General features: G+C 38.6%; 1 long non-coding RNA gene across 1 annotated transcript; it reads left to right on the top strand.

The window, feature by feature from the left end:
• The first annotated feature begins 15584 nt into the window (after positions 1-15584).
• LOC309622589 lies at positions 15585-40289 on the top strand. The gene is made up of 2 exons (XR_014241006.1): positions 15585-15655; positions 34687-40289. It is a non-coding gene; the product is annotated as an uncharacterized lncRNA (long non-coding RNA).
• The last annotated feature ends 31800 nt before the right edge of the window (positions 40290-72089 follow it).

Genomic DNA, 72089 nt, shown 5'->3' with positions numbered 1-72089 from the left:
AGTAAACAGGCATGGATCAGAGTGACAGAAGACAGGCACAGAAGTTATTGTTTTCCTTATTCTGCTACCAATGCTGAGCACCTATGGGTTGTTCACCTTTTGCCAAAGTCACTCCAGGGTCCACATACCCATAAATAATGGGCTATCTCCTCGAAAGAAGGGAATCCTGTGTGCAGAATACAAGGTGTACTACATTTTATGTTGTTAATCCATAAAAGAAATTTTTGGACATTCAGAAACTAGATTTGCACAATTCCTATCATGTATTATTTCCATTAGCTTTGACTGAAAGGAAAATCCTTCATGACACTATCAAACGAAGCTTCAGAATGACTGAAGCCATATGCTGATGGCTAGAGGCTTCTTACAAACATACTTTTGATCACCTTCTAAAACTACAGAGGCCAATAATCTGAATGGAAATTGGGGAGGACAGGGGTGGGAAGAAACAATAATAAAATAATGAGCGGGGCCTCCCTGGTGGCGCAGTGGTTGAAAATCTGCCTGCCAATGCAGGGGACACGGGTTCGAGCCCTGGTCTGGGAGGATCCCACATGCCGCGGAGTAACTAGGCCCGTGAGCCACAACTGCTGAGCCTGCACGTCTGGAGCCTGTGCTCCGCAACAAGAGAGGCCGCGATAGTGAGAGGCCCGTGCACCGCGATGAAGAGTGGCCCCCACTTGCCACAACTAGAGAGAAAGCCCTTGCACAGAAACGAAGACCCAACACAGCCGTAAATAAATAAATAAAACAAAACTATAAAAAAAATAAAAATAAAAATAAATAAAATAAAATAATGAGCTATCAAAAAGATATAGTAATTAAAAACCCAAAACTGGCACATTTGTCTAAAAAGTGAAGCCCCTTGGAGACACCACCACATTCACTCTGTACTTAATAAGCTAAGTGGAGAGACAAGCTGGCACTACCCCTCCCCTCCACTTCCTTGTTGGCACAGAGATGAGATAGGGAGGAGGCCAGCAGAAGTGTCTCGTTTGTGTCCACCTCTGAAGGCTAGGTTATCTCTTACCAGACATAGGGAGAAAAGATGTCTTAGGTGAAACCATATAAACTACTATCTTTGAAAATAAAAGCTGGTCAAATACTGGCAATGTCATATGATTCAACCTAGTATACAGAATACCTCCAAAGCAGGATATTCTAGCCAATTTGGCGTTAACAAGGTGGTCCTGACTCATCCTTCACTGGCAGAAATGATTAAGACTCTGGAGAAAAAGACAAGAGGTGGTTAATTCACTGTGAAATCAAGTTGGTCCATTCTTAATGATCATAACAATGTTTTAAAAAGAAAGAAATGTTCAAATTCCAAGACATCTCTTAAGCCAACCCAGAAACAGAGTTAACATGTCTTACAGTATTCAATTTAACAAATCTCCTTGCAGAGCCTATTGTGTACAAAGCACAGGTTGTTGGATTATAAACACTTGAAGGATTTCTTGGGATTAATCTTAAAGGAAGGGAGAAATTCTTCCATGAGTGGGGAATAGCTAACACCTCAGGAGTTATTTGCTAACAAAGAAAGCCTTCTCAATTATCACTATCATCTCTGAAATTGTTCTATTTTTAAAAAAATAATCTTTTGCGCATATAATCACGGTATTCAACAGTCTGGATATACCATAATTTAACCAATTCCCAACTGCTATATATTTAGGTTATTTCTAATCTTTTTATATTATTAATTTTTCTAGAATTAATACTTTTCAATATTAATTGAATGGCATAAGGCTATTTTATGCCAAGGAAGTTTGACAGCTACTAGAGTTTAAATGTTAAAGTTTAAAGTTTCCTATGAGTTTAGGAAATGGATGAAAGAAGCATTCAGCTGGGCTGCTCAGCCTCTCACAAAGATGGAGTCTAGTAGTTCCTCTCTAGTGAATCTCATCCAGGGGTGTGAGGCTAAGGAAGGTCCTCATCCTTACAAACCCAAGGGAAACTCTGATTTGATTAGCTTTATAAAAATTTTATTTAAATTATTCTGCAACTCAAAATTCCCAGGTTTTTCTTAGAGAATTTACCAATTTAAAAGATCATTTTCCCTAATAAGAACCTACTGAATATCACAGGGAACTCTATTCAATACTCTGTGATGACCTATATGGGAATAGAGTATAGAAAAGAGTGGATATATGTGTATGTATAACTGACTCACTTTGCTGTACAGCAGAAACTAACACAGCATTGTAAATCAACTATACTCCAATAAAAAATTAATTAGAATAAAAAGAAGAAAAAAATAAAATAAAATGTAAGTATATTGAAGCTACTGAAAGCATTTTGTTATAACTAGAGTAACAGATAGAGACGGGAATTTGGGTAACAATGGTGTTTAAAACGTTTTTTAGTATTAGATAATAGAGGTCCCAGTATGCCATGCTTGTAATTTGAATTTACCTTGAATAAGCTAGCAACATAACTAACAATTTATGTTTTACCAGTCTTTTGATACACATTATTTTCAATGATGTTGATAACAGGGTTAAGAATTAAAACTATGTACATTATATACATGAGGAAACAAACAATATGAATAGATTTTCTCAAGAAAACAAAATTAATGTGGCAGCTTTAAGTGTTTTGTCTTTGACTTCAAATCTAATGTTCTTTCAATGAAACATCTTGCATTTAGTAGGTGCTCAATTAACGTATCATGAACTGATATTTTACTAACAGCAAGAAAATAAAATAATTCGAGACAAAAAAATAAAAATTTAAAATTAAAAAAAATAAAAGATCATTTTTCAAACAACAAATTTAAATAATTGGCTACCTCTTTTTTCCCCCAGTTTTATTGAGATATAACTGACACATAGCATTGTATAAGTTTAAGGCGTACAACATAATGATTTTACATACATATATATTATGAAATGATTACCACAATAAAAACATCCATCACCTTACATAGTTACAAGTTTTTCTTGTGATGATAACTTTTAAGATTTACTCTCTTAGCAACTTTCAAATATACAACACATTACTGTTAAGTACAGTCACCATGTTGTACACTATGTCTCCAGAACTTCTTCATCTTACAGCTGGAAGTTTGTACCTTTTGATCACCTTCATCCACTTCCCTCAACCCCCCCTCCCTGCCTCTGGCAACAATCAATCTACTCGCTGTATCTATAAGTCTGATATTTTAGATTCTGCATATAAGTGAGATCATACAGTATTTGTCTTTCTCTGATTTATTTCACTTAGCATAATGTCCTCAAGGTCCATTCATTGCTCTTACAAATGGCAGGATTTTCTGCTTTTTTATGGCTGAATAATATTCCATTGTACATATACACCACATCTTCTTTATCCATTCATCTCTTGATGGAAACTTAGGTTGTTTCCATGTCTTGGCTATTGTAAATAGTGCTGCCATGAACATAGAGATACAGATATCTTTTCAAGACAGTGCTTTCATTTTCTTCAGATAAACACCCAGAAGTGGAATTGCTGGATCATTTTTAATTTTTTGAGGAACCTCCATACTGTTTTCCATAGTGGCTGCAGCAGTTTACATTCCCACCAACAGTGCACAAAGATTCTCTTTTCTCCACATCCTTACCAACACTTGTTATCTCTTGTCTTTTTTATAATAGCCATTCTAACAGGTGTCAGATAATATCTCACTGTGGTCTTGATTTTTATTTTCCTAATGATTAGTGATGTTGACCACCTTTTCATTTACCTGTTAATCACGTGTATGTCTTTTTTGAAAAACTGTCTGTTCAGTTTTTCTGCCCATCTTTTAATTGGAGTGTTGGGGTTTTTTTGTTGTTGTTGTTACTGAGTTGTATGAGTTCTTTGTATATTTACACACCTTATGTATATATTTATATATTTTAGATATTAACTCCTTATCAGTTATATAATTTTCAAATATTTTCTTCCATTCTGTAGGTTGCCTTTTCATTTTGTTGATGGTTTTCATTGCTGTGCAGAAGATTTTTTTAGTTTAATATAGCTGAAATGGTTAGATCATGACAGTAACCACTGAAACTATGTTAGGAGGAGAAAATTTTAGGAGCATGAAGAGTAGTGCTCAACTTATGGTGCTAGTGTTAACGGGTTATTGGGCCTCCTAAAGAAAGGTAACAAAGATAGACTTTGGCTTTGTTATTTCTAGCTGCAGCTTCCCAGGGAAACTGGGCAGTGCAGCTGACATTCTAGAGGGGTCGTCAGTAAAATTTACAACCTCTGTCAGCAGGAGCAGGGCTCTTGTTGGTTGACATTCCAAGGAAGGCCCATCTGTTTGTTCAGCTTTTTCCTGAGGGAGCCAGAAAGGGACAGCTTCAGTTCCATAATAAGTTGAACTCTCTAGTATTAAAGAGTGAGCTTTGTGATTGAGTCAAAATATTAAAACAGATAATATGCTGACATGCACACAATTTTTAAATTCACAACTTTCACCAATTTAAAAACACACACATTGTAACATTGTTTTCTGAGCATTTCTCCCCCTAATGCAGTAGTGAAGCCAATTGCAGCCCCACATATGTATATGTATATGCATATGCATATGCATATATATAGTCTCCACTATATAGTCTAGTGGAGACTATATATATGCATATGCATATGCATATATATAGTCTCCACTATATAGTCTAGTGGAGACTATATATATGCATATGCATATGCATATACATATGCATCCACAGGTATTAATAATCCACAGGTATTAATAATAATAATCCACAGGTATTAATAATAATAATAGTAATCCACAGGTATTAATCCACAGGTATTAATAATAATAATCCACAGGTATTAATAATAATAATAGTAATAGTATATGGTAAGTAGTAATGATAATAAACTTGTATAATAATTACAAGTCCAGCTAGAATTCTGTACCAAGAAAGAAAATTTAAGATAACGATTCTTGCCATGCAGGTTGGAGAAAAAGAACTCATAAAATTATTTTAAAAGTTACCAAATGAGATATAGATAGGACTTTTAGCAATAATTTCTAAAATGTATAATAAGACCAATGAATAGTATGGGGGAAAGAGAAATACAAATGGGAGCTGGAGGAGTCAAGAAACATTGATGAGGCAGAGCTTTAATTGATGGCTTCTTGTTTAGTTTCACTTTTCCATGGTGAGAGAGGAAATGTAAGGGGTACCAAGTGGAGAGCCAAGACAAACAAAAATAAAGAAGCAGGAAATGGCATGTTTGGAAGTTAGTGACTATAGAACAGTTTGGCTGAAATAAAGGGCCAGATTTTTTCTAGGAGTAGCTAAGACCTAACTCTAGTCTTAAGTCAGAGGGTTTGAAACACTGTTGGAGGTGATGTAACTTTTGTCCCAGCAGTGGGTTAGTAGTAAATACTCAGTTTTGTAAAGCAGCTAGCTCACATCCAAAAAAGGAAATAATAGCTAAATTCACTCATGTTTCCAACCTGCAAAAACAAATGAAAAGATAACTCCATTCAGCACATTTAGAAGCATCAGCTGGGCCTTCTGGGGTATTCCCTGTGGTCTGGTAGCTTGGTAGAGCTGACAGATGCTTTGAGCTTTTAACATTTTTCAGAAAAGCAGTTCGAAATAGTAACTGGGATCACAGGAATAAATCTTCAATAGTCAATGAAAAGACCAAGGGAAGCCCCACAGCACAAGAACAGAAGACAGAAAAAGAAGAGACAAAAGTTGGGCAATTTTAACTAAAGCCACTCGCTCATTTCCTCATTTTTGAACCAGCTGTATTGCTGTTAGACATCTGGGCTGATTAGTATCATCTGGTGAAGGAAGCAGGATGGCAGTAAAGCAGAATAATCATCATCAAAATAACTAGGATTTGTATATCACTTATTATAAATTATAAAACACTTTCAAATACATGATGTGATTTAAAACTCTCAAGAATTGGTGAGATCAACAGGATGGGTCTTAACCCCACTATAGAGATATGGAAGCTCTCAGTGCCTATGTAAGTAATCACCCTAAGTTATTCCCAGAGTAAATCATTGAACTGGTCTTTCAACTTCTAGTCCAATGATTTTTTTACTACAAAATTGTTTCCTCTACCTTACAGGCACAAAACAGTTAAAAGAATGTATATAAAGAAGACTTTATCTTTTATTTTGGCTAACCTAAGATATTCTTAAGTGTCTTGAAAACTTCATTACTGATTCTAAAAATACATTCCCAGCCCAATATCACACCAAGTTTAGGCCAGTGTGTGGGGATCACATGCCTTTATCAAAGGGAGAGGATTAACACCTAAAGGTACCCTTTGTACATAATGAATTAACTAACATCTCCCCTATGCAAAGAATGGCACTAGTCAGCTACCATTCTTAGGAGAACTGAGAAAACCGTTTCTCAACTGTCTCTTTACTCTATGGTTTTGATGAAGACCCTGGTAGTACACTTATCTTTGAGGAAGGAGTCCCTTGGCAACCAGAAGGAAGTACCACACTTCCCCCTGCCTATGTTCTATAGAGACTTTACAATAAAGGTGATGATAATGATAACAAATGTCATTTATTGAGAATTTACTACATGCCAAGGACTATTGTAAGGGCTATACACATATTACCTCATTTCACCTTCAAAACAAATTTGGAAAGCAGGTGTTATTATCATTACCATCTTACAGATAACAAATTTGAAGCTCAGAGAAGTCAATTAACCTTGTCCAAAGTCACACATGGAATAAGGGGCAAAAGTGAAATTTAAACTGAGGTCAGTTTTATTCCAAAGCCATCCAATTGCCCATTATACTACATTGAAACAGAGGGTACACTCTACCATTTTCGTTGCACAAGATGACTGCTTCTCCTCCACCCCATCCTCAACTGTTCCAGAGAAAGAGCTTGTAAGCAAGCAAAAAAAAAACAACAGTTGGGCAACAAATTGGCCCCTAGCATTTGAATCAATGTTGAAACCAAAAATAAGTATAAAATCATGAATAATATGAGTGGAACTTGAAGGAATCTCAAGAGATCATAGACTCTTTCATTCATTCAAATAATATTCACTGGGAATCTACTGTGGGCTACATAATGCACTAGAAGTTGAAGATGAAAAAAGAAAAGAAAAGGCATACTTCCTGCCTTTGAGGAACTTACATTCTAAAAGGAAATACAGGCACACAAACGAACGACTGCAATACAGCTAATAAGTATGTACAAATTAAGGAGGGGGCACAAAGAAAAGAATGACCAACTTTGTTTGGGGTCCCAGTCTGGCTTTCCAGAAAAAGATGCTTGGACTGGGTCTTAAAGTATAAGTAGGAGTTTGACAGATAAAATTTTGTGAGAATGACACTCCAAGAAAAGAGGAAGAGAACATTCAAAGGGATGGGATATAAAGTCACATGGGAGGTTTGGGAACATGTGACTAGTTCAACATGGCTAAAGTGTTGGATGAGAGAAAAGGTAGTAGAGATAGAAGACTAGTGAGGCTGGTCATGGAAAGCCTTGTAAGTAAGTCATCCAATGGGAGATGAGATGCCACTGAAGTTAGAAGAGAGATTACTGCAATAGATTGGGAAAGAGAGGACAAGGAGCTGAGCTGAGGCAGCAGCACTAGAAGAAACCAGTCACGGAGGAGAAGTAATAAGGAAGCCAAATCAACAGAACTGAACTAAATGACTGATTAGAAGAAGGGGTTTGGCAGTTGATAGGGAGAGGGGAAGAATCAGGAAGAGGACATCCAAGTTCTGGGTTTGGGTTGGATGAGTTAATGGGCAAGGCAGTGAAAAGATGAGGAGTTCAGTAGGGAGTAGTTTGAGAAAGTGGTATCTGTAGAACCTCTGGTGAATGTTCTGAGGGTGCATAGACACATGAAGAGACTCAGTCACGTAGATCATCAAATTGGATCCTTGAATCCCTGGCCAAAATAGACTCTGCCCATTGGTGGCATCCAGGTGACTCATTTTTCTCACCATGAAAAATACTGGCATTTAGAATTTATATTATTCCCTTCTGTCTAAGAGTTTGGAGATGACTTTCCCCCAAATGCAAATAAACATGCATAGGAATTCTCTAACTCCTTTTCATATATTTTTTTCATAGAGATTCTAGTCTTCAGCTCTAACTCCTGCCAATCAACCATTTCTAATACAAATACCCAAAGGATTGTATGGAACAAGGACCAACTTTTACATAAAGACCTGTTTACTCTTGTTCTTTCGTAAAAGTTAAGTGGCACCTGGGCAAAAAGGTGGGGTTAACAGTAGTGTACCATATCAGGAAGGAAAAAACTGAGTTCTCTAACAGCACACACTTAAGAAACTATCTTTGTATATAAAAACTTGACTTAAAAATTGTTTTTAAATGTTTAATTGGGCATCAGGCCCTTAGGGTGCAGTGTTACAGTAAAAACCCAAGAACTAAAATATATTCATGTTTACTCTCCTATAATTGCCTTGAATTGCAAATAAAGGATTACCACAAGGTAATATGAGGGAGGAAATTCCTTCTATGTTAAAGATTAAAGAGTGCAGGCAGGGTGGAAATGAACTGGTAAGCCTCATGTGTATCTGAGTAAGCAAGAAAAGTGTGCAAGAGAGAATTGTTAAAGGACATTCTAATTATGATTAGGATAAAGGCCCGTTCAGCAAAGCAGTCTCTTCCGGCTTCTAGTGATATCAGTCTGCATAATAGAAATAATAAGTTAAGGTTGTGAGGTTGTCGGAGTCTCTTGTGACTATTAGACTTATTTCCTCAGTGAGTCAGACTTAGAATGTCAGAGAGATCAATTTATGTGAATACAATTAATAAGGTAATTAAGAAGTAGAGACAGCTCAAGAGGATATTGCCTGATAATTAATAACCAGCTGGAAAGGATGAGGATCCTAGGAAACAGTGAATTAGAGAATTTCCATCAGTAAGATATGGGCTATTGTTGGAGGCAGCCAGGATTAGTATCTGCTGCCATCTGCTAAAAAATAAAACTTAGATTAAACAGGGCTTCTTGGAATTTTATGGCTTATAACTTTATAGCTGATAATTTTATGTTCTAGAGAGCCCAAAGAAAGGATGCCAGAAATAAGCAAAAGGAAAGGGGGAACCATACCCTACATGAAAATAGTGCCTGGTCTAGAGTGAGGGTCTGATTCTACTCCCACCTCTGCTAGAGGTTAGCTGTATAAACTGAAACAAAGCACTTCACGTTAAGGCCTCAATTTCTTCATAGGTCAAAGGGAGTGATTCAACTCTATGACCTCTACAGTTCCTTGCAGCTCTGAAATTGGAATTATAAGTAGTTCCTTAACAATGACAACCAGAAAAAGCTAAAATAATGAACACTCAGGCTAGAACCAGGAGTGGTAATTGTTGGCTGTGGGTGTTAAATAGGTACCAAGAGGCAATGAAGACCCAGATGTTAAAGAAAAAAGAAAAAAATTGAGAAGAAAAATGTAAAAGGAATAGTCCCATCTTCTTGTCATGTGTCTGCAAACAAAAATGAGAAATAAAGTGTGGGACTATGGTTTATTTCTCTTTGCAGCTGCTGATACTTGTAAGCAGATTATTTACTGTTGTACGAGGTCTAGCTACAACTATCAACAAAACACTGCTTGTTATAAGAAACAACATAAAGCATTCACCTCAAAGTTCAATCCCCTCAGTGACAAGGCTCTCTGGAAACCAAAGCTTAAAAATCCAGGAACTTATTCAACTCTAAAGTCTTTGCTAATCAGATACTCCTTGGTTAAGTGAACACTTGTTTGAAGATAGGTATAAAACATCTCATGCATGCAGAGGAAGCGAGAAAACAGACAGCTGCCTGCCTCTCTGGACCTCAGTATTCCTCCCACTTTTCCAAAATCCTCCAATTCCTGAACATCCTTGGAAGTTTGTGAGCTGAAGTTTGCTTATTCAACTTGGACTGGGTCCAAGGAAGGGTCAGTGCAGGGAGCCGGAGGAGAACTATTAACTGTAAAAGTCAAATTTTCCTCAGACCAAAAAGCAAGGTGGAGGGGAGTGGCTGGTCAGAGTCCTAACACCAGCATGCATACACCCAAAACAAAACGAGACAGGGGAAACAGAATGGCAGAAGGAAGCTGAGAGCTCCTTGCTCCTTGGAAACGCACCATGCTCGGGGAACACAACTAAAGGTGAGGAAGGGAGTCAACTCTGGTGTCTGATGTCATCCATGTACTAGTGAGCTGGGCAGAGTGACACTTTCTACAAAATTTGTGATTTTTGATAGTTTGAGGCAACATGAAGGTTTTTAGAAGTAGGATGTAAAGATATCAGAAGCAGTAGCATGGAAGAAAGCCACTGAGGCAAACGAAGGAGCCAAACAGTGAAGAATTTTTCAAAGTCCCTGCCTGCTGTGAACCAAAAGCATTGCCGTCCCCTTGCTCCCACCCATGCTGGAGGCTGCTGCACATTTGGGCAGATGGGAAGGAGTGAAACGTCTCAATGCCAGACCCTTCCCAAGGGTCTCCAATGGCATGTCTGCTCTTTCCCGAAAGCACCGGGGCACCAGTAGAACTTGGTAAGGATGAATACCAAGGCCAGTTTTCTTAGGAGAAATGAGTCACGTGGCACCAGGCACCTTGCAAAGCATGTGTGTGCAGAAAAGGGCTGGGGCTAGGGCTGAGAGGGATGAGGGGCAGGCTGTGGTGTGTAAAGCTGACTGCTTATATCCCTGCAAATGACCACGGGAGTTTCTGGTACCACCTGCAAGGCTGCCTCCCCTCCCAGACTCACCACACAGCCTGCCCGCCTCTGTAGCACCCTCAGGGTCAACAAGGGGCCTCCCCAAATGCCACTGAAGAATCACAATTTCCAACCCCAAAGTCCCACTTGCACCCTCGCTTTCCAAGCAGAGCACTGGGGCATGCTTTGAGTGGTGATATAAATTCCAAGAGCAGACACCCAAATAAAGTAGGGCAGAAAGCCCCCCTCTGACTCCCCCTAAGGGGCCTGCACTCCAAAGGGAGCCCATTCTTTCAGGTCCCCAAGCTAAGAAAATGAAATTTTGGCAGTTTATTTGGAGAGGTGAGACATCATATCACGGCAGTATGCAGAAATAATTATAATTGACTTGAAATCAACTAGAAGAGCAGCCACAGTAAACAGTTAAATATAGTCATTGGGACATTTGTATATCATGCTTAGATTTTTCTTTATGGCTCAAGTGTTTGATGTTGTGGAGAGAATAGTAAGCTAGGAATTTGAATCTAGGTTCTAGTTCAAGCCATTAGCCAGTGGTGTGACCTGGGCAATTCTCCTCCTTGGGACTCACTATTCTTACCTGTAAAGCGAGGACATTGTGATCTTTAAAATTCCTTCTAGGGGCTTCCCTGGTGGCGCAGTGGTTGAGAATCCGCCTGCCAATGCAGGGGACACGGGTTCGAGCCCTGGTCTGGGAAGATCCCACATGCCGTGGAGCAACTAGGCCCGTGAGCCACAACTACTGAGCCTGCGCGTCTGGAGCCTGTGCTCCGCAACAAGAGAGGCCGCGATAGTGAGAGGCCCGCGCACCGCGATGAAGAGTGGCCCCCACTTGCCACAACTAGAGAAAGCCCTCACACAGAAGTGAAGACCCAACACAGTCAAAAATAAATATAAATAAATTAATTAATTTAAAAAAATGTACTTTAAAAAAAAAATTTTAAATTCCTTCTAGTGTCAATTTATGGTCCAATAATCTTGGACTGAGATTATAAGAAATCTCATTTGGAAGGGAAGAATGTTCCAGCCTAATCAGGAATTTCGAAACAATCACAAGGCCTAGGCAGTCTTTGCCAATTACTCCCCAGTGTGACACTTTGAGCACAAGAAAGGAAAAATGTTAATGTGTAAGAATTTACAATATTATTTCATTAGTTTGCAGGTGCTAATGTAATGGTCTGTTATCAACTGAAGCCCCTGGTACCCCCTCCTCGAGGAGACACTTGACAATGTCTGGGGACATTTTTGGTTGTCTCCACTGGGGTGAGGTGGGCCGTAAGGGTGAGGGATGGGGGATGCTACTGGCATCTAGTGGGTAGAGGGTGGGACTGCAGTTAAACATCTGGTGATGCACAGGACGGCCCCCAGCACAGAGAATTATCTGGCCCCAAATGCACTAATGCTGAGGTGGGGCTCTGTGTATACAACGGCGGGGCAGGTAGCTGAGCTGGGAGGCTGGGACGTAACCTGGAGAGGCGGGTTGTGACCTCTCACCTTTAGTACGTTGTGGCCACGTAGGGATGAGGGCCTACTGTCGCCAAGTCTTCCAATTCCTCCAAGGTCATAAATCTAGATTTTTACTGAACTCATCTGCCTTTTAAATCCTGGTGATGACTAATTCGGTTCTTTCAAAATACTAAACTTCCCTGGGCGGGGGAAAGGGAAGGTCAGATTCAGCCTGCGGGATGCCAGTTTGCCACCCCCGTACTAAATCTTACACAGCAAAAACCAACTTCCAGGATTCCCTTAGACTTAAAGAGAAAGTATTCAAAAGAAGTATGGCCACCTGAGCCATTGTGAAATCCTATAAGATTAGTTTAAATAGAGGCTTTTGGGGGGCAGGGGACTGTGCAATTGCATAACTAGGAGAAACATGCAGCAAGTGATGGGGAGAAGCAAACGGAACGCTTGTGTTTCTTCCTCTGTCTTGAATTTAGCCTACACTCAGGTTTGGTTTGGTTTTGATGTAAATTTGATTTTTTTCTTCCTTCAAGTCTGACTTAATCTGGGAGCCCAAGCTCAGGGGGTCAGGTGATGAGACAAAAGCCTTCTCAAAACTGACCATGCCCTTTAATGAGAGATCCTCGGCCTCAGCTTCTTGGATGCTGTGGTTTGCTCGGGAGGACTGGTACAGGCTGAAACTTCCTGCTTCACCGGGACATGGACATCTGGAGGCTCCAGAAACTCTTTAGCAGGGCAAGCCCAAACATATCTCTGACAGACCCAGTAGAGAAGAAAGGTGTTGACACCTCTTCATACCTGAGGAGGCTCCTCATTTTTATCACAAATTAAAATCCATCAGGCTGGCCACAAGCTTTTCACTGCATGTTAAGGGAAACTTCATCTGGTCTTTCCCTGGCTTCAGTCATCTGATTCTTACACCAGATATTTGCACTTTGAAGCATCTGGCATTTACTTTCTTGAGTGACTTAACACTGATGCAATGATTCACTTTTCTATCACATAATATCATCTGGCAGGTTCTGGAACCCAAAAGTGACAGCTGTTTACTAATAACACTGCAGGGAAGGTCACGCTGTGCTATTTTTTTTACAGCACTTTAAGCTCCTCTCACTTTGCTGTCACATCTATTGTGACTGTGATAAAAGAACACCCTGTGAAGACAGTAGGTGTGATCTTATTATACCCATTTCATAGATAGACTAGCCAAACTTTGATCCCCCTAACAACCTCCAGGGCAGGTAGTTGGGCTCCAGTGGCTCTGGAGCCTGATTGCCTGGCTTTAAATCCCAACATTGACTCATATCAGCTGTACAAGCTTAGACAAATCACTTTATTTCCTTGTGCCTCAACTTCCTTATTTGAAAAATAAGAATAGTAGTATCATACTCTACCTCACAGAGTCGTCATGAGAATTAAATGAGTTAATATACATGTAAAGCACTTAGGAAATGGCCTGGCACAACGTAAGCACTATAGTGTTAGCTATCACTACCATCATTTTCCATAGGAAGCAACCGAAGCACAGAGTAACCGTGGCAATCTGATTACAGAGTAGGGGCTCGTAATCATTTCACTGTCGCTCAGTGAAGACACCAAGAAACAAAGTGTTGAATGATATGTCAGGCATCTATCATGCGAGGATATGAAATCAGGGCCTCTTGACTCTAGATCTAGCGTCTTTCCACTTCACCCTGTGGCCCTTGGGTATCATGGCACGTGTGAGAGGACAGGCGATGAAAGTGAAAAGATGTCTACAACACAGCAACTAGTCCTCTCTCACTGAGAACAGAGCCAAGTGTCTTGATGAAGGGCTGAGGTACAAGAAGAGTGCGGCCCTCTACAGACAAGACCGGTAGGAGGAGGAGGAACAGAGTCAATCAGTCCAGAAACACGGTTCCTGTAAACTCATAGAGTTATTACTGCTGTTAGCTCTGATATGTGTGTTCCGACATCAGCAAAGAAGGGCTCATTCCCCACAAGGGGTTCTTTGAGTTCAGCCAAACATACTAAGTTGTGCTTTAAGTCAAAATAATTGCCCACTCCTGCCCTGGAGAGTTTCAAAGACACAATGACTTGCTAGATGTCCCAAAATTGTTCACTTCATCATCAAACAAGCCAGCCGGGGAGCAATCACTTTGGCAGGAAGGTTAACAGGCAAAAAGATCATCTTACAGTTACAGATACGTTTTTGCTGCTATGACTAAAAATTGCTGTGATTTTTTTTTTTTTTTTTTTTTTGCAGTTCAGATGCCTGGATATTTTACTGCTGAAAATGTCAAGCCACTGAGCTATTGTTATAATAACGGACCATGCCATGAGAGCACTTCATGACTATTTTTCTGTTGTTATATGGTCAGCATTATACATTCAGAATAAATTTGAGTGATTGCTGAACTGATTTCCAACATGCGGCATTATTGGCTCTGAAGGAAGCATTAGCTTTGCAGGCTGTAAATGTATATTATGAATGAAACCAGGGTACAAATACTACCAAGACTTTATATGTGCTCTTTGTTCCCTAATAAAACTCTTGTAAGGCCCTCCAAGGGGCCCACCTCAGCTGACCTAGGGATTCACTCCGCCTATTAAGTTAATACAGTAACGTGCCAAGTCAGAGCTTCTCTGACTGCTGCTGCATGCAATGGAGCAATGCGATGTGATGGTTTTTAGAAGTGGCTTGTTTAAAAGCATTTGCAGTTGCTTGGAAGAGGGTTCATGTAATATAACTAAAGAATTATTATAATCATCATACATATTCATTAAATAAAATTATTTTTCAAGTATATACAGAATAAAGTATGCTAGACTTTAATTCTAAAATAGGACGGCATCTTTCTAAGGCAGTGTGCCTCATTTAAAATAAACCAGGGGTTTTCTGAACAGCTACACGTGTGAAAATGTTAGCTGGCAATGCCCAACCTGGGCAAGTCTCTCCCTTAGGCGTCTGTTTTCTTACTAGCATCTGTTTTTCAGGAGCCTTGCTGACTCAAACTTGGTTCCTCCCTAGGTACCAAGAACATAACTAGGTAATCTTCTGAGACCACCCAAGTTTGGGTACTTCTCATTCAACAATATCTAAACAGAGATCTTATGTGTAATATTTCAGAAAACAAACAACCTTATTTAAAAAGAACCTAAGTAAAACTAGAAGCAGTTTTTCGTGACAAATCACTGATTAAGTTAGATAAATATCACTGATTACAGTATATGTAACCCAGGTGTGGTCTCATTTCATCTCTCCTCACTAAGGAATTAGTAAAGTTTTCTGGCCCTGGGTGGCTTGGGTCAGAGCGTCAGCTCCCTTCTTGCATCATTCACCTTTGGGATTCCCATTACACTCCCTGTGGGCAGTTCTCAGACTCCCTCTGCGTTTTCTCAGCCTTCCCCTCTACCTGCAGAAAGCCTCCTCACGACAGAAAGTGCCGCTGTTAGTCATTTCAGCTGGACATCTTGCCGCCCCCGCACACTGGTACACGGCTTTATTTCATACTGACGGTTCTGCTCCCCTACGTCACTCTCCTCTGCATCTAGTCCCAGGTTTGCACATTTTCTTGCTGTTAACCTGCCTCTCACGTTAGGTCTCAGGCATATTTTGTAATCCTTCTCAGTGGGACTGCAGAACATCTCTGGACCTCTGGGGAGTTGGGGACAAGAGAAGGACAAAGAAGATGTCACTTTGGACTCCTAGCTATGACTCAGCTTTGAGCTTTATTACATGTAATTTTCTAGGTAAGATTCTACTCCAAGCAAGATCTCCTTGACAAACAACCAAACAAGCAAACGGAAAGATTTGAATACTCAATGATCAAAGGCACTCCTTTCTTGACTAAAAGTCACCCCCAGGTCAAGGAACTTACTATTTGTATTCACTGTTCTTGTTATCTATTGCTGGTTTATAAAACCTTCTAAAATGTGGCAACTTAAAACGACATCGTTTTATCATATCTCCAGATGTCATGGGTCAGAAATTCAGGCAGGGATCAGCTGGGTGGTTCTTTAGTTCCATGTGCCATTGAAGGGGTTCACTTGGTGATATTCAACTTTCAGGGTCTGGAGGGTCCACAACAGCTCACTCTCACGTGACTTGACGGAGATGGCAGGAAGGGTGAGCTTAGCAGGATCTGTCAACAAAAGTTTCCGCCCAAAGCCTCTCTAGCATGGCAGTGTCAGAGAAGATGGACTTCTTGTATAAAGAACTCACAGCTCCCAAAAAGAGGATTCTAAGAGACAGGAAGTGGAAACTGAGAGACAATTAGGGCCTAAGCTCAGAAACTGGAACAGTGTTACTTCTGCTATTATTCTGTTGGTCAAAGTAGTTACAGAGCTGCCCACCTTCAAACAGAAGGCAATAGACCTCTCCTCCCAATGAGAAAAGTAGCACGGAATATGTGGCATTCTTTAATTTACTGTAGTTACAGACCTTTCCATGACCCAAATGGCCACAGGGTCAGTGACTTCACTGCTTTCTGAGCTCAGTTCTCTTCCTGGTCTTGCATCATATGCTAGCTAAGATGGTCATCCAACTAAGTTGCCTTTACTGGCAAATCTGGGAGAATAACAGCATTGTCCATTACATATTTCAGAACTAACTTCCAAGAGCACTTATTCCCTACCATTCATTCTACTGTGTGAGGTAAAGAGGTTTCATGTTGGCTAGGGTTGGCAGACAGTATTTAGGACACCTAATTAAATTTAAATTTCAGGTAAACAGGAAACATTTTTTAGTATAAGTATGTCCCAAATACTGCATGGGATATACTCATACTAAACAACTATTTGTTTAGTCCCAAGGCCTAACATTTTGCTGACACGACTAAAGCATTTACTAATATACATATCGTAGTGTAATAATGGAGATAAGAATCACAGAATTCTTTTAATTCTTTGATTTTTCTTTCCCATTATATGAGGTTTATAACTACATTGATTGGGTGAGGGTGAGAGGAATCCAGTTCTATCAGAGATCAATCAAATCTTATAACTACCACTTTGCCAAACAATATATGAACGGCTTTTACTCAACAAAAATTTCTGTTTAGCAGATGCTTCTATCATTCCTTTTCTAAGCTGAAGAAAATCTCTGCATTTAAAAAAGCGGCACTGCAAATCTAGAGTCAGTCAAAAAATATTTATTGAGTGTGTATTATATGTTAAGCCAACAATGATTAACATGTGGTTCTTGCCTGAGAGGAGTTCAGAGTCTAGGAGAGATACAGAAATGTTAACAGATAATCACAAGGCAATGTGATAAGTCTTCAAACAAAACAAGCGCAAAGTTCAGTGGATGTGACTAACAGGTCTCAGGGAATCTGGCATCATAGAAGAGGTGACATTTGATCTGATCTTGAAGGACAAGTAGGAATTTTGCAGGCAGAGAAGGAGAGCAAAAGCAGTGGGGAGTGGGGGTGGGGTGGGGGGAGTCATAAAGTCATGAAGGACCCGCCATGTTTGTGTAACAGAGAAGGTTCTGGTCTAGTCAAAGCTGGAAGAAAAGGACCAGAGCTCCACTCACTCCATCTCACTCATACCACAACTACATAGGGAGGATGAGGGAGGGCCTCTATCCATGTCAAAACTTAGTATCAGCAGGAGGAAGACAAACAACAGCAAGTGATCACAGGCCCAACAAATAATCACAATAAAGGCAAGAGGAAAGATGCCCAACTTCTGCAAAAATGAAAAGTAAGTTGCTGCTGTAGCTCCAGAAACTTTTATTTTATTCCCTTCTCACTGTGGCAAGAGCCAATTTTCTATGTGAGGCTAGCTTGGAGGGCTGCAGAAAATAATTGGCTACTTTTCCATTTTGGAGATAATGAGCAGAAATATTCCCCTGGTAGGCATTTCCCTGACACACTGTGTGAAGGAAAAAAAAAAAAAATCAAAAGGAGCAAAAAGCTTCTAGTGATTCTGTTATAAATCCTATGATAGAAGGATCCTAACTGGCTAGGAAGCAAAGATTCTGTGCTTGCTGAATCTGTGTATGCCTAGGTATTGCATAGTTATAATTTATGATTAGTGATAGCCCAGTGGTGCAACATCGGTAGGAGAACATGCTAAAGAGCCAACGTCCAAGGCTAATAGAATCTGTCCTTCTGATGTCTGACATGCCTTAGATTATTTGATGTGCAATTCAAAACTGATCTTATAAACTTAACTATGAAAACTTGAAAGACACAGTGAGATACGACTACACACCTATTACATTGGCTCAAGTTAAAAAAATACATATGACAATACCAAATGCTGATGAGGATGCAAAGCAGCTAGAACACTCAAATATTGCTGATGGGAATTCTACTTTGGAAACATTTTGGCAGTTTCTTACAAAGTTAAACTTACAGGTATTTATCCTAGAGACATGAAAACCTATGTCCACACAAAAACCTGCATATGAATATTCACAACAACTTTATTCATAAATGCTAAAAGCTAAAACAACCCAAAATGTCCATCAACTAGTGAATAGATAAATTATGTTACATCCACATAGCAATTTAAAAAAAGAACTACAGATAAATGCAACAACATGGATGAGTCTCAAAAGCATTACGCTAAGAGAAAAAAGTCAGACTCAAGAAACTACATACTGAATGATTCCGTTTATATGATATTATGGAAAAGGAAAAAACTAGGCAAAAAATCAGATCCATGGTTGCTGGTAGCTGGAGGTGAGGGAAGGGAATTTATTACAAAGGATTATGAGGAATCATCCTATAGCTTGATTTTGCTGTCTAAAACAACAACAAAAAACCTTGAGAGTTGAGGGAGGCGTTATCTTGAATTTTTGTTTGACTATTGGTTTGACTATTTCCAGCTCTGAAGGCTTTTGACCCTTAGCCTTTTGTTGACCATAACATGTATCCTATAGTTCTTATCCAACAGTAGACCTGAATGTCTATCAGTGATTTTTAGCCAGTTTTGAGAGAATTTAGCCCTGTTGGCTATGACACCCACTGTTTGTAATGAACAAACTTCTCTCCTATGCATCTTTGATGGGACTGAGGATATAGTCACTTAAATCATTTTCTGTGTTTTATGGTTAAGATAAGGAACTCCAATTGAACCTATAGCTTATAGAGATTAAAGTAGTAAAAAAGAGACTACTTGGGGATATTCACACAATGGTAGCCAAGTAAGTCATGTATTTAAGCACGTCTTCATTTTATGAAGTAGTTCTGAATATCACAGAGGGGAAATATGGAAAGAATTATTTTACTATTTTTTCTCTGCACCAGTCCTTTTGCTTTCTTAGTAAGAACTTTGACCCAAACAAGTCTCACAGCACAAAACCAAAACTAATTCACTGGGGCAGCCAGCCTTTCCCTTCAAAAATGGGTTTCTTATCTTCCTTATTTTGTTATTCCTGGTATTGGGATGTAAAATTCCCGAGGTGTTCCTCCAGTAGACTAGGCAGTGCTTCTGTTATGAACAGCTAATCTAAGTCAATAAAATGTTCATCAAAGGAGCAGAAAAAAAATTAGTCTTGAGAAATACAACAAAGGAGTAACCTTTAGACTCATTTTCTACAGTAACATCTGAGGCATGTCGGGAGACATCTGGCACTAAGTTTACAACCACATACTCATCAAATGAGAGGCAGGGAGAAAATTAAGCTTAAAATCCATGTAACCTTGAAGTTATAAAGCAGAATCTTATTTTGGCAAAATTTTGACTTGTGCTGCTATTAGTGTATTTGTGAACGGCTGGCCATAAATATTACTTTTTATCAGTGTCTTCCACGCAGTGATTCTGGTCGTAGGGCCCTTATGAGTTGCGCATGCTCCAACTGGGCAGTAGGCGGTGTGTAGCGGAGCAGGCAAGAGGGTCACAGCCAGCAGAAGCATGGAGGCCAGGCAGGTGTGGAGCACAGCTTTACCAAAGAGGAGAACATTCTGATGTCTCTCAACACTGTGATTTGCTCTCCCAGTCATTTCAACTAGCTACTGGAAGCCACCACTTTAAAGTGAATTTACTAGAAGATCTCAGTCTTTTTACGCTGCCTTCTGTTTTGGTGCCTTGTTGATTTTGATCCCAGGTACTGAATCAGTTAACAAATTAATAGGCCTTCCTATAAATAGAGAATTCCTCTGTCCTGCCTTTAATCTTTGACATGCATGCACATAACTTAAGGCCCAGAGAGCTTTGTATTTTTCATAAATATTCCTCCTGACTGAAACTACTTATAGTAGCTAATATCTGGACCCCTTATTCAAGAATTTGGCATTATAACTTTTGTATTAATTTCAATTTTTAAAGTCCTAAAAGTTTATTTACAGATTAAAGACTCTCGTCATTCATTTCATAACCAGTGGTTTCCAGAAATCTATATATTTATCAGGTGCAGTTTGGATTTGTCCTCAGACACTAGAAAATGATGTTAATATTCCCAATTTATAGGATTAATAATAATAGCTAAACTTTACCGTGGGTCAGGCCCTGTCCTAAGCACTTACTTGTACTAACTTATGTGGATGTCACAACAGTCCACAGAAGTAGGTACAATTACTTTAATGATGGGAATTAAAGTCACACATCCTTGTGCATTCATAACCCTGTCTCTGCCATCTAATTGACCAATTACACTTATCCCATGTTAGACAATGAGAAACAAAACCTGCCAAATATCAATTTGAAACAAAGATGAATTTATTTAGTTGCCTGGCAAGAAAGGTCTGCGTTACTTAGATAACAAGCAGTTCTCACTAAGCAGCAACTGAAAGGACTAGATTTAGAACCAGAAGAGGAGAAAGGCAATATTCTGAGTCCAGGCCCCTACACTGTGGATTGTTTCCATCCTTTCTTTGCAAATGTCACCTGCAGGTTTTATGTCACTGATACAGAGAATCTTGGTTTCCAAAAATATCTAAGAAGAGTTGTAAGAAGATTCCAGTGGGCCTAGGGTCAGCCAGCAAACGTATGCTTAAAGTGTAGCAAGATTTCTATTGCACGTCCAGCAGATGCCACATGGCAACATAACATCTGTATTTTGTGGTCAGACTAGAGTCTGGTTGGAGTTAGATGTATGTGAGTCAGATGCCTCTACATCTCTATTCTCTGAGGGCACAAGCACACTCACTACAGAAAGGACCATAGGAGATGAGCTCCAGTAATTTCTAACTTGCTCATAAGCTTTCTGTTTGAAAACTGAGAAGAAACGTTTTTCTGTGTCTACTAGGATTTTGAAAACTTGGAAGGCAGGCATGGCCATATCACTACCGAAGAAAAAGGGAAGACAGAATAAAACAAAACAAAAACAAGGAAGTTATTTCAGACTACTTGAGCCTACTTCATCTTTGGCTCTTCTATCACAAGCAAAGGACAACTTTCTAATTCCCACTGTTTCAGGTTATCTTCCTGCTTAGTTAACAGCAGGACATGAAGAGAGTATAAGAAATATGCCACCAGCTTATGTAGCTGCTGCAAACTGCCACCCCAAGAACCATGTTTCACATCAAACATCTAGGTTGGATGAGGCAAATGTGGGTGTTATTCTGGCATGTTCCTCACCACCAGTAGAATGCCACAGCAGCAGCAAATCCATGAGATACAAGCATAAGTACATCTGGTTGGATGTGGAGAAAAACCTTACTCAGGGTAGAAGTAAAAAATCATCTATTAGGTAACTTCCTTCCCTAACCCCCAAATTTTCCCCTCAGATTATTCTTTTGTATAAAGCAGTTGTTCTCTGAATTTCCCATTCAAAACTAACATTCCTGGAAAGGACAAGCACCCAGCATCATATTAGCTCCCTGCTGAAAATTTTCTGGCTGATATTGACACTTTGTCAAATACCACATTTCAGTGAGTAAAGGATCTACTAAAAAAGAAAGCTTCCTAAATATTAGTAGAAAAGAACTAACTTCCAATCTATACATTATAAAGACTGTCTAAGAGAATATAGGTAATTGTTCACACTGAAAATATCCTCTAACCCTATGACTCTGAATTTACAGCTGAAATGGGAAGACATAAAAATAATTCAAAATAACACAATATTCAGTTACCAAACACTATCTAATGTAGAGGAGCAATAGAAAATTATTAATTAGGGTCTAAGAAGGTGGTCAGCAAGCCATTATGAAATCTGAAGTTGGACCAACTTTCTAGGTTCCTGTCTCTGAAAACCAGTCAGTCTATGATGAAAAATGAGGAGCATATACCCAATATACCTTTTCCTCCAAACCCACAGTATTGCAATAGTTTAGATGTAATCAACACAGCTGAGCAGACATGCTCAGGAGAGACTTGATTCAACCAGCAGCCAAGAGTTCAGAAGTTTACCAGATGCCTTTGCTCAGTTTTTCTCACAGGATTCTCAGTTCACCTGTTACTATATATTTTCAGCCACTTAATTAACATAAATTCACTCTTCCAGTTGTTTTACAGGAAACAAAAATCACAAGGTCCTAGCCGCTGTACTCTGAGAATTTATCCTCTAGATACGGAAGGATGCTTCAATAGAAAATCATTTGCAAAGAATTATAACAACAGCCATAAAGTTACCTTAAAAATTAAATACACAAGAGCCAAAGAGTTACATTAAAAAGCAATCAAACTGGGATAGGTTGAATCAGAAAAGACCTCCTGAAGGGAGATGGTTTTTGGACACATTTTAAAGGAACTTAAAGACATCAATTTTCAGAGAGAAGAGTGGAAGGTACCAGCAAAAGCAAAGATATTGTATTGCCTCTAGTGGAAAAACGTTGGTGTGGAGCAATAAAAGAGGATCTACCCAAACCAGAAAATGTAGCAAACGCTATATAAGGAAATAGTGTAATGTAGAATCTGTAATCCAACTAGAGTTTTCTATGTTGGGTAGTTTTACCCTTGAAACAATATAGCTCCTTTTAAGTAAAAAATATTATTTAAAATTTTTGTATAAAACTTTAGCTATTTTTTGGCATTTATTTTCCCTCTAATTATAAAAGTAACAACTGTTCATAGCAGAAAATTTGAAAAATATAGTAATATACAAAGAAGAGGTTGGGGGGCAGACCCAAGATGGCAGAGTAGGAGGACAGGGAGTTTGCATCTCCTCACAACTAGGGCACCTACCAGATGCTGGTGGGGGACCTCAACACCCAAGGGGGTGGAAGGAACCCCCAAGTGACTGGGTAGGATGTCAGGGGAGCAAGGGAGGAGGAGAAGTGGAGGCGGGATGGGACCAGTGCCCATGAGGGGCAGCTGGGGGAGGGGAGGGGTTCCCATGCCTGAAGACGCCCACTCACCATGAGGGGATCAACGGGGATGGGGAGAGGCCCTCGGGTGTTCAGAGGATTGGAGGGGAACGTGGCTAGCGTTTCCCCGGCCCACTAGGGTCCTGGAGAGCCTGCTGGGGTCCCAGGCCTGGTCCTTCACCCTCTGAGGCCCCTCTGGCTGCATGGGTCCTGGGGGCATGGGAGGGAGGGGGGTGAGGAAGAGTAGAGGCAAATGGGGAGGGACCCTTGGGGATTGGAGGACGGGGGCAGGGGGAAATGCAGCTAGCATTGCCCCCGCCCACTCGGGCCCCACTGAGCCTGCTGGGGTCCCAGGCCTGATCCTCTGCATCCTGAGGCTAGAGGCACTCTGGGGCTCCCTCCAGTCACACTGAGCCTAAGCCCTGCTCCCCACGTCCCTGGGTCCTGAGCATAAGCCCCGCCCCTGCCTACACCCCGCCCCTGCCTAAGCCCCACCCCCAGGGCCTTTTCCTGCTGCATGGGCCCTAAGCCTAGACCCAGACCCCCAACCTAAGCCCTGCCCCTAGCCTAAGCTCCACCCCACCACAGCCAAGGCCTTTTCTGGCCCTTTTTTTTTCCTTTTTATTATTGTGGTTCTGTTTTACCTTCTGGTTGTTGTTTCATTTATATTTTTATTTTTTCTAATATGTCTGTTAGTTTTCTAATTTTATTTTTTATTCTTTGTTATTGTTCTGCTCCTTTTTTTTTTTTTCTTTAAACCGCACCGCACGACTTGCAGGATCTTGGTTCATGGGCTGGGGGTCGGGCCTGAGTTCCTGTGGTGGGAGCACTGAGTCTGAACTGCTGGACTAACAGAGAACCTCAGACCCCAGGGAATATTAATCAGAGCGAGGTCTCCCGGAGGTCCTTATCTCAGCAACAAGACCCGGCTCTACCCAACTGCCTGCAAACTCCAATGCTGGAAGCCTCAGGCCAAACAACCAGTAAGACAGGAACACAGTCCCACCCATCAAAAAAAAAATGAGATGACAAAAAAATGTTACAGACGAAGGAGCAAGGTAAAAACCTACAAGACCAGATAAATAAAGAGGAAATAGGCAACTTACCTGAAGAAGAATTCAGAGTAATGATAGTAAAGATGATACAAAATCTTGGAAATACATTGGAGGTACGGATCAAGAAAATACAAGAAATGTTTAACAAAGATGTAGAAGAACTAAAGAACAAACAAACAGAGATGAACAACACAATAACTGAAATGAAAAATACACTAGAAGGAATCAATAACAGAATAACTCAGGCAGAAGAATTAATAAGTGAGCTGGAAGATAGAATGGTGGAAATAACTGCCAAGAAGCAGAATAAAGAAAAAGAATGAAAAGAATTCAAGACAATCTCAGAGACCTCTGGGACAACACTAAATGCACCAACATTCAAATTATAGGGGTGCCAGAAGAAGAAGAGTAAAAAGAAAGGGTCTGAGAAAATATTCAAACAGATTATAGTCAAAAACTTCCTTAACATGGGAAAGGAAATAGCCACCCAAGTCCAGGAAGTGCAGAGAGTCCCATACAGGATAAACCCTAGGAGAAACACACCAAGACACATATTAATCAAACTAACAAAAATTAAATTCAAAGAGAAAATATTAAAGAAGCAGGGAAAACCAAAAAATAACATACAAGGGAATCCCCATTGGGTTAGCAGCTGATTTTTCAGCAGAAATTCTGCAGGTCAGAAAGGAGTGGCAAGATATATTTGAAGTGATAAAAGGGGAAAACCTACAACCAAGATTACTCTACCCAGCAAGGATCTCATTCATATTCGATGGAGAAATCAAAAGCTTTACAGACAAGCAAAAGCTAAGAGAATTCAGCACCAGCAAACCAGCTCAAAAACAAATGCTAAAGGAAAACCTCTAGGTGGGAAACACAAGAGAAGAAAAAGACCAACAAAAACAAACCCAAAACAATTCAGAAAATGGTAATAGGAACATACATATCGATAATTACCTTAAATGGAAATAGATTAAATGCTCTAACCAAAAGACACAGGCTTGCTGAATGGATACAAAAACAAGACCCATATATATGCTGTCTACAAGAGACCCACTTCAGACCTAGGGACACATACAGACTGAAAGTGGGGGGATGCAAAAAGATATTCCATGCAAATGGAAATCGAAAGAAAGCTGTAGTAGCAACTCATATCAGATAACATAGACTTTAAAATAAAGACTGTTACAAGAGATAAGGAAGGACACTATGTAATGATCAAGGGACCAATCCAAGAGGAAGATATAACAATTATAAATATTTATGCACCCAATATAGGAGCACCTCAATACATAAGGTAAATGCTAACAGCCATAAAAGGGGAAATAGACAGTAACACAGTAATAGTGGGGGACCTTAACACCCCACTTACACCAATGGACAGATCATCCAGACAGAAAATAAATAAGGAAACACAAACTTTAAATGGCACAATAAACCAGATGATTTAATTGATATTTATAGGACATTCCACCAAAAGAGGCAAAATATATTTTCTTCTCAACTGCACATGGAACATTCTCCAGGATAGATCATATCTTGGGTCATGAATCAAACCTCAGAAAATTTAATAAAATTGAAATCATATCAAGCATCTTTTCTGACCACAATGCTATGAGATTAGAAATCAATTACAGGAAAAAAAACTGTAAAAAACACAAACACATGGAGGCTAAACAGTGTACTGCTAAATATCCAAGAGATCACTGAAGAAATCAAAGAGGGAATAAAAAAATACATAGATACAAATGACAGTGAAAACGTGATGATCCAAAACCTATGGGACATAGCAAAAGCAGTTCTAAGAGGGAAGTTTATAACAATTCAATCTCACCTCAAGAAGCAAGGAAAATCACAAATAAACAATCTAATCTTACGCCTAAAGCAACTAGAGAAAGAACAAAGAAAACCCAAAGTCAGTAGAAGGAAAGAAATCATAAAGATCGGAGCAGAAATAAATGAAATAGAAATGAAGAAAACATAGCAAAGATCAATAAAACTAAAAGTTGGTTCTTTGAGAAGATAAGCAAAATTGATAAACCTGACTATACTGCTGAACTGAATGAATAAACATTTTCAGAACTCTAATGGAAAACTGATGAATTCATAAAAGTGCTAACAAAAGATCAAGATGAAAAAAAAATTAATTACATGGGACTGAGTGAACTGATAAGGATGATTATAATTTTTGTGACTTTCTGTTTGAATAAAAAAAAAAAATCCTACAAGGACTCAGAGGCAAAAAATATACAAATCAATTTTCACTGCAAAGTAAAGGAGCTGTTACAGTGGAGGATTACTGGACTGAATGTCAATATTACGACATAGTATGAGTGTTTCATGTTTGGTAATTGCAATCATTGTTGCTTTTGTTGTGGTCATCCATTTACAATGCTTGGTGTCAGTTTATTTATCTCTTGTAAAAATAAAATACAGCGTGTGTGTGTGGAAAAAAAAAAAAAGGTTGGCTAACAGAAGAGCTCTGGTGTATTAACCACCCAGGTTGAAGTATATTCTATATTATCTGAAAATTTATTAGCAGTTGGAGAGAGTGATTATGATATAGATACAAATATAGATAGATACAGATATAAACAAATATTAACAAAATCTCTAGGAATGCAAGTACTCTCCCAACTATGATTTTTAAGGTCTTAGAATCTATATTTAGACTACCTATTTACCAATTCTAACATGATCACACATTGTATGAACTTAGTTCATTGCTTAACTCATTTTGTTCTCAATTTCTTCATCTGTAAATATTTCATAAAGGCATCTTGTGCAGAAATATTATCAATATATTTAAGTTATTCACCATGGGGTTTTGTATATAATAAATGATCAACCCATAAAAAAAATTGATAAACCTTTAGCCAGACTAATCAAGAAAAAAAGGGAGAGGATGCATATCAATAAAATTAGAAATGAAAAAGGAGAAATTACAACTGACACCAAAGAATACAAAAGATCATAAGAGACTACTACAACCAACTATATGCCAATAAAAGGAACGACCTGGAAGAAATGGACAAATTCTTGGAAAGGTACAATTTTCCAAGACTGAACCAGGAAGAATTAGAAAATATAAACAGACCAATCACAAGTAATGAAATTGAAACTGGAATTAAAACTCTTCCAAGAAACAAAAGTCCAGGACCAGATGGCTTCACAGGTAAATTCTATCAAACATTTAGAGAAGAGCTAACACCAATCCTTCTCAAACTCTTCCCAAAAATTGCAGAGGGAGGAACACACCCAAATTCGTTCTACGAGGCCACCGTCACCATGATACCAAAACCAGACAAAGATATCACAAAAATAGAAAATTACAGACCAATATCACTGATGAACATAGAAGAAAGAATCCCCAATAAAATACTAGCAAACAGAATCCAACAACACATTACAAGGATCATACACCATGATCAACTGGGATTTAGCCCAGGAATGCAAGGATTCTTCAATATAAGGAAATTAATCAATGTGATACACCATATTAACAAATTGAAAAATAAAACCCATATGATCATCACAATAGATGCAGAAGATTCTGACAAAATTCAACACTCATTTATGATAAAAACTCTCCAGAAAGTGGACATAGAGGGAACCTACCTCAACATAATAAAGGCCATATACAACAAACCCACAGCAAACATCATTCTCAATGGTGAAAAATTGAAAGAATTTCCACTAAGATCAGGAACATGACAAGGATATCCACTCTTGCCACACTTATTCAACATAGTTTGGAAGTCACAGCCACGGCAATCAGAGAAGAAAACGAAATAAAAGGAATCCAAATTGGAAAAGAAGAAGTAAAACTGTCACTGTTTGCAGATGACATGATACTATACATAGAGAATCCTAAAAATGCCACCAGAAAACTACTAGAGCTAATCAATGAATTTGATAAAGTTGCAGGTTACAAAATTAATGCAACAGAAATCTCTTGCATTCCTATACACTAACAACAAAAGATCAGAAAGAGAAATTAAGGAAACAATCCCATTCACCACTGCAATAAAAAGAATAAAATATGTAGGAATAAACCTACCTAGGGAGACAAAAGACCTGTATACAGAAAACTATAAGACACTGATGAAAGAAATCAAAGATGTCACAAACAGATGGTGAGATATACCATGTTCTTGGATTGGAAGAATCAATGCTGTGAAAATGACTCTTCTACCCAAAGCAATCTACAGATTCAATGCAATCCCTATCAAATTACCAATGGCATTTTTTACAGAACTAGAACAAAAAATCTTAAAATTTGTATGGAAACACAAAAGACCCCAAAGAGCTAAAGCAATCTTGAGGGAAAGAAACGGAGCTGAGGAATCAGACTCCCTGACTTCAGACTATACTACAAAGCTACAGTATGGTACTGGCACAAAAACAGAAATATAGTTCAAGCCCAGAAATAAGCCCACATACTTGTGGTCAACTAGTCTATGACAAAGAAGGCAAGAATATACAATGGAGAAAAGACAGTCTCTTCAATAAGTAGTGTTGGGAAAACTGGATAGCTACATGTAAAAGAATGAAATTAGAACACTCCCTAACACCACACACAAAAATAAACTCAAAATGGATTAAAGACCTAAATGTAAGACTGGACACTATAAAACTCTTCAAGGAAAAAATAGGAAAAACACTTTGACATAAACCACAGCAAGATCTTTTTTGACCCACCTCCTAGAGAAATGGAAATAAAAATAAACAAATGGGACCTAATTAAACTTAAAACCTTTTGCACAGCAAAGGAAACCAGAAACAAGACGAAAAGACAACCCTCAGAATGGGAGAAAATACTTGCAAATGAAGCAATGGACAAAGGATTAACCTCCAAAATATACAAACAGCTCATGGAGCTCAATATCAAAAAAACAAACAACCGAATAAAAACTAGGCAGAAGACCTAAATAGACATTTCTCCAAAGAAGACATACTGATGGCCAAGAGGCACATGAAAAGATGCTCAACACCACTAATCATTAGAGAAATACAAATCAAAACCACAATGAGGTATCATCTCACACCAGTCAGAATGGCCATCATCAAAAAATCTACAAACAATAAATGCTGGTGAGGGTGTGGAGAAAAGGGTACCCTCTTGCACTGTTGGTGGGAATGTAAATTGATACAGCCACTGTGGAGAACAGTATGGCGGTTCCTTAAAATCTAAAAATAGAACTACCATATTACCCAGCAATCCCACTACGGGGCATATACCCTGAGAAAGCCATAATTCAAAAGGACACATGTACCCCAATGTTCATTGCAGCACTATTTACAATAGCCAGGACATGGAAACAACCTAAATGTCCAATGACAGATAAATGGATAAAGAAAATGTAGTACATATATACAATGGAATATTATTCAACCATAAAAAGGAACGAAATTGGGTCATTTGTAGAGACGTGGGTAGACCTAGAGTCTGTCATACAGAGTGAAGTAAGTCAGAAAGAGAAAAACAAATATCATATATTAACGCATATATGTGGAATCTAGAAAAATGTTACAGGTGAACCTATTTCCAGGGCAGGAATAGAGACACAGACATAGAAAACGGAAATGTGGACATGGTGGGGGGCAGAATGGGAGGTTGGGACAAATTGGGGGACTAGGATTGACATATATACACTACCATGTGTAAACTAGATAGCTAGTGGGAACCTGCTGTATAGCACAGGAAGCTCACCTCGTGCTCTGTGATGACCTAGATGGGTAGAATGGGGGACAGTGGAGGATGGTCAAAGAGGGAGGGGATATATGGACATATATAGCTGATTCACTTCATTGTACAGCAGAAACTAACACAACACTGTAAAGCAATTATACTCCAATGAAAAAAAAAGAGGTTTAAAATCCTCCATAATACCATTATTCAGACATAACAACTGTTAACACTTAAAGCCTTTCCATAATTTTACTGTGTATGTGTATTCATGATATGCCTTATTATATACAAAATTGGATACCTTATTGCACATATTTTTGTATATTTTTTTCACTTTTAATATTTTAAAACAAACATCTGCTTTATGTGATGTTACTCATAGGACTTTTTCTGTTGTTCTGATTTCATTAATGCTTTTTTTTTTTTTAATTCCCATTATGTTTGTCAAGTAGGAGCAATTACAAAATAAAATCCCCAGTTTTATTGTCTGGAAGTAATAACCCTTAGCTGAATTAACCTCTATCTTGATATTAGCACATTTCGGTTTCCAAGACTAAGACTTAGAGATGAAACTTTACAGTAGTAAATATTTGATGCATCCTGATTCTGTGGAGCAATAAGGGACTAACCCCTTATTACTTGTTCCAAATTTCTTCTGGGATTCTATAGTGTCCTGTTTCACTTTGGGAACTAGATGTCTTGTCTCCAAATTAACGAGAAGATAATTTTCTTTACCATTGTCAATGTCATTATCAAGTCTCATATGAATGAACTGGGTCACACCAAGGGCACAAAGTCCCCAGTGAGCCCATTGATTCCAAATGTTGTATGGTACTACACTTCCATCGGTCCCTAAGTATTGTGACATAGACCAAAGTCCAGTATGCCCCTTCCAAAATCAGCTTATCCTGTTTACACACAAAAGCAGTAGTTCATTTTTACTACATCTCCATGAGGGGCATACAATTCAAAAGAGAGATTTAAAAAGCACTATCATGTTAAATGTGGCTATTCAAGATGACAATTCTTTTTCTTCCTAAAAAGAAAGTCATATCCATTATGTGTTTGAGTCTCTTATTTGAAATTTCTGTCTATAATTTGCTTGCGTCAGTATTCACCATAGAAACAGACATAGGGAAGTATTTTTTCCCTTTGTAGTGAATGTTCTACAAATAGAAAAATGTAACGTTGGCGAATGTTTCCCTATTAACTGACGAAGTTTCCTCTGGAGATGCTCATGCTTCCAGCAGCCTTTGGCAAGATGTCATGAGCAGAAAAATATTTTATGCCGGGCTGTCCTCTTTTTGAAAACTTAAGGAAATGTTAAGGAGATAGAGCATTTCAATGCAGGAGAAGTTCAGGAGAGAAGGTATCTATGCTGGCCACTACACAGAACTGTGTACCTTCCTCTACCATGTAGAGTAGGATTACCCTTCCAAAGCTTGGTGACTAGAAATGTTCAATAAAAAGCTAACGATCTTGGCTGATGACTTAGGTTTTTAATTGTAAAATGTATAGAACATATTGCTTACATTTGGTCACTTGCAAAAGTGTTACAAGATGAAGTATTTTTAGACCCCACAAAAATTGCTTGCCTACATTACTCCACTAGATACCGCAAAGGGAAATTTTCAGAGACTGGCAATTTCCTTTTGTGCAGAGCAATGTGTGTTCGTTCTCTGTAAACAGGGAAAGAGAAATCATATTTTTCTCAACGTCCTGGGCACTATGATGAGAGCTGGTTCAACTGGACCTATGCCAGCCAAACAAAAGCAGTCACTTAAAAACTGAAAGCAATAGGGTTCACAGAATTCCAGGAGACAACTTCTGAGGTAAGCTGTGTTGAGGGAGAATACTACTAAATTTAAAAACTGCAACAAGAGGCCAGTTTTCTTCTCCCAGCTTTCTTCCCTGTGTCTCTTCAAACCACTCAGTGAGTAAGTACACAAAGAAGCTGGATACAGAAATGAAACAAAACAAAACAATGCCCCCCCCAAAACAGTAGGAAAGACTTAACCCAAGTCAATGCATGGACATAGAGCAAGGATTTCCCAATTTTTTAAGTTGTAGCCAGTCGAACATTTTACAGAACAGTACAGTATGAAGGCTGAGTCACTATGAATTGACTCAGGAAAATGGGTATTTTAATAGAATGAAACTTACAATAAAAATAATCTGACATTTACTTAAATTATGCATAAAATATATGGTAATGATGCCTAAGCTTAAGAAATACACATATTCTAAATACTATTTCAGCATAGCCAAATTAAATGCTTCTGGAGTTTTCTGGAAGAAGAAACAATTGAATGTAACCACTGAAGAGTAATAGATCCATAACACATGGGAATCTAAAGAACAGGGCTTGCCCTCTTTTGGGAAATGGGACTCCAGGGTCTACATGTTCAAGAACTAAGAACCACAGATTCTCTCTCTTATCCCACAATCACCTTCCCTCAAGGCTACCTTTTTGCCCACCTCCTGGGGAGCACCATCCATATAACAGGCATACCTTGGAGGTATTGTGGGTTTGGTTCCAGACCACTGCTATAAAGTGAATATTGCCATAAAGCGAGTCACATGAATTTTTTTTTGGTGTCCCAGTACATACAAAAGTTATGTTTACACTATGCTGTAGTCTATTAAGTGTGCAATAGCATTATATCTTTTAAAAAACATACACACCTTAATTTAAAAACTACATTATTGCTAAAAAAAATGCCAACCATCATCTGACAATGCAGCGTTGCCACAAACCTTCAATTTGTAAGAAACATAATATCTGTGAAGCTCAATAAAGCAAAGAGCAATAAAACGAGGTAGTATGCCTATATAGTCTATGTGACCAGTGGCCACTGGAACTGTGCAGCATGACAGAGATGCCTCCCAGACAAAGAAAAAAACCAGGAGGAGTTGGCTACTGTTTGCTCCCCTCCCCCCATGCGCACTTGAATCTTTCATTCAAGCATTAATTCAACAACCATTTGTGGAGAAATGTATCCGTCGAGACTCAGTTTGAAATGTCAGACAACCCGACTCAAACTGGCTTAGTCAAAAAAAGGAATTTACTGTTTCATATAATTGAGTAGTCCAGGAGTATACTGGCTTCAGGTAAATAGCTGGTGTCATCAGAATCCTGTGTGTGTCTCCCACCCTTTGGCCCCACTTCCTCTGTGTTGATTTCTCACAGTACTCTGTAAATTGTTTACTGCTGTATAAACTACTAAAAGACAAAATTCTCCCAGTTAATAATCATCATTTTCTCTGCCTTTATTATTAATTCTAAACTCAACATAATCATCTTGCGAGAACATTAACCTATTAGTCAAAAGGTGAATAAGTACTTTGAGTAATGAAAATGACCACACCCTTAAATGAAATGGAGCCAATTCGGTCTTAATCAGAATCACTGGGGTGGAACCTGAGCATTTTAGCAGCTCTCTACATGATACTTATGAGTAAGATCACTAGCCTGCATATCCAACAAATAGCACTGAGAACTAGCTTACCTAAAGTTGTGGAATGTTTAAAGGAATTCAATAGTTATTGTGATATTAAAATGTATCTAAATTATACTATTGTAAAAACTTTATTTGAGGGGTCCTAAGAATAGATGTTTCAAGTTTTCCAAAACACCTAGAACCCATAGAAGTCTCTAAGCTTTCCTTAAATTTCATTCTCAATGTCTATTCCCACCTTCAGATAACTTTTATTAACATATAATTTTAGGGTAATATCCAGATGAAACTTGAAACCCCTATTTTAATTGCTGCAAATGTGTTGGGATAATATTTTTGAAATATTAATATGCTCCTTTTTTTTTCTCCCAGTGTTCCCTTCTTCCCTTCACTTCATTCAAACAAAGAGGAGTGAAAAAAGGCAAAAAGCAGAAAAATCTAAGAGTCTTTCTGACTTTGGTTTTCAAATGCTTAAAAATTTAAATAAAAATATCTGGGGTAGAGATAAAATATTTGGAAGAAACAGGAAGATGCTACATCTATCACCTCCACTCACCCCCCCCCACACACACACATGCACACACACAGATAAAAATGGAAATGAGTCCCCTAGTTGATGATAATAGTAGAGATTTTGGAAGGTTCTATAAAGATGACACTACGGCATGACTCCTGGAAAGAAGGCATAACTGTGGTGGACCTAAGTAGATGAGAATATAGACAGTTCAGAATCTCCCATACTTATTCCCCCCCCGCCACCAAATTGGCACAGAAACAGCAAAAATTTTCCTGAGTTCCACTTACCCACTTCCACCAAGAGTGGTACTTGAAGGAACTGAGAGAGGCATGTGGACAAAGAGAGGATAATTTTGGACTTTCTTGCTCAGCTGACTAAAACTCTTAGTCATTTGACATGTGCTCTCTTCTGGGGGAAAAAAATGAACTTGACAAATGTGGACTATCGTTTGAAGAGTGCAGGACAACACAACTTGAGCCATTCATTTCCAAAAGATAATGTGTATAATTTACAAAGGGAGGGGGAAAAAGTAAGGGATTATCAATAAAGTCTTTGTATATATTCATAAGAACTTTTATATACTTGTGTGTTAGTTATCTATTGCTGCATAACAAATTACTCCAAAACTTAATGGCTTAAATTGTAATGACTATTTATTATCTCATACAGTTTCTGTTCATCAAGAATTTGGGAGTGACTCAACTGTGTCATTTTTGGCTCAGGCTCTCTCATGAGTCAAAACGTCAACTGAGACTATGCTCATCTGATAGCTTGACTGAGTCTGGAAGATCTACTTCCAAGACGGCTCACTCACATGACTAGCAAGTTCACCTTGGCTCTTGGCAGGAGGGCCCAGTTACTCTCCTCCATAGAGCTGCTTGAGGATTCTTCCAACATGATGGCTGGCTTCCCCCAGGAAAGAGATTCAAGAGAAGACAAGGCAGAAACCACAATGTGGCTTTTATGACCAAGCTTCAGAAGTTGTACACTGTCATTTGCTCTAGGACCCCATTGGCTACACCAGTCAAGCCTACTGATTGTGGGAGAGGAATATCCAAGATGAAAAATACTACAAAGTATGGCTTATTAGACACCATCTTGGAGGCTGGCTACCACAGCTTGCTACTTGGTAATATTTCCACTAGACAATAAAAGATGCTTGCCTCAAATGAGAAAGAAAACATTCTAATTAAATGTCATCCCTGTCAATCATCTCAGATATTAAAAAGGAAGGCAGTTCACCTCACTTTCAAAAGGAAGCAGTGAGTAGGTTGTGCTCTTTGAACTTGACTCTGAATAAACTTTTTTTTGTCTGTTTTCCAAAGACAAGGCATCAAGTGGGTATGGGAAGCTTCATCTTTGTCGCTTAGACCAAAGAAATAAAAATGAAACTTCATGAGTAAAACATTGAGAAATGAGCATGGATAATATCCGATTTTTATTTAATTTTATTTTGAATGGAAAATAAAAGGGGCATTGCTATAAAAACTCTTCAGATTAATGTCTGTTTCTTAAAATCCTGAATCTTTCACTCATTGCTTTATGAAAATAGCCAACTAACTTAGGACCTGGCAAGGAGAATGGAGTTTTTCCTGATCTTTGTCCAAGAATTCCCAGCAGCAGTGACTTTTGTGTACCAATGACTAAGAGAGAATTTGCCCACTCCCATCCCTGTGCTCTGGTATTGTATAAGCCCCCAAACCTGTATGTAACCCTGGAAAGGTGGGCAGAAGCTCAAACAGCCCAATGAAGGCATGAGCTAAAATTAAGATGCAGAAAAAAATGTTGGTTATATTTCTTTCACACATGTCTAAAGTATCCACTGTCCAAGTATTCTGATAAAAATGAAATCAATGCTTGAAAGACAAAAATATCACTAATGCTATCTACATTAAAAAAAAAAAAAACTGGGTAACTTAATCCATTTGGGTCACTCCATTTAGTCAACTCAATTTTTCAAAAAATCTTCAAAGAAGGTTTTTAATGAAAGTATATAGTAGAGTTTTGCCTCTATTAAAAACAGCAATAATAAAATAAATCATTTGTATGCCAAGCACCACACTAGGCATGTTTTTTCATCTCATTTGTCTCCCAACAAAACTGAGAATTGTGCATTATTACTTCCAATGTTCAGATGAGAAATCTGAGAGTCAGAAAGTTTAAATAACTTATCCAAGGATATTTAGTAAATCCACGTTGGAATTCCTGACTCCAAAACCTGTTTTCACACCACTAAGCACACTGTCCCCAGTAAAGTGGTCTCCTTTTTTGACTACAAAGCAAATTTCAAATACATTGAGGAAAATATTTACAATAGAGACATCATAAAAATATCATATGTACAACATAGAAGGGGATAGAAATCATTATCAAGCCTAACAAGTACCCACTATGCCCAACATAATCTAAGATTAAGATATTATTTATATATATATATATATATATATATATATATATATAAAATCTCCGAAGTTAAGCAATGTGGCATGGCAGCAGCAAGATGCAACATGACACTTGAAATGAAAAATTCCTTACCACACATGGGCTTTGCAGTCCCAGGTACTGACTGCAAAATTGCTCAGACCACATGTAGGGGAAAAGGTCTGCTCATTAACCAGCTCACCTAAAAGAAAACTTCACAGGCCTTCATTTTATAATGTATTCCTTATCTCCCATATTTCCTCACTCTCATCTAGTTGCAAATTCAGAAGAAAAACTCAACTTTGAGACCTTTGAACATTTGTGCTTATTAGCCAATGGTTTCTTTAACCATGTTTTTTTTTTTAATCCATGTTTTTAATAGAGAAACTGAGGCACAAGAATTCAGCTCTTCACAAGCCATGCAAATGGAATCAGCCAAAGAATTTTGCCTCATGGACTCCAAGAACATACAGTACTTTACTTGTCCTTGTAACATAGTCATATGCCCAAAGTTTCCCAGTTTTTTGGAAAATGAGATAGTTCACACACACAAAAAAATATTTTAAGGTTATAAAACTGCAGAAGTTTATTATTTTATTACATTGACTTTGGAGTTAATATTAATCTAGTTATGATTATATAATTACTATTTTATCAATTCACTCTGTGCAGCTGTATCACTGCTAAGAAATTTTTGAAATAGCTTTTTACAAAGCAGAGGGAACGGTGTGGTTGGGGGGGGTTGGTGGCTGCAGGAGATATTTTTTAAGTGGTTAGAATTCAGTTCTCAGATGACTTCTTTTCAGTACCGTTGTACCTTACCAGTAGCACGCTGGCATTGGTGAGAAAACAAAAATAATTATGTTATTATTATGAAACTCTGTGTCCAACAGTACTTTTTACTTCCCAAAAGGGGAAGAGGGAAAACAAAAACAAAAACAGTTCCTCGTCTCCTGTAGATTTCTCCAAAGTATTTGAAGACATATAAGAGAATTTACAGCATTAGTTCAATGTGCGTCCAAGATTTTCTTGCCCTTGATGGTTAGATTTGCTGTGCAATTTAAAAGCCAAAATCTTTCCCACAAAATAGGAAAAAGACTGAAATCCCATCTGAAACTCAAAACAACTTTTTAAAAAGAGAAATTTTTTTAAGTTCAGCATATTTATTTTTCATTTTACTATCTTCAGTGTTTTGAAAAAAGTACCAAAAGCAGAATTACTACTCAAAAACCCCACCATAAAAAAAAAAGGTTTTCTGTTTCTAGCACTATAGAAAATATTTTTAAAAATATTTTAAGATTATAAAACAATGCAGAAGTAGAATGACTTTAAAAGAGGACAGATATGACTGTTCTTTAAATACTAATCTATCAAATTCCCCAGTTATTTGAATTTTTTTAATTTCTTAGAAAAGTGCCCCTGCCTATACAAATGTGTTTTTATTTTATCAGATGTGTCTGGGCTTTCAAAAGAATCTAGAATAGAAGTAGATAAAGTTTCAATTTCCTAACCTAAAGTGCTTTCTATAATTCCTATATTGAACAAAGGACTAATGCAAATAGAGCTGAGGTTACATGGAATCCCTTAACATCCCAGGAAAGAATCCCAGGGCCTGCTCATTGGTTTTTCCCAACCACTTTATGGGTTCATTTCACATTGATCTCACACCTTGGATAAATACAGATCTGAAGGGTCACTTGAATGAGAGATTTTCCTCTTTATAACAGGGAATAGAAATTGAGGGCTTTGATATTGTCGTGGAAATGACTCTTTGTAAATACCTCTCAAAGGCCTATTTCAAGCCAGAATGAGCTGGAATAATGTTTTCTTTTTCTTTTCAAATTATGAGATTGGAGTATGGATAGAGAGAAGCTCTGGTCAAGATGGTGGGAGTCAAAAAAGAGTGTGCCTGAGAGAATTCCTCCCACTTCTGCCAGCAAATTGTATCATACAGCTTTATTCCAAAAAGATGTTTGTCTTTTCCCTCAGGTGCACACATACACAGCCTGTTGAGAACTGTAGGAACTGAGAGGAAAGGTAGAAAAAATAAGAAAGAAAAAATGGAATGGACCATTTGACTATGATTCTTACTTTTAAAAAGTTGAGTTTCATACCGGAAATTGTGGCACATACAAACATTAAAAAAAATCTATTTTTCAAAGGAAGTAATTGATTTTTTAAGTAGGACTTGAGAGAGAAATAGATAATGTTTTAGCAAATACTTAAATACCTAATTAAATCACTGTTTATTCTGGTGTTTCTATCATGCAAAACCTTATTTTCTTCTAACAAACTGCAAAGAAATAAGATCTTTAGTTCCCTTTAGTAAGACAAACAAACAAACAAATAGAATAGCCTGAAGACAGGGAAGTTATAATGAACTGTTGTTGTAAAAAATATTCACCCTCATGCTGAGACTATTAAGTTAGATTTTGGGTTTTATGATCTCAATGTTATCTTAATTTCCAGCCTTCTTAGCAGTTTATTAAAATAAAAATGCAAGAGTCTTTCCCACTTTAGACAAATGAAAAATTTTCAGAGAAACAAACTTGGGAAAAATCTCTGGATTTAAGCTTAGAGGACAATTTAAAGCTAATGATATTGGTTACTGGGGCAAAGCATGGCATTTTCAAAGTCACAACACAGTCCATATCCTGCCCATAACTTTAGGGGCTCATTCTTTTTTTTTTTTTTTTAAAGGTTTGCATTTTTTTTTTTTTTTTTTTTTTTTTAATTTATGGTTGTGTTGGGTCTTCGTTTCTGTGCGAGGGCTTTCTCTAGTTGCGGCGAGCGGGGGCCACTCTTCATCGCGGTGCGCGGGCCTTCTCACTATCGCGGCCTCTCTTGTTGCGGAGCACAGGCTCCAGACGCGCAGGCTCAGTAATTATGGCTCACGGGCCCAGTTGCTCTGCGGCATGTGGGATCTTCCCAGACCAGGGCTCGAACCCGTGTCCCCTGCATTGGCAGGCAGACTCTCAACCACTGTGCTACCAGGGAAGCCCCTAGAGGCTCATTCTTTTATAAAATACTGTATTGATTCTTTTAATATTTGTTCTTTGAGTCTAGAGAACAAGTGAAGGAAGATTCCTCTATAGGAGTTATTCACAGCATCCATCCATTGACCCTCCTTGCCCTTTGAGAGAAAGGTAATATCTTGTCACTGTTAAAAAGGCTTGGGAAATATTTCTGTTGGTCAACCTTCTGTGACAACTAGAGACTGTGTAAAGAGTATTTAAAGCATCTTAGAACAAGAGATAATGAACTGTTACTACTGAATATTAACATACGGAGTTCCATTTTAAAGAAGCCCAGCTTAATGGAATGAGTATCTAAATTAATTTGAATTCTACTACTTTGATTTTGCAGAACTGCCAGCTTAATGCCCAAGGGCTACTTGTATTATATGGAAGCAATTCTCCTAGTTAGAGTTGGTAGTACTCAGCCTTGGGTAGGTGAGAGTGCTCTGTTTGTGTTAAAATAAAATCTGCAACTGGCTTCTCAGTCTCACTTTGTAATTCAATTGTGTCCACCCCAGTGGAAGAATAGAGCAATTTGCTATTCTCTCTATTCAGAGACGTGTCTTCCATTTACAGGCACATTCACAAATGTTTAAGAAGTGTGCTTTTAACATTCATCAGGAAATTACTTAAAATGAACTGAGTATAACCACTATTGAAGATTAATATTTAATACATAGCTCCTATAAAGATAACATGACTCCATCTTCATAGGCCTAAGAACAAAACAAAGCACTGAGTAATCCACAAAAAAAGATCTCTCCTATTTTCCAGAATGGGAATTAAGGCAAAAAAAAAAAAAAAGAAGAAGAAAAAAAGAAAAAGAAAATAGAACTTTCCAAAGAAACAGAAAGAGGAAGACTGGAATTAGGATTCAGGAAACACTCAAATCCTAGATATTTCTGATGCTGACTTAAATTCCCCTCTATTTTAAAGTGGATGAGTTCTTTCCAAAAAGGCTCACATCAGTGTAAGGACTTAGGAAAAGGTGGGGAAATGGGTCCTTTTTAAAAAGGCTAATCTTGTAATGAATAATAATGGGAATTCCCCCTTGTTTGAAAGAATAAAATATATTCTCTAGTGCCAAAGACCTTGAGCTTAATCCTATTAATCAATCAAGCCTGAAATTAGGGTAAAATCTTAAATTTTAATACTTCTTTACAGTTTATAAAGATTTTTCAATAATTCTATCTCCCATGCTACCTATTTTCTTTATAGCACTTATCAATACCTGACATATTATACATTTATCTGTTATTTCTTTAGTGTCTTTCCCCTACTGCTGAAATGTAAGACCCATAAAAGCAGGGACTTTAGTCTGCATTGTTCACTCCTATATCCCCAGCACCAAGAACAGTGCTTGGTGCATAGTAGACAATAGATATTTGTTAAATGAATAAATGAGGTAAATAAGTGGGTAAGTACTATTTCAGTTGAGCCTTGAAACCCCCTGGGAAAAAGGCAGGGGGTTTGTCACCCTCTTACAGATGAAAAAATGGAGACCTCAAAACACCAAATTATTTGTGACAGTATAAACAGTTAACTAGGATCAGAGCTATGATTAGAAAGATCTAATTCCTATTTCTAAGTCCCTTCTAGTATTACTTTGTTGATCTGTGCAAAGGGACAAGACTATGGGTAGTCAAAGAATTAATGCCATCAGAATCAGTCCATTTTCACCTTCTATGAAGATCGATGCAAGAGAAACAAATGAGTAAGTTCATATCCTTCTCTAAAACTACAGCTATCAAGCTGTCTCAGCTTTCTTTTGTCTTTAATCACTTTCCTAAATTAAATTGCCTTGCTAAGGTGTTTACTGTCTCATCACCTACTTTGTGTTTATAATTTCCCTCCTGGTATCTTCTCTTATATCCTATATAATTAGCATGGCTTACAAATATCACTTGTTGAGCCCTTTTTACACAATGCTAGGCATTTTCCATTTATCCATTCACAACAAGGAAGCTGCAGATCTATCAGGCTCCCAAGCCCAGGCGATTTCCACTCCACCATGCTGCCCCCATGAAATACTTGGCTCCTTAGAAGCAGCCCTTGGGAGACCCAGAACAGAGGCACCAGCACCCTTGACAGGGGAACTCAGCAAAAGCTTAACCCCATAATGGTTAGATGCAGGGGGGTTGCATAGGAGTACTACGTGGGCAACTGGAGACCTGATTATTAACACCCCAACAACAATGAAAGGTTTGGGGTGTCTGAAAATCCCCCAGGTTTCAATTTAGGATTAGAATGAGAAAGAAGGTAATGATCCAGCCAATAGTCATTCCGGGAGGACACAGTCCCTGGTGGTAATGGGTGGATCAACTTTATCTTTCCTCCCTTCTTCATCAGCTACATCAAAACATTTTTGTAATGAGACTGTGCTTTCTTTTATTTCCATCCTCTGACCTTTTTTCCTCTTCTTCTTAGTGAAACACTGAATTCATGCCTTTAGAGCTAGTAGTGAGCAGCTGCAAAAAGTGACCATTCACGACTTCCATATCCCTCCCAACAGCCAGTGCAAATTCTGCCTCTAAACTGGTGCATGACATCTCATTAGAGTCAAAATGGCAACTTCTAAACAATGGCTGAAGAGAATGGGTGGGGGACCCAGACATTTTGGCAATCAGGTTTCCATCATTGAAAATGCTGATCAGACCATGAAAATAAATTCTGCAACTGACCGTCAGTTACTAACATTTTGTAAAGCCATTTGAGAAAGGAATTAAGTTAAATTAGCACAGGTTCACTGGTGGATTTACGACACTGTACAAGCAAGATACACTTGCTTGGTATAAGGCCAAATTCTAGGTTCTGATGGGCCTCTGCACATTTAAGACATATGGCAGCTTCAACAGAGCAACCTAGGACAAGGCTGAGCTCAGGATATTTCTTTCAATTGTTAAAGAGTATAAGCTTAAGTCTAGACAAAATGAAAATGATGTTAAGATTGTTCACCAGCAAAGATGAACCACAGGGTTCAAACAGCAGAGTAAGTCCTGCCAGTTAAAATGCCAGGGAGGTGGGAAGGACAGGGAGTTTGGATCCCTCTTGGGAGTGAGTCCAAGTATCCATGACTAGGAAGATGCACAGTTTCTGCATTTTCAGATGACTGAGATAACTGAGAAAACGTAAGTCTGTATGTGTCTGTATATAAGGCAAAAAAACCCCCACTCTATATTTGAGTCTTTATGAAATCTCTCATACTCTATTTTCGACAAATTTTTTTATGGAAAACCAATTAGCCAACATAGATCACAATCAATGTTAATTTTAGTTGCTTGCAAAGGTCAATCTGAAGAAACCCACATTAAAAAAAAAAAAATGGAGATCAAGCCCCACTTCTTAGATCGTCTGATTAATTAATTGACAATGAGACCTTAGAATCAATTTTTTTCCTTAAGATACCTCAGGTGATTCTAAGGTGCAGCAGCCAAGGTTGAAAGACACTAACCTGATAAAATTGGCAATTTTTAAAATAGCAGATTTAGTAAATATTCCTAAGGTTATGATAACCGCACAATGACAAGTGTTGGGTTTCACTTAGGAATAATAAGAGGCTATTTAAAAAGAATTTTTAAAAATACAACATATGGTTAGGTTGCAGTGATTACGATTATTTAACTACAGGAATCATAGAAAATAAAAACTCTCACTCCCTCTTGCGAGAGCATCGGAATCGCAACTAACTGCTGAACAATCATTGAAAGGAAGACACTGGAACTCACCAAAAAAGATACCCTACATCCAAAGACAAAGGAGAAGCTGCAGTGAGATGGTAGGAGGGGCACAATCACAATAAAATCAGATCTCATAACTGCTGGGTGGGTGACTCACAAACTGGGGAACAATTATACAACAAAAGTCCATCCACTGGAGTGAAGGTTCTGAGCCCCATGTCAGGCTTCCCAACCTGGGGGTCTGGCAATGGGAGGAGGAATTCCCAGAGAATCAGACTTTGAAGGCTAGCGGGATTTGACTGCAGGACTCCAACAGGTCTGGAGGAAACAGAGACTCCACTCTTGGAGGGCACAAAGTAGTGTGCACATCAGGACTCAGAGGGAAGGAGCAGTAACCTCATAGGAGACTGAACCAAACCTACCTGCTAGTGTTGGAGGGTCCCCTGCAGAGGCGGGGGGCAGCTGTGGCTCACCACAGGGGCAAGGACACTGGCAGCAGAAGTTCCGGGAAGTACTCCTTGGTGTGAGCCCTCCCAGAGTCAACCATTAGCCCCACCAAAGAGCCGGGTAGGCTCCAGTGCTGGGTTGCTTCAGGCTAAACAACCAGCAAGGAGGAAACTCAGCCCCACCCATCAGCAGACAAGCAGATTAAAGTTTTACTGAGCTCTGCCCACCAGAGCAACACCCACCGCTACCCACCACCAGTCCCTCCCATCAGGAAGCTTGCACAAGCCTCTTAGATAGCCTCATCCACCAGAGGGCAGACAGCAGAAGCAAAAAGAACTACAATCCTGCAGCCTGTGGGATGAAAATCACATCCACAGAAAGACAGACAAAATGAAAAGGCAGAGGACTATGTACCAGATGAAGGAACAAGGTAAAACCCCAGGAAAACAACTAAATGCAGTGGAGATAAGCAACCTCCCAGAAAAAGCATTCAGAATAATGATAGTGAAGATGATCCAGGACCTCGGAAAAAGAATGGAGGCAAAGATTGAAAAGATACAAGAAATGTTTAACAAAGACCTAGAAGAATTAAAGAACAAATGAACAGAGATGAACAATACAATAACTGAAATGAAAAATACACTAGAAGGAACCAATAGCAGAATAACTGAGACAGAAGAACGGATAAGTGACCTGGAAGACAGAATGGTGGAATTCACTGCTGCGGAACAGAATAAAGAAAAAAGAATGAAAAGAAATGAAGACAGCTTAAGAGACCTCGGGGACAACATTAAATGCACCAACTTTCACATTATAGGGGTCCCAGAAGGAGAAGAGAGAGAGAAAGGACCCAAGAAAATATTTGAAGAAATTATAGTCGAAAACTTCCCTAACATGGGAAAGGAAATAACCACCCAAGTCCAGGAAGCACAGAGAGTCCCAGGCAGGATAAACCCAAGGAGAAACATGCCGAGACATGTAGTAATCAAATTGACAAAAATTAAAGACAAAGAAAAATTATTAAAAGCAACAAGGGAAAAATGACAAATAAAATACAAGGGAACTGCCATAAGGTTAACAGCTGATTTCTCAGCAGAAACTCTACAAGCCAGAAGCGAGTTGCACAATATATTTAAAGTGATGTAAGTGAAGCACCTACAACCAAGATTACTCTACCCTGCAAGGATCTCATTCAGATTTGACAGAGAAATCAAAAGCTTTACAGACAAGCAAAAGCTAAGAGAATTCAGCACCACCAAACCAGCTCAAAAACAAATGCTAAAGGAACTTCTCTACATGGGAAACACAGGAGAAGAAAAGGACCTATAGAAACAAACCCAGAACAATTCAAAAAATGGTAATAGGAACATACATATGGATAATTACCTTAAATATGAATGGATTAAATGTTCCAACCAAAAGACACAGACTCATTGAATAGACACAAAAACAGGACCCATATATATGCTGTCTACAAGAGACCCACTTCAGACCTAGGGACGCATACAGACTGAAAGTGAGGGGATGGAAAAAGATATTCCATGCAAATGGAAATCAAAAGAAAGCTGGAGTAGCAATACTCATATAAGATAAAATAGACTTTAAAAAAAAGAATGCTACAAAAGACAAGGAAGGACACTACATAATGATCAAGGGATCAATCCAAGAAGAAGATATAACGATTATAAATATATATGCTCCCAACATAGGAGCACCTCAATACATAAGGCAACTGCTAATAGCTATAAAAGAAGAAATCGACAGTAACACAATAATAATGGGGGACTTTAACACCTCACTTACATCAATGGACAGATCATCCAAACAGAAAATTAATAAGGAAACACAAGCTTTAAATGACACAATAGACCAGATAGACTTAATTGATATTTATAGGACATTCTACCTGAAAACAGCAGATTACACTTTCTTCTCAAGTGCACACGGAACATTCTCCAGGAGAGATCACATCTTGGGTCACAAATCAAGCCTTGGCAAATTTAAGAAAATTGAAATCATATCAAGCATCTTTTCCGACCACAATGCTATGAGATTAGAAATCAATTACAGGGAAAAAAACCAAACACATGGGGCTAAACAATACGTTACTAAGTAACCAAGAGATCACTGAAGAAATCAAAGAGGTAATCAAAAAATACCTAGAGACAAATGACAATGAAAACACAATGATCAAAAACCTATGGGATGCAGCAAAAGAAGTTCTAAGAGGAAAGTTTATAACAATGCAATCCTACCTCAAGAAACAAGAAAAATCTCAAACAATTTAACTTTACACCTACAGGAATTAGAGAAAGAAGAACAAACAAAACCCAAAGTTAGCAGAAGGAAAGAAATCATAAAGATCAGAGCAGAAATAAATGAAATAGAAAGAACAAAAACAGGAGCAAAGATCAATAAAACTAAAAGCTGGTTCTCTGAGAAGATAAACAAAATTGATAAACCTTTAGCCAGACTCATCAAGAAAAATAGGGAGAGGACTCAAATCATTAAAATTAGAAATGAAAAAGGAGAAGTTACAATGGACACTGCAGAAATACAAAGCATCATAAGAGACTATTACAAGCAACTATATGCCAATAAAATGGACAACCTGGAAGAAATGGACAAATTCATAGAAATGTGTAACCTTCCAAGACTGAACCAGGAAGAGATAGAAAATATGAACAGACCAATCACAAGTAATGAAATTGAAACTGTGATAAAAATCTTCCAACAAAGAAAAGTCCAGGACCAGATGGCTTCACAGGTGAATTCTACCAAATATTTAGAGAAGAGCTAACACCTATCCTTCTCAAACTCTTCCAAAAAATTGCAGAGGAAGGAACACTCCCAAACTCATTCTATGAGGCCACCATCACCCTGATACCAAAACCAGACAAAGATACCACAAAAAAAGAAAATTGCAGACCAATATCACTGATGAATATACATTCAAAATCCTCAACAAAATATTAGCAAACAGAATCCAACAACATATTAAAAGGATCATACACCGTGATCAAGTGGGATTTATCCCAGGGATGCAAGGATTCTTCAATATACACAAATCAATCAATGTGATACACCATATTAACAAATTGAAAAATAAAAACTATATGATCACCACAATAGATGCAGAGAAAGCTTCTGACAAAATTCAACACCCATTTATGATAAAAACTCTCCAGAAAGTGGGCATAGAGGGAACCTACCTCAACATAATAGAGGCCATATACGACAAAACCACAGCAAACATCATTCTCAATGGTGAAAAACTGAAAGCATTTCCTCTAAGATCAGGAACAAGACAAGAATGTCCACTCTCGCCATATTATTCAACATAGTTTTGGAAGTCCTAGCCACGGCAATCAGAGAAGAAAACGAAATAAAAGGAATACAAATTGGAAAAGAAGTAAAACTGTCACTGTTTGCAGATGACATGATACTATACATAGAGAATCCTAAAGATGCCACCAGAAAACTACTAGAGCTAATCAATGAATTTGGTAAAGTTGCAGGATTCAAAATTAATGCACAGAAATCTCTTGCATTCCTACACACTAACAACAAAAGATCAGAAAGAGAAATTAAGGAAACAATCCCATTCACCATTGCAACAAAAATAATAAAATACCTAGGAATAAACCTACCTAAGGAGGTAAAAGACCTGTATACAGAAAACTATAAGACACTGATGAAAGAAATCAAAATGACACAAACAGATGGAGAGATATACCATGTTCTTGGATTGGAAGAATCAATATTGTGAAAGTGACTACTTTACCCAAAGCAATCTATAGATTCAATGCAATCTCTATCAAATTACCGATGGTATTTTTTACAGAACTAGAACAAAAAATCTTAAAATTTGTATGGAAACACAAAAGACCCCAAATAGCCAAAGCAATCTTGAGGGAAAGAAACGGAGCAGGAGGAATCAGACACCCTGACTTCAGCCTATACTACAAAGCTACAGTAATCAAGACAACATGGTATTGGCACAAAAACAGAAATATAAATCAATGGAACAGGATAGAAAGCCCATAGATAAACCCACGCACCTATGGTCAACTAATCTATGACAAAGGAGGCAAGGATATACAATGGAGAAAAGACAGTCTCTTCAATAAGTGGTGCTGGGAAAAGTGGAGAGCTACATGTAAAAGAATGAAATTAGAACACTCCCTAACACCACACACCGAAATAAACTCAAAATGGATTAAAGACCTAAATGTAAGACTGGACACTATAAAACTCTTAGAGGAAAACATAGGAAGAACACTCTTTGACATAAATCACAGCAAGATTTTTTTTGACCCACCTCCTACAGTAATGGAAATAAAAACAAAAATAAACAAATGGGACCTAATTAAACTTAAAAGCTTTTGCACAGTAAAGGAAACCATAAACAAGACGAAAAGACAACCCTCAGAATGGGAGAAAATATTTGCAAATGAATCAACGGACAAAGGATTAATCTCCAAAATATATAAACAGCTCATTCAGCTCAATATTAAAAATACAAACAACCCAATAAAAAATTGAGCAGAAGACTTAAATAGACATTTCTCCAAAGAAGACATACAGATGGCCAAGAAGCACACAAAAAGATGCTCAACATCACTAATTATTAGAGAAATGCAAATCAGAAGTCCAATGAGGTATCACGTCATGCCGGTTAGAATGGGCATTATCAGAAAATCTACAAACAACAAATGCTGGAGAGGGCGTGGAGAAAAGGGGACCCTCTTTCACTGTTGGTGGGAATGTAAATTGATACAGCCACTATGAAGAACAGTATGGAGGTTCCTGAAAAACTAAAAAAGGAAATACCATATGACCCAGCAATCCCTCTACTGGGCATATACCTAGAGAAAACCGTAATTCAAAAAGACACATGCACCTCAATGTTCATTGCAGCACTATTTACAATAGCCAGGACATGGAAGCAACCTAAGTGCCCATCGACAGACGAATGGATAAAGAAGATGTGGTACATATATACAATGCAATATTACTCAGCCATAAAAAGGAATGAAATTGGGTCATTTGTAGAGACATGGATGGACCTAGAGACTGTCCTACAGAGTGAAGTAAGTCAGAAAGAGAAAAACAAATATCGTATATTAACACAGATATGTGGAATCTAGAAAAATGGTATAGATGAACCAGTTTGCAAGGCAGAAATAGAGACACAGATGTAGAGAATAAATGTATGGACACCAAGGGGGGAAAGCGGGTGGGAGGGGGTTGTTGCTGGTGGTGGGATGAATTGGGAGATTGGGATTGACATATATACACTAATATGTATAAAATAGATAACTAATAAGAACCTGCTGTATAAAAATAAATAAATAAAATAAAATACAAAAAAAAAAAAAAGAAAAACTCTTCCTAGTATTACACCAGTGGCTGATTGACACTTGGGGTAAAATTTCCAATGATAGCACCTAGGGATGCCTCATAAGGTTGTTCATGTTATGCACTGCACAACTCCAAAGGTTTACATTCATACAACATTTGTATTTCTTTGGGGAAATAGAAGTGTAGCTTAATATTCAGGCTTTTTTCGTATTTAGACATATATGGTAAAATGTTATTCTGACTACTCTGTACAGAAATTACAGTGGGGGAGATTTTTTTCACTCAGTGAAGAAAATGAGTTTTGCTTCTCAGCTGACAAAGAATAAAATAAAATATTCTTGTGCTGAAACTGGAGACAGAGAAGCCATGGTGAACATCTGTTCTTCATATCACCCAGCATCCCTTCCTCTTTTCTATGATATTAGACATCCTCCCTGTACTAGGCAAGGTTCTCCAGAGAAACAGAACCAATAGGAGATATATATATATATATATATATATATATATATAAGAGGAGATTTATTATAGGAATTGGCTCATATGATTATGAAGGCTGAACAGTTCCACAATCTGCCATCTGCAAACTGGAGAACTAGGAACGTTGGTGGTGTAATTCAGTCTGAGTCCAAAGGCCTACAAACCAGGAATGCTTCTCCAAGAGCAGGAAAAGGTGGATGTCTCAGCTCAAGCAGAAAGGACAAATTTGCCCTTCCTCTACTTTTTGTTCTATTCAGGCTTTCAGTGGATTGGATGATGTCCACTGCATTAGTGAGGGCAATCTTCTTTATTCAGTCTACCAATTCAAATGCTAGTCTCTTCTGGAGACACCCTCACAAACACAACCAGAAATAATGTTTTAGCAGTTGTCTGGGCATCCCTTATCCCAGTCAGGTTGACATGTAAAATTAACTATCACAATCTTCCTACATAGCTTTTATCCTGGAGGAGCCCATTCCATGTGGTCTTATGTGGCTGGTCTGGTTCCCATCCCCCATCCCCACCACAGGGCTGAGCACATGACTTGGTCTCATCAGGCATGCCCACCAGTGACAGTGATTGGTTGAACAATGAACATGTGACTCAAGGTGGGTCTATCAAAGACTTTCCAGGAGTTTTCTACCAAACATACCTGAGAAGATATTCTCTTTCCATGAAGTTTACAAAGCTAATATAATGTGTGTTCGGTTAAAAACCTGTGGCAAAAACTGTTACTTGTTCTCCAATATCTTTTTTCTCCTTTTTCCACAATAATAAAGTTTCAGCAGGGCAAATGGTCTTATAGAATAAAGCCTACATTTTCCAGCTTCCCTTGGAGCTACTTATGACCATGTCAACACATGGTACATAAGTGAAAATGTCATGTGAGAGCTTTCAGAAATCTTTCTTAAGAGACAGTTGCTTTGTATCCTTCATCGTTATTTTTCCCCTTCTTGCATCCTGCTGCTTGGAGTATGGATATTATGATAGGACCTCCGTCTTGGACCAGGAACAATACCCCTGCTCCAGGGATGGCAGTTCAGAAAGCTGTGAGAATCAGTACCTGAAGATTTCATGGAACATAGCTGTCTTACCAGCCCTGAACTGTTCAAATGCAGACCCACATGTGAGAGAGAAATAGACTATCTTATTTAAGCCATTTTTATTTTATTTTCTGTTACTTGCAGCAATAATTAATGGCTAATGAATCTTAGTTAATTCAGGCTGCTTAATCAGCATGTCTACCACATGAAGAGAAACTGCCTAAGAGTGAAGACAACACAGGGGAAAGCAGAGCAAAAAGAAAAAGACGGGATTCTATTGATATAACTCAAGTCACTGAAGCTAGCCATGCCTCGAGCCATACCACCTTTCCACTTTCCAGTTTTTTAAGCAAACCTATTTACTTTTTTGCTTAAAATATTGTAAGTTGAATTTCTGTCATTTGGAGGAAAAAAGTTCAGATGAATCTAGCAATCTTGAGGAAATATACATAATGTCAGTAATGTGCATGACATTATTTTGACCAGTGATGGGTTATGGAATTAGGAGTAGGAATCAATTTATTTAGATCTCCAGATTCCTAAGGGACAGAGAGATCTAAACTGATACCTACATTACATTACCATCTACATTATTCCTTTAAAGTGGCATCTCGTTTTTATCACTTTAAAATATTATGTGGGACTTGACTGGCTTGCAAGAGTTAAGATATTTCCCTGGAAAATGGTAATTTAGGAAGATTCACCTAGCTTCAAAGCACAGGAGGGAATGAAAGGATTTTGAAGGATGGGATTGGAGGCAGGAGACCGGCCCTGAGTAGGAACTGAGATGACTGGGGCCTAGTGGCAGTGTGAATAAATAGGAAGGGACAAAAGTTAAGAAAAACAATCTGAACTCTAGCTTTAACATACATTCTGTCCTACTGGTATTTTACATTAGGAAAGTACTTTGCAGTTCATGATGTATTTTCACATACATTACCTCACTTGACACGTAACAATAATTCTTTGGAGTTGGCAAAGCAGGTAACTAGTTTCACCATTTTATGGAAGTGAAAACTGAGGCTTAGTGTGGTTACAGGTCTTGCCAAAAGTTACATGGGTGTCAGAGCAGGGGCCATAATCTAGATTTTTCTGACTAACCGTCCAGTATGGATGTACTGGGTCTCTCTGTACACAGAGATCCAGCTACAAACAAAGTTTTCTTTTCAGCAACTTCATTCAGTTTTGTTTGTGAATTCTACTTCATTGTTTTCTTCATATTCATGACATCTCCCGAGCAGTGACATGGGCTAAAAGACAGAACTTCATCCTGAGATGCATCATCTTTATAATGCAGTAGTGGAACCAAGGAGTGTGTGTGTAGATCAGGGGAGGACAGAGGAACTACTAATGACAAAAAAACCCAACCTTGAATCCCATAGAAGGGATTTATGTTCCTTTTTCAAATTTTCTCTATGCTCAGTACCTCCTCCAATGCGAGATCACCTCTCATTCACTATCATACCAGTAGCCCTGATCATTTTAATAATTTACCATTTCATGGAGCCATGGAAAGAGAAAGGAAATTGCTTTTAGACAGTGTCTTATTCAAGCAAAAGGAAATGGTTTCTGAACCACAGAAAACAAATAAACATGCCTCTACCTGGAACTTCACTAGCATTTGCCCGTTGTCTGGCACTAAAAGATGTGCTTTAAAATAATGCAGTGTGAGGCTGGAAATCCTGAATGCTAGTGGGCCTATCTAAACTCTACAAGAAGAAGATGTTAACTGTCTAGGACAACTGAACTTGGACGAACTCCCAAATGCTGGGTGTCAAACCACATGCTAAATGGCTTTCCATACAGCAAAATGAAATGCCAAATCCTTAATGGCAGCTCAGCTTTCACAACTTTCAAAGAAGCATATTCTATTATTGCTCAAAATGTAATGCTAGCACACTATGTTTATAGCCATGGTGTATGACAACCTTCATAACATGGGTGCTTGGCACTCTGGTGACATTGTTAAGCCTTCTAAAGAATTACACATTTTCTATTATTGTGCTGTTGATGTATCATTCATCCTTTGCTTGTGAATTGAAAAATGTATAGTTTGGAACTCTGTGAGATCCTGCTGAATTCCTCAGGACCATGGTCAAACACAGTTAAATGGTTATCCTTTTCCATGTTATTCTTGGGCATGGAAAGGAGTATCTTTTTAATAAAGGAAAATTGGCAAGGAGACTTCTTGCAGTGCAGTCCTGGTTTGGCACAAAATGTGAGGCGCCAGGGATGCAAACATCTCATCTTCAGATTCTTAGCTGGCAAAGACGCAAGAGGACACATTTCCCTGGCGATGCGCAGCAATCTGCTGCACCACGGTGGGTCTCAGATCCTTGGACTGACCCTCGCTCAGATGGTAGAAATCCAAAGTAAAGCAATGTGACCTGGCAAACACAGGATCCTGGAGCAGAGAGTGTGATTTCTTCCATTCCTATGGAGATCCTCATTTGGCTGGAAGTCTACTCCAGGGACAAAGTGTTTCCAGATCTTTGGCAGAAAAAGAAATGCCCTCTTTTCAACTTTCTTTATTTCAAAGAAGTAGAACGCTGACAAGAAAATATGAGTATCATCTATACTTTTGCTATAGCAGTAATAGCCATATAGATTTTAATGTTTGTACAATAAGGATGTTAACAGTGGCTGCTTTTTAAGATCACTGAAAGAATATAACCTTCTTTTTTTATGAGCTATAAGAGATATTAGATGAAATATATATGTATGTATGTGTGTATTCATACATATGGGTACATACATGTATGCATGCTATGAAATGTGATAAAATATGTAAACATGCATATATGCATGATATATGTGTGTATACACACAAGTGGCATATTGAACATGTAGGACTCATGAGGCATTATCATAAAAAGCCATTTTGTTTCTGTTTTCTGTATTCTGCTGTCCTTTTGAGTCAGGAGACATCTTCCTCTGCCCCTGGATGGAAACATGAACAATCTCATGCCTTTTCTGAGCACATTTAGGATACAGAAAATCCTACAATCACTTTAAGCTGTAAAATATGATCACAATTCAGAAACTAGAACTTCCAGTCCAAGATATAAATCAGTGTGGCAGAAGCTAGGTGTTCCCCCAACCCTGTTCCATCTCATTTAATGGGCTCGCAGGCCTGTCTCTCAGCTGCTGTGTCTATGAATGGCTCCCAGAGAATTCTCTCAGGAGAACTCTCAAAGGAGCTCCTGGCTCCAGGAGGGACAGTTCTGCCGTGCAAGATATGCTGCAGACCTCTCCCTCATAAATCAGACCAAGGCTACACTTCACGTGAAATCACATCCTTGCTCTGCTTCTCCACCTTCCTTATCCTTAAACTTACTGGCTTTTTCTGAAGAGAAGTCCTCAAAAAGTTGTTTGCCCCTGAATTCTACATTCAGCTTCTGCTTCTAGAAAACTCAATCTAAGGCAAAACAGAACAAAACAAAACATCTCTATTTTCATTTAAAGTTATGATTCTCCACCCTCCACTCAAGAGCTGCCTATGGGAAGGTCATCAGCCTACAGAGAAGGGGAAGTGGGTATTTTCTTATTACATTTCCTGTTCACCACTGTTCTACTCAGTCCATTTACTGGCTGCTGTTATCAAATAATTTTCCTGCATCTCTTGAAGTGAATACATGATTTTTATTTTTAATACTACAAATAATTCACTGAAATTTTCTGATATAGAAACATCCTTATACTTCTGGTGGAGAAATAAATAAACATTACTTAATCATGACGCTCTGTAGATATTGAGGCTATAATGTTAAGACACATTTACATCCCTTTAGTCTCTATTTCTCTCTTCTCCACCCTAATATTATCCAGAATTTTAGTTCTAGAATGTTAAGAAGGTTTCTTGTTGTTTTGTCTTTTGTTTTTTTCCCTTTGGCCCCTGATAATTTTTTGGACAAATGAACTTTAGTACATATATTTAGTCATCCTTATTTCTTATATCTTTGGCTGCATATCCTAGAATTAGCCTTTTCTTCTTATTAGAGTACTTCCTTCAGGAGTGTTTACAAAGTGCTTCTTTGTATGGCAAACTTGTTATGACTGAGAACATCTCCATTGGACCCTCCATGGTGCTGTTGAAATCTGGCTATAAGTGTCCTCTGGGTGGCAGGAACTCAAAAGTAAATTTGAGAGCCCTTTGAGAGACAGCCGCCTACCTTAGAACCTCCACACTGCAACAATGCACTTTCCAATTGATCTCTTATGTACTCTCCCAGGTCCTGACCCCAAAAGTACACCCACACTCTCTTATCTCTGGGGTCTCCTTGCCTAGGAGGAAGCTCCCGGGGGAGTTTGCTTGAAGACAATGCAAGCCTGGCTACCTTCACTTGGCTCACAGAAAACTCATGGATCCTTGGTCTTCCAAATTGTCAGCCCTCCCACTTACTGACTTTTCTCCTCATTAGGGCCTTCTGAGTGCCTCCTGCCCACCTCTCCCATGCAGGAAGAAGACACCAAACACACACCAGGTTCTTCCAAATACTCTCTCACTCTTTATAAACTTTAAAAAACAAACAAACCTTTTATCTCTTAATAATATGCTTGTGTTACCAGTTCTTAATTTTTTTACCTTGGGGCATTATTCTTTAACTTCAAACTTTGGAAGATGAGGGTTCTTTCCTGTTTCCATTCTCCAAAAATAGATTATTGCAAATTTGGTTTATTTAAATATTCCATCATCACAGAAGAAAATAATTTTAGCTATGTGTGGCAATGGATGTTAACTAGACTTATCGTGGTGACCATTTAGTAATATATACAAATATCAAAATCATTACATTATACATCTGAAACTAATATAATGTAACTTGTGAATTGTATCTCAATAAAAAATTTTAAGATGATGTTGTCAGAAAATGGAAGTATTTAAACATGAGAGATTTATATAAATTAGAGAAAGGTTGAGTATAATTATAAGAACATAGGAAAAAATAAGAATAAAATAAGACACTAAATCCAGGAAAAACATACCAAAAATAGGCAGGAAAGGAAAAGTAATTCTTATAGTACACAATTCATTTGTAAATAGAGTTTACATATTAAAATAATTTAAATCTGAAATAATACAATAATACAATTACAATAATACTATTTTAGAAGAGTAGACACAGGAAAGAACCCTCATCTTCCAAAATTTAAAGTTAAAGAATAAAGCCCCCAAATGAAAAATTAAGTATTGGTAACACAAGCAAATTATTAAGAGAAAAAAGGTTTTTTTTAAGTTTATAAAGATGAAAAGAGTAAAATAATGTTGGTATCTGGGGTGGGGGAAATGGTAAGAGGTGTAATAGCAGAGCACTTCCATTTTTCATTTTTAAAAAAGAGTATAGAATTCTTGAATATCTATATTTTGTACATATACAAATTTGATAGAAAATAAAAACTAAATTCTTAAAAATCAAAAGCTTAAATATGGAATATTCTGTAAAAGGCATTGGGACAACTGGTTATCCACAAGGAAGAGATAAAAGTAGATCTCTCTAGGACTTCCCTGGTTGTGCAGAGGTTAAGGATCTGCCTGCCAATGCAGGGGACATGGGTTCAATCCCTGGTCTGGAAAGATCCCAAATGTCGCAGAGCAGCTAAGCCCATGTGCCACAACTACTGAGCCTGCGCTCTAGAATCTGAGAGCCACAACTACTGAGTCCGTGCACCACAACTACTGAAGACTGTGTGCCTACAGCCCGTGCTCTGCAACAAGAGAAGCCACCGCACCACAACGTAGAGTAGCCCCCACTCGCCGCAACTAGAGAAAGCCCGCGAGCAGCAACAAAGGCCCAACACAGCCAAAAATAAATAAATAAATTTATATTAAAAAAAAAAGTAGATCACTCACCATACACAAAAATAAGTTCAAAATGAATGTAAGACCTGTGTGTGAAATGCAAAGCTTTAATCCTTTAGAAAAATAATATAGGTGAGTATCTTTATGATATCAGATTTCTTAAAAGTCAGAATACTACAAAATGTAAGGGAAAATACTGATAAATCATATTGCACATTACAATCAAAATATTATATAGTAATAAAAGTCACTATAAGCAAAGTTGAGACAAGAGACATATTGGGAGAAGATATTTGCAAAGTATATAATTGCTAAAGTATCCAGAATATATATGGAATTCCTATAAATAATAAGAAAAACACAAAAAAGTTTAACAGAAAAAACAAAAGAAGAAAATAATATAATCAGTTAATTATAGAAGATATCTCAACGATCAATAAATATCAGAAAAGGTAAGCAAACTTATCAGAATTAAATAAAAACAAGGAGAAATCGTTACACACTAATATTATGGGGTGGGGGGAGGAATAATATAAAAACTGGCAACACCAATTGTTGGAGAGATTGTGAAAAAAGAGTTTACACATTGGTTGTGAGAGAACAAACTGGTACAACTACTCTGGAAAACAATATGATAATACCTAGAAAAGCTGAAAATGTACATAGCATTTAAATTAAATGTCCAGGTATATTCTTCAGGCCCAGAGAAATTACTGCACCTGTGGCCAAGGAGAACTGCACAAAGATGTTCTTTCCTGCACTGTTTGAAATAGGGAAAAATGGACAAAAACCTAAATGTCCATAAATAAGGAATAGATGAATAGGCAGTGGCTTATTTATACAGTGGAATAATATGCAGCTGTTGAAATGAATGAACTAGATCTACATGGATAAATTTTAGAAACATTACTGAAGAGACAGGACCAAATTGAAGTTGCAAAATGGTACATATGATTCCACATATGTGAAAATTTAAAACATAGCAATATTGTACATGTTCACAGACACGTACATATAGAGTAAAAGTCTCAAAACTTTCATGAGAATGCTTCCCAACAAATTCAGGATAATGGTAACTCTCAAGGGAGGGCAGGAGGGATGAAAAAGAGATGGGGAAAGGATAGTATTAGATGCATTGGCAATGCTTGGTTACAAACGCCCCCAAAAAAATGACCTGAAGCAAATAAACAGAAGGCTAATGTTTGTTAAACCTAGGGAGGTGGATATGTGGGTATCTGAAATATTTATTTTCTGTATGTTTAAAATTTTAGCAACATTTATATAGAGGAATATGCACCAGCTGAGCATCAGAAGGCCAGGCCTGTCTCTGATTTCCTCTAAAGGCAATGCTATGCTTTCAGCCAAATCCCTTAGCACAGGGGTCCCCAACCCCTCGTCCTCGGACCTCAGCCTGTTAGGAACAGGGCCACACAGCAAGAGGTGAGCGGTGGGCGAGTGAGTGAAGCTTCATCTGCTGCTCTCCATCGCTCGCTCGCATTACTGCCTGAACCATCCCCCTTGCCCCGTCTGTGGAAAAACTGTCTTCCACGAAACCGGTCCCTGGTTCCCTGATGCCAAAAAGTTTGGGGTCTGCTGCCTTAGCATCTTTTCATCTCAGTTCCCTTATTTGTAAATGGAAGGTTATAGCATTTTGCCCAGCCTGCTTCAGTGTTTGGAAGATGACAAAATAAAATTTTATATATATATATAATATGGCTACTTTGAAAACTATTAAGAGCTAAATAATTGAAGAATTATTACTGTTTGCATGTTGACATGTAAAAAATAGATATCCATAAAAAATAGTGATGCTAGTTTGGGAAAACAATATTAACATACTGTATATCTTTAGTATGGGTTTTATATTGCTATTTTGACTCTACAAAACTATACTTAGTCATCTCATCCTACTCTGGAGGCTTGACAAGGAGAGGGAGAAAATTGAGTCGCATCATTTCTCCAACTCTATCCCCTAAATACTCTAAGGATTTGAAAGAGTTAAAAGCACAAAGATCTGCCAGGAACCACTAGGAGAAGAAAACATTGCATGCAAACATGGTGACTTAGGAAATGTCAGTTTAGTCAAAAAGACCACTGGCAAAGGAACACAGTGCATGTTTCTATTTAGAGCTTTAAAAAATTTATTTTAAATAATAGCATTGGAAAAGAATGTAAAGTGAAGGGAGAACAAAAGGAGCTTTTTGCATATGTACTCTTTTCAGTTGTGCTCTTCTTAATAAATGAACTCTCCTCCAATACATTTGTTAGATAGAAACAATCAAGGCTGAGGCTTTATCCTCTCTCCACTAATTAATTACCGCAAATGAGCCTGTAATGTGCATCATAACAACTTAATAAGCTGGGCCAAACTATTTTAGATTCTGCTATGCTAGTATTTCATCATGGCTGGGCTATTTAAAATAGGTAAGTAATATCTGAACACAAATAGCTTTTGAACTACTTGTGTCCTTCAAAAGAAACTCTATGTCTTAAGCAGATGTACTGTTTCCCTGGAAGGAATGAAAGCAAAGAATGTCATAGTAGAAGTGAGGACAGGGAAAGGAGGATGAGACAGGGCAAACATGAGAGCTTACACAAACTATCTTCAATAATATAATATCCATTCCCTCTGCAGCTGTCACACTGGCCGACCAGATGCCATTCCAACAGGTCCTTCACATTTTTCCATATTTGTTGGACATGAAGAGTGGAGTATCCAATAGCTGTACTAGCCTCTCTTTTTTGACATCATTTGTTTCGTTGCCCATTCTTGCCTCAAATGTCTAACTGAAGCTGGATCAAAGTGTGACTAATACAAGCTCCTTAGTAATGTCTCTGCTTTTAATGAAAATTTAAAGGAAATTAGTGACTCACTGAGTCGATGAATAGACTTTGTATATCTGAGGATGGGTTAAAATATGGCTTACTGTCAATAAAAGAGCCAAGGGCCCCAGATGAGCTGTGAATTATCTAAGACACAATTATCTGAAACTTGACAGCCCTGATTTCTTTCAAATCAAAGGTCAATGTATCTTTCAGGCAGTAACATCTGCTACCATCCCAAAGTGTTAATTGACTAACTTCAGCAAAGTCAGGCAGATCTTCATCTCTCCCTCCTTGAAGCACAAAGAGTTTACCACCCATGAAGGTACAATTCAGTCATTTCCAAAAGGAAGGAGAAAAGAGGGTGTCAGAGAGCCGATCTGGAGCTCAAGGAGAGCTCTATAAGGTGGTCTTTTCAGTGGACTATTTTTTTCCTGTTTATTACTTGTATCAAGTTTCTCTAGAACATATAACCAGGGATTTTCATGATAGAATGGAAAAAAGTGGAAGAATTCTCTCAAAGTAGTTTTTAAACATGAGCTGTTTAGAGGCAGAGAGAATGTGCTAGTTTGATGGGCCAGAAGAAATTTTAGAGGCAAAGGCCAGTAACAAAGAGAAATAATTAATTGTCTCCCTTCCTCTCTGTTGTCACACCCATCATCTCTAGGAGGAAATGGTTGAAAATGGAGACATATAAAAAAATCTATGTTTGACCTAAGGGCAAATTTAATAATGGCAGAAAATGTATTTGATCACATTTCTTGATGTCTGTTCCAAAATACATTGTACCCTCAAATTTGTGATGCTCCTGGGATAAGAAGTAAATGTATGTATAACTTTTAGGAGTGGTACTTTTGGTAAGTTTTTTGGACAGAATCAAGACTGGACTGTAAAACTGGGTCTCGAACTCATTTCTTCTCTCATAACTTCCCTCCCATCTCCCCCTCTTTCCTCTGCAGGATCTATTTTAGCAAATCCTTGTTAAGATGTCAAATGAGAAAAATTTCAAGTGGGTCCTCTACCAAGTTTACATGTATGTTTAAAAGTTCATTCCAAAACCCCGAAGCCTTCAAAACTCAAAGGAATACAGCAGTTATAGAATGACAGGCACAGGGATGAGATGATAGATGATCAGGCCTCAGGGCCCTCTCAGTACAGCACTGATCCGTTTACTGCTAAGGCCAACCCAGAACACACGTGAGCAAGAACTGACAGGTGAAGAGAGAGATCTGCACTGTGTGTACTCTTGACCCATGGAGTAGAGGTCAAAGAAATTGAAGTTATGAGAAAACTGTCCTTGATTTAAACATTTTCTTAAGAATATTCTCTGTGTAGAAAAATATCTCAACAAGCAATTTGGAAAGATTTAGGATCAGTTTAAATTCTATTGATGCTTCAAAGGATAAGACGGTTCAGTCAGCAATATATGACCAACTAGAATATTCTTCTCCAACAAGGAGAACCAGTCCTTTTTATATACTGTTGTCACTCACTGACAGGCAATAAATCCCCTGTGTATTTGCTCAGAAGAGAAAAATGAAGATAGGGCCAGATAATATGGCTTATTATATTTCTGTGACTCCTGCTTTTCTCCAGCTTTTCTATTCTTGGTTGTCACACTGCCCATGTGGTCTTGAGCAAAGCTCCAAATGCTCGAATGTGTTAGTTTAATGAGTTTATCCAACTCACCTAACTGTGGACGCCTTCTCTGAAGTTCCATCACTGCACTTCACAGAACAGCTTGGCAGCCTTGAATTCCAATAACAGAAAAGGACTCTTAAACAATAGCTCATTTGATTTAAATCAAATTTTATCCATGGCATATCAACTCTAGAACAGTATTCTCATTCAGAAAACAAACTCCATCAGGATAAGGTCTTCTCTAGCTTGTTCTTTCGGCACTAAGGCTGACTGTCTTTTGAGGAAGATAAAACTGATACAAAATATCTAAAGACATATCAGGCATACATTCCAAAATGACTGCATCATTTTCCTTCAATCTGTTCACATTTATTATACATTAAATCATTTGATTTCAGTGAAATCCTCCTCTTTGCTTCGAGAGACAACAGTTGTTCCTTTTATGACCAGGTAACTGAACAATTTAAGAAAATGACTGTATTAGCCTAAGAAAAGGGAATTTGATTTCTCCATGACATTGTAGCAGTAAAAAAGAAAGTTATGAAAACTCCTAGTGAAAAAGTAGGATAATAAATTTGTCTATAAGTTATTAAAATAACCATAATAAAACAAGCAGCAGAAATTACTTATAGATGGCCAATAAACACGACAGATGCTCAACTTCAATAGTCACCAAGAAATTGCAAATTAAAATCACAGTGTGATCCTACACACACACACCAGGATGTCTAAAATGAAAAGATAGAAAAGGCCAAGTGGAGGTACCAGGGCTCTCATACACTGCTGGTGGACAGGAGAATTAGTACAACTACTTTGGAAATCTGTTTGGCAGTATCTATTTAAACTGAATACACACATTCCCTATCACCTGACAACTCCAATTTTAGGTATATTCCCAACAGAAATTTGTATGTACATTCACTGGATTACTTGTACCAGATCGTTCATAGCAGCAATTGTAACAACCTCAAACTGAAAACTATCCCAAATATCCATCAACAGTTGAATGGATAAATGGATTTGAATGGATAAATATTGAATGGATAAATATTCACACAGTGGAAAACTCTATCGCTGTGAAGGTAAATGATCTACAACTACAACACACAACAACAAGAATGAATCTCACAAGCATAGTGTTAAATGAAAGAAGCCAGACACAAAGGTGTACACATTGTATTATTCCATTCATATAAAATACAAAGACAGATGCAACTAATTAATGCCTTGTTTATGTTATCTATGAGGGTACAAAGAGGAAGTCAAGTGCCCAGAGGATAGGAGTGCTTGTTGTCCTCAAGCTCCCCCCTTCTCCTGCGTGAGGTCCCCACCCTGAGCACTACACTCACGATAAAATGAAGATAGTTTTTCAAGTGAATGCTGATGCTGAAGCACGTGGCAAGCAGGCACAAAGCCATGGAGACACCCTTGATGTAGCCTCCAGGGCAGAAGAGGACATTGTGCTGCTCCCCCAAACACAGAACCTTGAGACCAACAGGGAAGTTTTTCTTTAATTCTCCCATTTATGGCCCCATCAAAGCACAGAAAATACTTTGATTTAGGCTATGGTTAGAAATGGAAACTCGTTAGTTGTGATGTGGTAGAGGGAATGGCTTGGCAAGGGGGTGTAAAAGAAGATGAGTGGACTTACATAATGCATTTCCAAAAACTATTATAGACATTTACTTCACACATAATCCTTTTAGGAGAAGTTGCAGGTGGACATGGCACTCAGGCTCCTTTCAATTTGTTTAAACTGTGCACAAACAGACCACATGAAGGCTAAGAAGATATAAATAGAGGATACTGCTGCAGCTGAATACAACTTACAACTTACAAAGAGAACCTGACACACATTTATTTAATGATGTGTCTGAGAGCTAATTGTGCTGGGTAATAAATGGCAAACATACACAAACAGAGTTAAAAGCGGGTTACTCCTACTTGGTCAAATGAGGTTTTTTCCCTAATTTTTCTCTTCTTTTTGTTGATTCCAGACCCTGCAACTTTTTCCATGGGAGACACCTTTCTTATCTATCTTTGTGCCCCTACAGCAGGGGCTGGGACAAAAGGTTCTCAACAAATGACATCAAATGGAAGAAATGTCACTATTGATAGTTCACCCTGATGCTCTCTCTTCCACCAGGGATTCCTGTTCTCCACCCATTATCCATAATGGCTTGTGAAAAAAAGCCCCCTGAGGGGCCCCTGCCACTTCTCTTGCGTCTTCCTCACCTTCAGGTTCCCTGAGTCATTTTCAAACTGCCTGTTTCTTTTTTTTTTTTTTTTTTTTAATATTTATTTATTTATTTTTGGCTGCACTGGGTCTTCACTGCTGCACGCGGGCTTTCTCTAGCTGCGGTGAGCGGGGGCTACTCTTCGTTGTGGTGCACAGGGTCTAGGTGCGCAGGCTTCAGTAGTTGTGGTGCACGGGCTTAGCTGCTCTGCGGCATGTGGGATATTCCCGGACCAGGGCTCGAACCCGTGTCTCCTGCATTGGCAGGCGGATTCTTAACCACTGTGCCACCAGGGAAGTCCCCAAACTGCCTGTTTCTTACCACCTGCAACACTCACCCTTTTCCACCCACAACCCTCATCTACCTAGTGCCCTCGGTTCGAAATATCTGGGAACGATAGAACTCTGGGAGGCACACAGATGGCTCATCAGCAAGGACTGTGCTTCTCAGCCCTTCCTACACACCGAAGACCCTTGGAAAACTGGTAAAACATACTGTACTGATGGTGGGACCCCACTCCCACAAATTCAGACTCGGTTGGTTTGGGCAGATATCTGGCAGCTGGATTTTTTAAAGTGCAACAGTTAATTCTGATGTGGCCAGGGCTGAGAACCACGGCCTCTAGGATGAATGCATATTCACTAGATGTGGGGAACAGCCATGAATAAAGCAGAACACTGGACAATAAATACGGACTCTGAGCATCTTAAGAAATAAAGGAAGAGAGGAAGTGGGAGGTGAGGCGAGAAGCCATTCAACAGAGGTCCTGCCCTTAGCAGGTCTGGGGCTTTGAGGAAAAGAAGCTGGCAACTCCCAGATGTACCTGTACTCAGTCCTCAGCAGCGACTAATAAGCAAGCTTCTGATGGTTCTATTTAGAGTACTAAAGCCCAATTTTAATCTGATGGAGAAAGGAAATAGTAAGGACAGAGCTCATGACTCTGTATATGACAGGCTGAGGAGGCCATACTGAGGGAAACCTGTTGTCACCGGCACAGTGGCTTTGGTCCCTCCTCTTCCTGCCACGCCCCCCCACCCCCCCCACCCCCCCCCCCACCCCCCCCCCCGTCCACTAGGTGTTGCTTCTGCCCAGCACCAGCACACACTCCCTTCTCCTCTCTGGGCAATTCTCTTCTTATCATTCGGTGACGTTTGATGGCAGTGTTTTGGTGGTTATCATTAATGCTTTCACTCTAAATTTCGTTTCTAACTCTTCACAGTGAAAACCACCTCCCCAAGAAAACTTCAAGCACAGGCTTTAGAACCAAAGTGACCAAGGTTTGAATGCTGAATTGATCATTTATCAGTCATATAATATGGGCGATTGATTTTCTGAGCTTCAGTTATTTTCATTCTATAAGATGGAGAGAATAATATCTACCCTGCGGGGTTTCATGAGATTAAATAAGATCATTTAAAAAAAAGTCCCTGACGATGGGAAAGTGCACAACAAATATGAGTTTCCTCCCACTCTAGATAAGACCTCTCTCTCAGACCTGCACTGTCCAGTATGGTAGCCACTAGCCACCTGTAGCTATTTAAATTTTAAATGAAATTAATTAAAAGTATTTAAAATTAGAAGTTCAATCCCTCAGTTTCCCTAGCCACACTTCAAGTGCTCTGTACATAGCCACATACAGTTAGTGATACACACACACATACATACATATACACGAACATATCTCATTGGATAGCACAGATTATAGACCATTCCATCATTGCAGAAAGTTCCTGTAGACAGCACAACTACACCATCAGGCCTGCTTAAGTGCAACTGCAATGAAGACAGGAACCATCCATGGAACCCACTGGCCAGGCAGTGAGGTGCAGGGCTAAATACTTCTATCAGAATATTCCATGTGTAACATAGCTGCCTTTTCTAGGTGTTCACTTCCAGGCAGAAGGGACAAAAAAGATGTTATAGAAAGAAAAATACCATATGATCTCTCTTATATGTGGAATCTAAAAAATAAATAAATAACCATGCTAATAGATACAGAGACCAGATTGGTAGTTGCCAGAGGTGGGGCAGTGGGGAGTGGGAGAAATTGGTGAACAGTTTTTGCTTTGTTTTGTCTTTTCAGTTTAAATAAATTGAATAAAGAATAAATTAAATTAAACTAAAAGTATCAGCATGCTAAAAAAAAAGATAAAAGTAAAAAAAGAAGATGCTGAGGAATCTGAAAATAAGTGCGACTTACTCAGCGATTTTGTCAAGACTGGGCAGGTTATGTTAGTCTTTAGCTCTGCGTAAGCAAATAAATCCATCCAAGGTTGTCAAGCAAAGGGTATATTTGCCATGAATTTAATTTATTATTCAGGCAGTACTTCTAGACACTGCCTTGGTCAATTTTGAATTCATTTCCCTAGCAACCTGGGCTAAATTAAGCAACATGACAGAGTCATGAGGCAGGGAGCCTTTTGAGAATATCTTAACCCATCATCTCAGACTTTAAAGTTGCCTTTTATCTTAGTTGCTGTGCCTACACTAGCCTGCCAACGATTGTCATCTGGGGCCTATAGTCCCCAGGTCACTAGTTCAGGTCATGACTTGTTTAAACAGGAAAAACAAGAACATGATGGGTCACAGGGTATGGTTGTGCAGGCTGTACACTGCACAACTCCATGGGGTACCATTTACAAGGTTATCATAAATTTGTATATTCATTCCAACAATTTCCCAGAAAGCAGCAAAGTATCTGAAACAATGAAGACACCATCTAGCTTCATAAAGGTACTGTATGCACTAGCTGCCAGGGTGACTGGATGTGCCACTCTGAAGCTAGAGGAAGAAACAGACAAAGGAGTCAAAATCCTTAATCTAGGGATAATTCAGCACTGGGGCCCAAGAATGTTCTGGATATCCACAGCAGTTCTTTGTTCCAGTAGCTGCCAGAGATATTCTGCCTTGTGACTCACTAAGCTGGACAGGCCTTGCCCTCTGATTTAGAGATTTTCACTGGTTTTGACCAGGTTTCAACACTAATACAATGTTTCTCAAACAAACAAACAAACAAAAGAAACAATAACAAAAACCCAAAAACCTCATAGATAGGGAGAGTAGATTGGTAGTTGACAGAGGCAGAGGGTGAAGGTTGGGCAAAAAGGGTAAGGTGGTCAAAAGATACAAACTTCCAGTTGTAAAATGAATAAGTCATGGAGATGTAATGCACAGCATGGTGACTACAGTTAATAATAATATAGTGTATATTTAAAAGCTGCTAAGAGTAAATCTTAAAAGATCTCATCATACACAAAAAAATATGTAACTATGTGTGATGGTGGATGTTAACTAGACTTACTGTGGCGAACATTTCACAATATATACAAATATCAAACCATTATGTTATACATCTGAAACTAACATAATGTTATACATCAACTAGATCTCAATTTAAAAATATTCTGATTCTGAACCCTACTTCAGACCAATAAATTAAAATCTCTCTGGATAGGGCCTGGGCAGCAGTATTTTACAAAAGTATCTAGGGTGCAACATGCTGGATAACCGCTCCTCCAGCAGATAGAAAGAATGGAACAGATGTATAGAGGGGAATCTGATGCCCCAAGTCTGGGAGAAAAATTGTTAAAATGGAAGAATTTTTAAATGTGTCGCATAGGGCTTTTAATTACTAGAACCAAAGATAAGCAGAAAATAGAAAGAAAAATGTTAAATAAGCAACATGATCTGGTGTTCATGATAGCAGAGTGGGTCTTCATCATTTCTTTTTAAAGTTTAGATTTATACTGCAAATGTAAAGACATAACCTCAAACTTTATTGATAAACTGTTCTTGAGCACTCAAACTGAGCTTTAAAGTGTTAGAAGAAGCAAGGAAAGAAATGACTGAAAAGGGAAAGGGGGGGACTTCCCTGGTGGTACAGTGGTTAAGAATCCACCTGCCAATGCAGGGGACAAGGGTTCAAACCCTGGTCTGGGAAGATCCCACGTGCCGCGGAGCAACTAAGCCCGTGCACCACAACTACTGAGCCTGCGCTCTAGAGCCCACGAGCCACAACTACTGAGCCTGCGTGCTGCAGCTACTGAAGCCCACGCGCCTAGAAGCCCGTGCTCGACAACAAGAGAAGCCACCACAACAAGAAGCCTGCACACCACAACGAAGAGTAGCCCCTGCTCGCCGCAACTAGAGAGAAGCCCACGCGCAGCAACGAAGACCCAAAGCAGCCAAAAATAAATAAATAAATAAATAAATAAATATAAATAAAAACAGTAAACTGATTTAAAAAAAAAAGAAAAGGGAAAGGGGAAATCAGGCCCATTTAAGAATAAAAATGAGCCCTCAGCTAAGTCCTGCAGGTAGCACAGCATTTCATAGCCCGAGCTCAGGAAGAAGGGGCTCACTGTGATGATTGGAAAGGTAAGTGGCATAACCACAAGGGAAGCTGAGACTATTTTGCCAAACTGTGGCTTGTTTATTTAGAAGACCTCATAATTTCCTGCTAAATAATCCAAGTGTGGCCTAGTCCAGCTTGTTTCGGATGAAAATGGCTTAGTCATTTTACCCATTTCAAGAGTTCTCTGTGAGTCATGGGTTATACTCACTTCACACTCAGGTCTAAGATAGCCAGTCCCCTTGAAACCTCTCTGGAGTTAAGTCTGCCCAGCTAATCTTTTCTGCACTATCTCAAAGATGAGTCAGTGCTTTGTTGTCTTCCTTTGCCACCCCAAGTTAGTGAAAAATATTCAGAATTCCCAGAAAAGCAGATATATTTTAATTGGTTCTTAGTAAAACAGCCAATGTCATAAATGCATGCTGTATTTTCAAGTGCATGTTCAGGGATAGGGAGGGTGGGAGGGAGACGCAAGAGGGAGGAGATATGGGAACATATGTATATGTACAGCTGATTCACTTTGTTATAAAGCAGAAACTAACACACCATTGTAAAGCAATTATACTCCAATAAAGATGTTAAAAAAAAAAAAATAGCCTAAAAATCACATTCACTTTGAAGTCCTCTAATGCAGATAGATGTTTAAAAAATTTTAGGGAAGAGAACATATTTTCCCTCACCTCCATTTCTTCTTATCCAAATCTTTTATTGTTTTCAAAAGCCAGTTTACCTCTCATACCTTCCATTAACTTTTCCCAACCCAAAGTAACCTCTTCCTGCTCAGGATTTATACTGAGTAACTGACCCTGTCATTTGGTATTATTCATATACTGTATTATTACACCTTTCATAGTCATTTAGCTTATCATACAGGAGTGTCTTTCATACCTGTTATATTCTTCAAATATGTCCATGGGTATAGTGCACAGTGGAAGAATATATACTTTGTAGCATTCCCTGAATGTTAGATGAAGTCATTATGAAACAGTATAAATTCATGAACCAATTTTATCCCATACCTATCTATACCATTGTTCCCTCTCTCACAAAGGAGAGGACACAATAATATGTCAGGATGTAAGATAAGGTGCCCTGGTTTTCTCACAACTATAGGACCCAAGGGGCATGAATCCCTGAATTCCTTTAGTGTGTCAGGTACCAGAAACATGGGCAGGGGTGGAGGGCCTCCAATGCTCCCCCAGTTGAATCATGTATCTTTAAGAAGATTTTTTTAAAGAATAAGGAGGAATACGGGCAACTAAATGATGGCAGGCCACTGATTGTAAAACACATCCTGATTTCAAAAATGTTAAAATATGAAAAAATATGTGCTTTAAAATCATTGATTTATGGTAAGCGAATATGATCTTTTAAAAGAGGTAATATGTAATAAAAGTTAGAAAGCTCCTTCATTAAAATATTAAAATATTTATTATCATAAATCAGAGAACAATTTGTCTTAAAGAAAGGCATATCTTAGACCTGCTCCTGAAACACTGAGCACCAGACAAGACTGTAGACCATGCTGGAGGCTGGTGATAACCTACAATATACCAAGTACCCATTTATGTTCCCAGAAGGTGAACTTGTCCAAAAGGAACAAAAGCTATGGTGTCACAGCCTGTTGTTTCAAGAGTGCACGGAAGTTGCAAAGTGCAGTTCTGAAAGAATACAATAACATGAGTTCCATGTTTACACAAAATGAGGTTGCCATTTTGTTGCCTGGGGTTCTTATGCAGCATATTCACAAACTGGTCCACACCAATCCAACAGCAGCCAGAATCTGCCTAATGATCATATTCTACAGAGCTGTTACAACTTCCTTTACACCACCTTGTATGGAGTGTACCACACACATCCCATGTTTTGTATTATGTTTACTTTTGTCCCTGTCAGTGATGGCAGGGAGTGTGCCTTGTGCACTGTTTTATTTCCCCAGGTGCCTTGCACAGTGCCTGCCACATGGTGAGTAAGCGCTCAGAAAACTGTGAAGAACACATGCACATAGAGCTGACCAAAGGAAAAGCAGTGCTAACACTTAGTCCTGGGTTCAGCATTTACCTGATGAACCCATAAAGAACAATGCATGAGATTGTTGCTTTACATAATATTAATCAAAAGAAGGATGAGTGATGGGGTTCTGAGGAGAAGGCCCAGGAAGAGTATCTTTCCCCATTCACTGTCTCTGTCTGGCTACGAATGAAAAGTAATCCAAAACAATCTTTTTAGCAACTGGTGTCAATGTCAAAAGTAAATTCAGTAATTTTGCCTTGTATCCTTTCTATCCCAAGATACCCCAACTTTCTTTAACTGTGAAGTATACTCAGATATATATATATCTAAACTTCCTGGGTGGAAATCTTTCCTTTTTTTTAACCCAAATAGATATTTAACCTGTTGATGTTCCTGCATATAATTTACAACATATTTACTCAGAACCCAACTGTGTAGGGCTCCCTCTACACTGCAGTATTGAACTTGAAGCCTAGGAAGCCATGAGTCCAGAATCCTTCTAAACTCAGATAAGAGAACAAATTAACTTTTCTCTTGGCCTGGACTTCTCTTCTTCATCAAGGCCTGCACTGAAGCACAGGGGTGAATAGCCCACAGGCAGCAAAGATCCACACAACTGCTACAGAAGTGTTCCTTCTGGCAGTGCTGTGGATACTGCTACCATGTTCTTTTCCTGCCCTACAATCAGTCAAGTACCATCTGGGCTGCCTGTCCTGAGAATGCACAAGGGAAAAAAAGATGGCATCATACACATTTGTACTTTGTCTGTGGTTTGGGCCATTTCATGTTACTAGCTTGGCCACAGCTAACTGGTCCAGGAAGAAGCATGAGAAAGAAGTCATAATCTGCCTTGTTATCAATTAAACACCCAACAAGTAGTGCATTCCTGGTGCCCCACGCCTGTGCTAGCACTACCTGGTACTGGTTTCTGTGGGGGAATACTGCAGAACATTTAGACTCATAAGATCAAATAGTAACAGGAAAATAACCAGGATGTTATGTATATATATTTTAATCACCCATACTGATGTTCAAAAATGAGGTGACTGGGACTTCCCTGGTGGTGCAGTGGTTAAGAATCTGCCTGCCAATGCAGGAGACACAGTTTCGAGCCCTGGTCCAGGAAGATCCCACATGCCACAGAGCAACTGAGCCTGTGCGCCACAACTACTGAGCCTGTGCTCTAGAGCCCGCGAGCCACAACTACTGAGCCCACGTGCTGCAACTGCTGAAGCCTGCGTGCCTAGAGCCCGTGCTCCACAACAAGAGAAGCCACCACAATGAGAAGCCCGCGCACCACAACAAAGACCCAATGCAGCCAAAAAAAAAAAAAAATATATATATATATATAAAAAAAAAATGAAGTGACTGATTTTATATCCAAATAATATCTTATGAAGCAAGCAAGAACAATCATTATGTGAACTGTTTAAACGACCCATAAGTTGCTTGAGGACCAGGAGGTATCTTACTCACATTTGTATCCCCATAGCAACATGGTGCTCAATACATAATAGGTATCTAATACTGCTGAATGAATGAATGACTATCTTACCTGAAGATGAATGCCACCTAAACAGAACAGCCCTTAAAGTTTAACTACCTGACATAGCCTCCATCTAAGGAAAAACAGCACCAAAATTCTGTGGTTTGGGCCATTTCATATTACTAGCTTGGCCACAGCTAACTGGTCCAGGAATTCCTGCTGAGGCCAAAGTACTCTGGGGCACCATGGTTAAAGACAGATCAATAGGAGTGCCCCATATTGGATAGTGGCCAATAGACTCCATTCCTCCCTCTCAGGAAGTACAAATACAAGTAGCACAGAGAAAAGGGTCACAAGCCCTGCTCTTGAATCAGGCATGCCAGTGTACTTTAGGCCCAATGTATGGGGGCCCAGAGGGGCTGACTGCCAGCTGTGTACTTATGAAGAACCCTATCACTCCTGGCAGCTTTCGCCTATGTTCTGAGAAACTTTAGAGTTCTAAGAGATGAGAATAGATACTGCTTGATGAGAGTCTGGGAAATGCTGAATGCCATGTCCTTTCCTGATTAGTTGCGATGTCCACTTGCATTTTAAAGTCTCTTAGAAATCTTGCTCCAAAAAAAAAGAGTTTAATCCTATTTAGCAGTCTATTTCGAAGCACACATAACTGCCAACGTGTAGCATAGGACACCTGATTTGAGAAATGGTGCCCTAAAGTGACCTAGATGTATCTCTTTTCTCACAACTACGTCTAACTAAAGAATTTCCTTAATTATGGGACTTATAAATATTATCCTCAGCAAATGAGCCTCCAACTTGCAAGAATGAAGCACAGGCTAAAAATTAGACCAGGCCCTTTTCTATAAAGCAGTTACTCACATTGTAACATGAGTCAAAACTTTGGGTTCCAAAATTCTTAAGACTTCATGACTTCATTCAGGAATCCTAAAAACAACTGTGGTCATCATCCATTAAAAATGCACCTTTCACAGTGTTCCACAGACAGGGAGATAAAAGTCCTTTGGCCTGATTTATTTTCATTAGTGCCTTGCCAGTAAATATGTAAACAATTTCAAACTGGGCAAACACACATGCTGAGCATAATAAAACCCATCTTAATTGCTGCTCTACTAAGGAAAAGAACTCTGAGTACCTTGTCAAATAAATAAATGATCTATGCCCTTTCTTGTCATTTTTCTTCAGTAAGTTTAATAAATAAAATTGATAGTTTTGGAAAGAGTTTTAGGTCAGCTCTTCCAACTGTAACATTCCTTC

This window comes from Balaenoptera borealis (assembly GCF_965194805.1).
Source record: "Balaenoptera borealis genome assembly, chromosome: 2".
Lineage (NCBI taxonomy): Eukaryota > Metazoa > Chordata > Mammalia > Artiodactyla > Balaenopteridae > Balaenoptera > Balaenoptera borealis.
This window is presented reverse-complemented; position numbering and strand designations above follow the sequence as displayed.